At 35.8% G+C, this 53044-nt stretch overlaps 3 protein-coding genes and 1 pseudogene across 3 annotated transcripts; 2 read left to right on the top strand and 2 right to left on the bottom strand.

The window, feature by feature from the left end:
- Positions 1–8435: 8435 nt before the first annotated feature.
- LOC130749409 (GDP-mannose transporter GONST3) lies at positions 8436–10183 on the top strand. Its single transcript, XM_057602764.1, has 2 exons — positions 8436–8594; positions 8785–10183. The coding sequence occupies exon 2, from the start codon at positions 8785–8787 to the stop codon at positions 9919–9921; it is 1137 nt and encodes a 378-aa protein (XP_057458747.1). The 5' UTR covers positions 8436–8594; the 3' UTR covers positions 9922–10183.
- A 7836-nt stretch (positions 10184–18019) lies between these two features.
- LOC130709548 (probable sugar phosphate/phosphate translocator At3g11320) lies at positions 18020–20895 on the top strand. The gene is made up of 4 exons (XM_057558933.1): positions 18020–18696; positions 19526–19629; positions 19738–19966; positions 20571–20895. The coding sequence occupies exons 1-4, from the start codon at positions 18250–18252 to the stop codon at positions 20721–20723; spliced, it is 933 nt and encodes a 310-aa protein (XP_057414916.1). The 5' UTR covers positions 18020–18249; the 3' UTR covers positions 20724–20895.
- A 14246-nt stretch (positions 20896–35141) lies between these two features.
- Positions 35142–39295, bottom strand: LOC130743984 (uncharacterized). Its single transcript, XM_057596182.1, has 2 exons — positions 37963–39295; positions 35142–37921 (listed from the first exon to the last, which is right to left on the bottom strand). Exons 1-2 carry the CDS (start codon positions 39293–39295, stop codon positions 35142–35144), a joined length of 4113 nt encoding a protein of 1370 aa, XP_057452165.1.
- Positions 39296–43046: 3751 nt separating this feature from the next.
- LOC130743983 (probable pectinesterase/pectinesterase inhibitor 7) lies at positions 43047–44560 on the bottom strand (annotated as a pseudogene).
- Positions 44561–53044: the final 8484 nt, after the last annotated feature.

Below are 53044 nucleotides of genomic sequence, written 5' to 3'. Positions count from 1 at the left end.
ACCCACCTAGTACCCCCTTGAAAATAGACTAAACAAAACAGGCCTCATTAAAACCTTGTTAGGATAAAACCCCCTTAGGAAAACCTAACAAGGAAAAAGAGTACCTATTTTGAGAAATCAAGAGGAATTTTCAAGGAGGTTTACAAAGAAATCTAATACCCCAACCCAAGAAATAACAAGTCTCACCGAAAATTGGTAGAGACAAAAATCTCTCACTAGCCTCAATTAGCTCCTGGACTAAAAAACTAGAGAAAATATTGAGAAAGGCAAATCCATCCACACCACAAAAACTAAACCAGGGAAGATAATAAAAAGAAACGGCAAAGACAAATTTCCCAGTGATGTAAAACTCTCCACAGAGCCAACTCATTCAGAATCGGAAAAAGAAGCGAAATCACAAACCCAAACCCCCAACATCTCCTACACGTAGCAAAGCAGATTCTATCTTGTCTTGCCCGTCTCTCTCTCAAGCACGCTCCATGTTGAATCCCCACCGCCACCCAGCGACCTCGACCCCAAAAACTTGACCCACATCCTTTGTAGATAGAGAGCTTGACCCACGTCCTTCGTAGATCGAGATTCAAAAACAATGGAGTGATCGAAGACGGTTCCTCCTCCTCGATCTGGGTTTTGGGTTCTCTGATCTAGGTTGAATCCCCACCACCTCGCGACCCACATCTTTCGCAAATCGAGATTCGAAATCGACGTAGAGATCTCTAAGACGGTGCCTCCTCCTCCTTCTGGGTTTTGGGGTTTTTGATTCTCTGAGTTATTCGACAAAGTTTCAAACTTGATAGTGGTGGTGCTCTGATCTCGATTTTGGGTGTCTTTTTCGTTTTGTTTTTACTGGGTTCCGCCAAACAAGCTTTTCATTGTGCAGAACCAACATGTTTTGGTTTTTTTGATTTGAAATGTTTTGGGATTTTTTTGGGTTTGAAGAAGTTTGATTTTCTGAAATTTTTTTTTATGAAGATGAAGAACTTGATGAAGGAGGAGAAGGAGGAGGAGAGTCATTCTCAATTGATACATTAACCAAGGACTACTAAGTAAATAATGTAGTTTTAATAACATTTATTTCACGGAAAAAATAAAAGGAGAAAATCAATATCAATATCAATATCAATATATATTAGAAAAGAACAACTTCTAGCATGACGTGTCGCTCTCACAGGCCAAGTTAGTGACGTGTCGCTCCCAGATTAATTCTCACCTAATATTTTACATGTAAGTTCTTTCTCCTTGGCCCCACTTGCCACATGTGCCCTGATTTTTCCTTACCTTATTTCTCCTTAATAAAAAAAATACATTTTTAAATTTTAGATTTGATTAGGATTTAGGTTTTTTATTTCTTGATTTTATCTTAATTTATTTTTAATTTATTTTTAGAGTATTAATTAATTTTTAAGGTATTTTATTGAATTTTCGGATTTTTAATTAATTCCGGATTTTATGAGTTTTTATTGTGATTTGCTAGATTTTGATAGTTTTTATTAATATTTATTTAGTACATTTTTTAATTTTAGATTTGATTAGGATTTATGTTGTTTAATTCTGGATTTTATCTTAATTTATATTATTATTTATTTTTAGAGTATTAATTAATTTTTATGGTATTTTTATTGAATTTTCGGATTTTTAATTAATTCCGGATTTTATGAGTTTTTATTGTGATTTGCTAGATTTTGATAGTTTTTATCTATATTTATTTAGTACATTTTTAAATTTTAGATTTGATTAGGATTTATGTTGTTTATTTCATGATTTTATCTTAATATAAAATTTGTGATAAGTGATTTAAATCAATAATACATCCCATCAGCAAAAACTCTCTTAAAACCCTGTCTACCTCCACCATCTCCTCCATGGAATTCATCTCCTCCATGCAATTCTCATCCCATCTCTCCACTGAACGGAACCACCCCCACAAAATCGTCTCATCTCTCCACGGAACCACTTTGCCATCGACTTGCAATCGCATCCCTCCGATTTGCTGCCTTGGACTGATTGGGAAGGTTGCAGATGGAGTGCAGATGGATGTTTCAAATTATTTTCTTCCTTTGCTTGCATAATATGTTATGGTTTTTTTCAATTTTATTTTACTTTACCTTTAACTTTCATTCACTCATGTTTGACTTCAAGGTCAGTTTCGTTCATCACTTGCCATGCTAATTTCAAATTCTTTTCTTCAGGTTTTTTTTTTATAGATATTCCACCAAAAGAGATTCTTTGGAAGCCATGGATGGTGAGTCCATTTTATATTCTATATGGAATTTTGCAATATTTTGATTTGTTTTTTATGTTTTATGATTCTCCTTTGTATGTGATTCTATTTTATTCGTTTTTCTTAATTTGCATCTAAAATTTGTGTCATATGTTATAGGAGGTGAAACATTGATATGTGTATGTTTTGATTAACCTAATCATTGTCAATGAAGTGGATTGAGGGAGTGAAAGAATTGAGGGGAGAGAAAGGAGAAGTTGTAGATTTTTTTCCTTGCAACTTTTTTATTTGGTAATTTTTTCTTTTTGCCTGCTTCTTGCACCGAGGAAATTAATTATTATTGTTGGTGCTTGCCGTTACAACTACAGAACTACATATCATGGATGGGATTTTACTGCTTATCTTTGTTCGCTCAAACTATACTATTGAGGTTAGGCTTTTAAAACTGGTGCTATCCTTTCTAATATGTTAAACACCTAAACCAATGTTCTAACAATAAATTGATTTCCTTGGCTTCCTTGGAAACATTTGACATGAATTTATCCGTAGGTACAGAACGGCAATGAGGTGCATGAAATTCTTCTCCTCCATGCAATTCTCATCCCATCTCTCCACTGAACGGAACCACCCCCACAAAATCGTCTCATCTCTCCACGGAACCACTTTGCCATCGACTTGCAATCGCATCCCTCCGATTTGCTGCCTTGGACTGATTGGGAAGGTTGCAGATGGATGTTTCAAATTATTTTCTTCCTTTGCTTGCATAATATGTTATGGTTTTTTTCAATTTTATTTTACTTTACCTTTAACTTTCATTCACTCATGTTTGACTTCAAGGTCAATTTCGTTCATCACTTGCCATGCTAATTTCAAATTCTTTTCTTCAGGTTTTTTTTATAGATATTCCACCAAAAGAGATTCTTTGGAAGCCATGGATGGTGAGTCCATTTTATATTCTATATGGAATTTTGCAATATTTTGATTTGTTTTTTATGTTTTCTGATTCTCCTTTGTATGTGATTCTATTTTATTCGTTTTTCTTAATTTGCATCTAAAATTTGTGTCATATGTTATAGGAGGTGAAACATTGATCTGTGTATGTTTTGATTAACCTAATCATTGTCAGTGAAGTGGATTGAGGGAGTGAAAGAATTGAGGGGAGAGAAAGGAGAAGTTGTAGATTTTTTTCCTTGCAACTTTTTTATTTGGTAATTTTTTCTTTTTGCCTGCTTCTTGCACCGAGTAAATTAATTATTATTGTTGGTGCTTGCCATTACAACTACAGAACTTCATATCATGGATGAGATTTTACTGCTTATCTTTGTTCGCTCAAACTATACTATTGAGGTTAGGTTTTTAAAACTGGTGCTATCCTTTCTAATATGCTTAACGCCTAAACCAATGTTTTAACAATAAATTGATTTCCTTGGCTTCACTGGAAACATTTGACATGAATTTATCCGTAGGTACAGAACGGCAATGAGGTGCATACCTCTTTCTGACTACACTCTCTGATTCTCAGCTAGCTGACGATGAAACATGATTGATGACTCAAGATCTTATCTTGCTCTCATTTCAAGTAAGCCACGAAACATGTGAGACTAGTACTCATGAAGGTTTTTCTCAGTCCATTATATGTATATATTCACCAGATAAGAGATAGAGATGTGTGTTTGGTGTTGCACTACTGTGATGCATATGTATATATTCACCAAATAAGAGATAGAGATGTGTGTTTGGTGTTGCACTACTGTGATGCATATATAGTTTTACTGACTTAGTTCATCAATTCTACATCTATCTATCATCATTACATATATTAAAAGTCACTTTTCGAAGGCAATATTAGATTTTATAATTAATCATTGTTCTACTATGGTTCAATTAATCAAACTTTGGTGTGATTGGAAGTCTTGCTTGCATGAGTGTGTAATTATCACATTACGATTTAGTATCAGCATATGTTTTTGATTTGGTTATTGTACTTTCAACAACAGTGCTACATAAAGCAAAGAGTTGTTTTTGAAGGTATGAAAAACGGTAGAAAGGGGGGGTTTGAATAGCGTTTTCAAGATAAAACTTCCACCTTAAAGATTTTGACAAATCTTTCGAGAACTTAAGTGCTAAGAATAAGAGATAGAAAAGCACACAAGGATTTTTATCCTGGTTCACTTGATAAATCACTCAAGCTACTCCAGTCCACCCGTTAAGGTGATTTCTTCCTTCTTAGAATGAAGGCAATCCACTAATCAGGTAAAGTGTTACAACTGCACTTGAAACCTACAAGTGACTAACAATTACACTGACTTAGCTCACACTAAGATTCACTCTCTTAGTCTTCTCTAGGATCCGATCAACCTTGATCTCCTAAAGGAACTAAACAAACTGTTTATCAAAGAAATGTTTACAAGAGTTTTGCTTCTGAAAAGCTAATAGTAAACACAATGAATTTCAAGATGAAAGAATGCTTGAAGGTTTTTGAATATAGCTTGTGCTTGTGTAAATTCTTCCAACCGCATCTTTCAGACTTCAGCCTCTATTTATGCTCCAAGGATTAGGGTTTGAACGCTGCATGAGAATGCTACCGTTGGAGGGCAATTCTGGAAATTCCAGCTTCTGCTGTGGCTGAGAACGTTAGGTAGGTCGTCAGGATGGTACAGTTGCTTTTGTACTTGGATAGTGACTTGACCTTTAAACCTAGGAGACTTCTGATCAGGGGAATGCTTCATGTTGGAACTTGTGAAGCCGGTTGATCAGAGTCAGAGGGAAAGCACAGATCCTCTGACCGTTGTATCTTCTAATTCTGAACTCAGAGGGAAGTACATGGTCTTCAGAGTTTCTTGCTTCTGGACTTCAGAGTTTCCACTATTCAGCTTCTGTATCTTCAGAGTCTTCTACACCATCAGAACATCTAAACCTTCAGTGTTTCTTGGTTATCAGAACTTCTGGATCTTCAGAGCTTCTAGTGACTGAGTCCACATCAGAGTTTGTGTAGCTTCAGAACTTCTGAAGCTTTTCCACTGTTCATATTGAACATGGTCAATGCGAAAGCGTTGCTTGGGTCACTCTTTATGCACAGTGCTTCTGATTGGTGTGGGATTGAATTGAGGTCAGAGCCTGTAAATAGCATACTCAGAAAAACACGTTAGAGTACCATAATTGTTCATACTCAAAAGGTTAACTTGTAATCATCAAAACATAGAGTTGTACTACTAGATCAAAACTTGATCTTACAGTTTTAGCCGCTCAACAAATATAATGGGACTAAAATTTTTAGAGGGATTTTCTTCCATTCATCTTCTTTAGTAGCATGTGATTAGTTTCCCCTTACAAATAGATCTGATTGGTTATGGAAACCACTGGAAGGCCATAGCCAAAAAGTGGCTTCAATTCATTCTTTGGCTTTCATATCTGTCTGCAAATTTGATTGCTATCTTTGCACTATCATAGCTAGATTGATGTTGCACATATTGTTATTATGTTTGGTGGTCTTTAGTCTATCCTACTCTAACATGTCTATCAATCTCACTTCATGAGTTCTTGATTTTCTGTTACTAAGAATACAGATACGGCTGGAAGCTGCTGATTTGGAAGCAAGTTTGATTTGAATTAGCATGAGTTCATATTAATTCATGTTAAAGTTGGACAACAATCAGGAATAGCACCTATGATTGCTGCTGATTTGGAAGCAAGTTTCATTTGATTTTTTAATTAGAAATAAATATTTTAATGATTTAAATTCAAAATGTGATACCTTCTTACTTTATGAAGTGTTTTTTTATGCCAAAGAACAGACTCTGGTTGCAGTGAAAACAAAATTTGCATATGATGTTAGGTACTGTGTGGAATTTGTGAGTGTGTTTGTGGATAATTTATAAAAAAAGTGGTGGTGATAATGAGGTAGAGAAATCTGAGAGAGATTTTGATGTAAATGGAGATTTTTCTTTCTTATGAGATTGGACTTTTAATCCTTATTCACACCATTCGAAATTTCCATTATTAATACTATTATTTTCGACACTTATGTCACTGACAAATAATAATTAGGTTCTGATGTAATGTATATTCTTTGTAAGGGAGAATTAAATAGTTGTTTTTAAGAGTCTTTTATATATAATTTAGATGCAAACAGTATGCACCCAGCTATCACTTGAGCACTAGAGCAAGTAAAGGGAGCATACTACGACTGCTTTACTATTCTGAATTTTTTTATCACAGAAATGCTCCGGTAAGTATAACAAGCTCAAAAGCAGAATAGCATGATGAAACTACTAGATATTATTAATGAACCAAACCTTTTAGTTCCAAACTGTCAAGACCTTCGCTGGAAATTTGTTCTAAAGTACGCTCATTAGTACTACTATAAGAGCAAAACAACATGCTTCTTATATTGGGAGATAGACAAAAGCAGAGGTTGCCTTAGTAAGCTTTCTCACCTAGATCAACAGAAAAAGCAACTGAAACTCGATCGATAAAAGTTGGAATGGCAAGGTTTACTCTTAAAGTCTTCGGTAGGAGGAGGATACAAGAGATCGACCTTGAAGCTGTTGGGTGTCATCATCTTCATCGATATTACCCACCAGATAGACTTGAGAAAAGACTTTCAGGCATCCTGAGAGTAAGGAGAAGCTGGATCTAAATGTATTAGAAAGAGCCTAAAAACTTTTATATATAGGAAGAATATTTTACATGAAAATACTTCTACATAAAAATAAATGTTAATAAGATTTCATCGGATTTTTTTTTGTTACAAGAAAAACATAATATAATATAGTTTGATGTTAATTTTTTACTACATAATAATATAGTCCACTTTAATTTTTTTGTACAAATTATTATAGGAGTTAAATTCTCCTACGGGAAGAAATATATTTTAACAAGAAAGTACCTTCATTAAGTATTAATTAATGTATCAAATACAATAACAAATTTCGCGGTACATTCTTTTTTTTTCTAAGATTAAAATGTGTTCTGAATGCTTTATTGGTGATTCTTCATATCTATAATTTGTGTTATTGTCTTTAGACTCATGAAGAATGTGAAACGACTTCATGTTGATATGAGTCAAACATAGTTTATTTTATTGTGTAAAAAATGAACTCGCATAATCACGTACATAAAGAATCTTTTCTCTTTTTTTCATTATAGATTAAATCAGCTATTGTTTATTAGTCATCATTAAACCACATCCCCTAATATGTTTTGCATAATTTGAGATTTGGTTAACCAATTTTTTTATTAGTTATTCAATTGTACGAAGTTCACTCTATGCAACAAGAGTTTTAATTTAAGACTTTTGTCCACTTTGCTCATCATTTCATACTCTTCTCATCCGTTGTTTATTATATTTTTAATGATCAAGGTATTAATTGACCTATCAAATATAATAGATGTATTCCCCGTGCAACGCGCGGGTAAAAAACACTAGTACTTAATTAATTACATAGTGGATTTATTTAATTGGTACACATCAACTCATGTATCATACCCAAACTAAGTGTTATGGTATGGTAACAAACACCATATATAAAATAGAAGATAACTTATTTGGATCTGAATGAGGATCAAAATCGCTAAAAGAAAAGTAACAAGGATCAAAATCTTATGATCACTAAAGTAGAGCAAATTGAGAAAAATGTAGCAGTTGACCAAATTCAGGTAATCAATAAGTTGGGGAGACCGAAAATGATTACTAGGCATTTGGTTCTTTACGTTTGAGTAAACTTAAAAATGGTTTATAACATACTTATAAGCTATTTTTAGTTTGTTTCTTTATGAAAAATCAATTATACATACTTATTAGTTATAATGATCTTACTATTTATCCAAACACACCTTTAATTATTAAGTCTTGCTATATTTGGAACACTAGTTTGTGCACAAATTATTGTTTAAAAGAACTTATTTAAGTTTATCTTATAACATAAACATTTATACTAATGTATGTGAGAGTTTATATAAATAACTTATGACATACCTATGACTATGAGTTATGTTTAACTCATTCAAATTAAGCCGCTCAAATTAATTTATCAATAATTTAAACCTACCGACAACTTATTTTAATAATCATGAATAAACATTGAAGTCAATAATCACTTAACTAAGCCTTTGAAAGATTTATAATTTTCAAAATGAAATGACTTAATTTACTAGCAATATGCATTTTTGTTAGCACCTACATTTGTCTCAATAATTTAATAACAACCTCGTGGGCACGGTAAGTAGTTGTTGTTATTATGGAAGAACAAAACCAAATAATGCATCACATGAAAATAATCAAAATATCGAAACTTGGAAGAAACATAAGGGGTTCGATTCCGCCGGTGGCACCGCCGTGTAAGACAAACCTCTCTTCGACCATTCGATTCTGGTCAGTTTCCTTCTTCTCTGGTTCTCTCTATTCATTTCTTCAACACAATACTGCTTCCACACTTGTCGCTTTCACTCACTATCCCCAATTGACCTCAAAAATCAAAATCACTCTACTTTACACTCAACTTGAAAACAGATCTGATTGATTTTTATGCACAGTTTTTTGATTGATTTTGTGTTGTGTTCAGATGTCTAAAGATAATGACATTGATGAAAACCCTATTAATAGTAACAACCTCAATGTTGAGAAAGGTCAGAACCTGAATATTGAGAGTGAAGGGAATTGGTACTCTTTTCTTGCTCAGCAAATTTCAGTGTATGGTGTTGCTGCTGGGTACTGTTTATCTGCATCTTTGCTATCCATTATCAACAAATGGGCTGTCATGAAATTCCCTTATCCAGGGGCATTGACAGCCTTGCAATACTTCACAAGTGCCGCCGGGGTCTTTCTCTGCGGCCGCGTTAAGCTAATCGAGCATGACAAGCTTGATCTATTGACCTTGTGGCGGTTTCTGCCTGCGGCTGTGATTTTTTACCTGTCCCTTTTTACCAATAGTGAGCTGCTCTTACATGCCAATGTTGATACTTTTATTGTGTTTCGGTCGGCTGTTCCGATTTTTGTTGCGGTTGGGGAGACGCTGTTCCTGCACCAGCCGTGGCCCTCTGCGAAGACGTGGGGATCTCTGGGCACCATTTTTGCCGGGAGTGTGCTTTATGTTGCCACTGATTATCAGTTCACCTTCATGGCTTACACTTGGGCCGTTGCGTATTTGATCAGCATGACTATTGATTTTGTTTACATAAAGCATGTGGTTATGACCATTGGCTTGAATACGTGGGGTCTTGTGTTGTACAACAATCTGGAGGCTCTTCTGCTTTTTCCACTGGAACTGTTGATAATGGGTGAGCTGAAGAAGATTAAGCATGATATCAAAGATGAGTCGGATTGGCACTCGTTTGCAGTAGTTTTGCCGGTGGGATTGTCGTGCTTGTTTGGCCTATCGATCTCTTTCTTTGGATTTTCTTGCCGCAGGGCAATTTCTGCTACTGGATTTACTGTTCTTGGTATAGTGAACAAGTTGTTGACAGTGGTGATTAATTTGGTAATATGGGACAAACATTCGACATGGGTGGGTACGGTGGGACTTTTGATTTGTATGCTAGGTGGGGTTATGTATCAGCAATCAACAAGCAAACCAAAAGCTGCAAAGCAAGCAACTGCACAGGAAAATGACGAGGAACAACAGAAGCTGATTGAGATGCAAGTCAATTCAGAGACCGACATCAGTGGTAATGAAGATAATAAATCAAAGGAGGAAAAATAATTCCATGTAGGAAAATCACCATTGTTTACTTTCAAGTGTATGTTTATGTCATAGCATAGGTATCTGAATTAAATTATATTGATACTCTTCATTTTTTTATAGCTGTGAATCCTTGATTCTTTACCAATGCTATATACGTGAATGTCAAGCTCACTGGCTTTCCAGTATGTAGTGTTCTATTTACTTTCCAGCATGCCTGTTTAAGTAAAAACTATTATTTAAGTCTTTGATGGATAAAATGTTTCTCAGTTTGATCCTTTTACTTTTAAGCTTTTCAACTAAATCATTTTACATTACTATTCTCAATTTATTTTCTCGTTGCTCTTGAAATTGTGGAAGAATTGTTATATTTTTCTGTCTCCAAAATGTTTGAGTCTGCTTTTGTCAGGGATCTAAAATGCCTACAGCAGGACTATGTTTATGAACTGTCTACTTAAGTGTAACTTTATATGATAGGGAGCTGCAGATGATCATTTTCTTCAAGGAATGTTCTTGATTCCTGCCAATTTTTTGTGGCACCCTTGACCAGTTGGTAGGATAATACTATGTTGGATGAATCTGGATAAAGAATTTCATGTTTAATCATATTGTCCATTGGAAAGTGATATCTAGAATAGTATCCTAATGTTTAGTTCCTAAAGAATCCACTTTTTCTTTCAGAACTAATCAACTGAGCTGAGAAAAACAGAACAAGCTTGGTTTAACCATGAATGGTATGCCCAATGGCCCTCCAGTATATATAGATATTTATTTTCTTCGTAATGGCAATCAATAATTTCCGCACATTCTCTTTTCTGTGTCATTTCTTCCTAAACCCTTTTTACACTTATTTGTCCATTTCATGGTTGTTCTTTTGAATCAGATTAAGTAAACTAAGAAGTCATAAAGATCGGATTGTCCAGCTTGTAAACATATACTCCCTACTTAATTCTCATACATATTCAATCTAAGATCAATTCAACAGGTGGTCTACTTAATTCGTTTGACATCTTTTATTTCAACCAAAACTCCTAGATCACCTTTGCAACTATGAGAACAAATTATGCATCTTGATAAGAGAGAGGGGTTGAGGAGATTAGATGACTGAAAACTGAAAAGCTGTCTCTTCTGAACTTATCGCTTTCTATTGCTACCCCAAATTTCTCAACTATGGTCTCATCTGACTTAAGAGAAAGATTTGTTCCCAAAGGATTTTGCCATTTATTTCTTTATTTTTTTCACTTTGTTCCTGCTATATGATGTATTCTGCTTTGCTATTTTATTTCATTTTGGCTAATATTAGGCTGATATATGGAGATTGTTTCATGGTTGTCTGGAATCAATGTCTTTACTCAGAATGCTTAAAGAGTTGGTTTCCTTGATCCTGCAAATAGCTTTAGGCTCCTCTTAATTAGATTTGGTGTAGTCAGTAGCAGCTTTTTGTTGTTAGAATTAGATTATATATATATTTAGCATTAGCTCCTGCCCTTCTGAAATTTAAGCTTAGGTTCCATTTGGTGCGTGGAATTAGATTTAGAATTGAGCTTTGAAATTGGAATTGGATGGCCAGATACTTCTTTTGATGTGTGCATCTCTGGCCACAACCATGGCCAACATCCTTCCACGGTTCCACCACCATCAGTATCACTTAAGTTGGTCTCCTCTTACCACAATTGCTGCTGTTGTCTCCCAATCACTATTACCAATGTCCTCCACTAGAATTCCAATTCAATCTAGAATTCTAATCCTATATTTTGATTCTTTATTTATCCCAAATGTTAAAAATATCATTCCTGATCTATTCCAATTCTAGTTGAATACTAATTTATTACCAAAGGAAAATTTGAGACTGAGAAAGAAAATGTGGAGAGTGTATACCAGTAGGAATAAAAATAGGCAATTAGGAGTTGGGCGGAAAGTTTCCTAGGGGGTTGAATTAAATTGCAGAAACTATATAGGGGAAGCATTTTTAAAGAAATAGTCAGAACTGAGCTCATTGCTCTAGAGTAAAGAGGAAATCCTTGGAGCTGGATATTCTCCTTGATTCTTGATTCTTCAATAACTTCTTTCTGTCTCTTTCTATCAACTCTATGGTCCAGGTAGACCCTTAGAGTTATTATTTTAGCTGATCTGTTCTTTGTTTTAAAGCATAATAATTGTGCACTTAAAAACAGAGATATATTATACTGCTGATGTTGATTGATTGTCTTACATGCATCCCTTTTGAAAATAATTTATTTTTGGCTTAAAGGATTTTTTTGTGATCCAATACTATCGAAGTTCATATGAGGTGGCTAATGGTTCCAAGTTGAAGAGTTGGTCATATTAAAACTTACTGCCCTTGGTCCTAAGGTTGTACTTAAAACATGGTATGCAGACAAGGCAATATAGGAGTCCAAGTTTATTGTTGGATTAAAGTTCTTAGGCAGATTTATGGTCCTTTGCTTGTAATTGAGCATGCCACTTTTTCAATGCTCTTTCTGATCACCATAGTGGTGAATCTGTTTTAGGATTACATAATTGCTGCTGTTTTTTACTTCAAAATTACTTGCCGGCTTCAAAATTGTGATATGACCCTTTATAGGTTTGGTTTGCTATCGTGCGTTATACATGACAAAGTAGCTAGAATATGAATATGTACAAAATGTCAATGTTTTGTGTGCACAAACTATCAATAATAGGATTGAAACATGGGAAAAAGGACAGAGTACATTGCAGTGAGCCAGTGAGTACAGTTTCTTGAAGTAAGATGAAGGTGTGTTGCATCTCTCCCTTACTTTAAGCTACATGGAACTTCAAATTAATTTAAGGCAAAATGTAAACGCAGTTGATGATGCATTACGTGTTTTGGTGGCATACTATCTCGTAGCTCTTTGTCATTAAGTAGTAGTAGTTGTTTGTTAACTTTGATCGAATGCTAAAAAAGGTAATGATTCTTGAACTTATTGTTACAGCGAATATTTTCTTTTATCTATATTGATATTTATGGCTGAAAATGATCACGCAGTCCTTGTGTGCTTGGTACATTCGTTTTCATTTAGTTTCTTTCATATTTGTAGGCTCTTCACTATGGAGAAGTGGGCAACCAAGTCTAAAATTCCATCACCCACCGGCCAGAGCGGGCAACGGTCAAATGCGTGATGGTCTACGAGTCCAGGGTTAGGTTACTAGGGGTGTTAAGTAGGGGGATTGAGATCTCTGTCTCTAAATGATGTCTCATTTCCTGTTTCAGTTAATTAAATTATGACATATCAATTAAAAAAATATTTAAATATGACCTTTATAACCTTATATGTTGTTTTTAATTGACATGACATAATCTCATTGGTGAGATAAGAAATGATACAACATTAGAGGACAAAGGATCTAGATACTTTCAGCAGGCGGGTTAGGTCGAATTCATGCCCAAACAACCCAATCCAAAGAAAAATTGATGATGAGAAATATGGACATGTTTTCATCTGAATGGGTCGGATGTGCCTGTCTCGAATTGCAGGTTTGGTCGGTGGTGGGCGGATCGGTGCAGGTTTGGGCCATAAGCTGTCAAATGTGTTTATTTTTTTAACCGGACCAATTTTCTTTTTAAAATTTTTGTCAGATTTTTTAAGTTGGATAAAAGGATGAGCTTTAATTCATATGTTGCGCTTTTTATTTTTTTTTATTTGTAATAGTCCAAAAATAACGGTGGATATTCCCTGTAGTCAAGGAATCTTGAATTCACTAAAGTCATAGGTTTATAGCCTCTGATCAAATCACACGGTTCTAATTCAATGAAATTATTTAAAGTGAATACTATACTCTTTAAATCTAAGTCATTGAATTTCGATCAGACGACCTAACTACAGCGAATATTGGGACTCTTGACAGTAGGGAATCCAAGTACATGTACGAAGTAGTGTTGCGTAGATGGCTTAAAAGGGATGACATGATTTAGGAAAAGTAGAAGGCTAAGTAACTTACTTTAGATTATAGACCATGATTAAAATTCTTCCAACATACAATAATTTCTGGATAAGATACAGTACTAAAGCCAAAACCCTCCCATTGTTAATATACCCTAAACCAAATTTCTCGTGGTTAACTAAAGGCCGGCAGTTTCCAATTGGAATTGTGCTATTTGCCAAAGTATTCATATGTTTATCGAAATACTAACATTTACTACTCCCTCCGTTCATGATCTTCTGTTGTTTTAACTTTTGGTTTAAATTCCAAAACTTTTGTTGTTTTACAAACCAATGCATTTTTTCTCAATTTATTCCAGGTATACCCTCATTTAATATTATATCTCTCACCTACCACTTCTTATTTCCACCGATCAAAATCATAACAAGTTTTTTAACCAATAACTATTATTCTCACTCTTTACTCTAACCCAACAATAAATAGGGGTGTTTATGTCAACAAATATATCAATGATTGCACTCTTAAACAATGTGCATAACCTTAAACAACAAAATATCATAAACGGAGGGAGTATAAAACATGATAATAGCACTCCCATTTTGAAATAAAACCTTAAAGTACGAGTTTGGAAACTCCCAAAATGTGTACAGAATTGTTTAACATTAACTGCTCCTAAATTTAGGGTTACTTATAAACTTGCTTTTAATTTAAGCTCAGTTTCGTTAATACTTGCTTTAAATTAGTTCTTCTCCTCTCTAATTGTAAATTTATCAATTAAAATTTAAAATGCATAACATATTTATTAATCATGAATGAACCATTTATATTTGGAAGAGTTCGATGAAGGGTTGGGGCATCCTTTCGGATGGTTTCGTTTGGCGAGTAAGGTATGGTAACTCTTCCTTCTAGTACATTAACTAGTCTGGCTTTGGTCCTCTTTGTATGAGGATTGACTATGTTCATATTATGGATTATGATCTGCAGGGTCGTGATGTTTGGGTTCCTAGTCCTTGGAGTCTCTGGCCTCTCCTCTCCCTACTGAGTTGCACCATTTACAGGGCCGTGTACAGACATTTTGGGGCTTAGGCGAAATTGTTAAAGGGGCTTTTTTTTTTAGAGAATTTTTAAGAAACTTCACATAAAATATTAATTTTTATAGTAATCTTCTAGCTCTTTTAGAAGCAAAATCATTTATCAGAGTTTTATAATCAAGTCATTCTAACATTTCACTTTCAATAGATAAAACAGCTAATCCATTCAATCTATCTTGTAACACCGTTGACCTTAAATATTATTTCATCAATTTTAATTTTGAAAAACTTCTTTCAGCAGTAGCAACCGTTAGAGTAAATTTGAGTAAAGTAAGGGAAAATTAATACTCTTTTTTGAGAGAAGGAGTCTCTTAATTTTCTAAGGGTAGTTTTGTTGAAGATGATTAATATTCTGACTCAAATAGTGGGGAAAATAATTTTTTTTTGGGAAATAGGAATTTTATAATTTTTTTATGAAATATTTTTTATTTTTTAAATAAGTTATGTAACAAAAAAAATGGGGGTAATTTAAAAAAAAAAGATGATATATTGGTCTAACTTCCTTTTTTAGTTAGCTAATATTTAGGAAATAAATAATACTGATTTTTTTATACTTTAGTTGTTTAAAATTTATTAATAGTTAGTTACTAATTTTTTTTTTGGGGGGCCTAAGTAATTTTATTTTTTGGGGGGCCTTAAGCTATAGCTTATTTTGTATAACACCATCCACGACCCTGACCATGTAATTTCTCTTATGTCTGGACCGTTAAATTGTGAGGCGAGGTTTCTTGGATTTGGAAAGGAAATGTGCAAGGTCTCTACTTTGAGCAATCTGCTTATGGCTGAGCTCTTAATGCAAGATGTTGTGTAGTCTCGGATCCTTATTGTCCTTTGGTGGCTTGGCATAACAACATTATTTTTGACGATACATAGTGGTCCGTAGAGGTTGTTCTGCAATATATTGCTTCTTCTGTTGTGGATTGTGATGATATCTTGACGCCACCGTATCTCAGCTTCGGATTGCTCCAGGAAGTTGTTGTGGTCTTGTTCGAATGCAACCTAGGTTAAGTTAAACACTGATGGGTGTTTTAAAGTGCAGGTTGAGCAGATTGCCTTTGGTGGCCTGTTGCATAATGCTTCTGTGACTTGGTTGGGAGGCTTCTCAGAGTCCTATTCTAGTTCTTATGCTCTCTTTGCAGAACTTTTGTCTATCAAGCATGGACTTCTTCTAACTTGGGATTCGGGCTATCATCATGTCGTGTGCGAGAGTGACACGCTGGATGTTGTTAGGATGTTTTCGTCTTCCTATGTCGTCGCATCTAGAAGGTTTGTTGCTGGAATTTTTTTATAAGCAGGTTTGTTGTTGGATATTGTTGATATTTCTACTCATCATTGACGTGTCTCTTTCCACGATGTTTGGAGAGAAGCTAATGTGTATGCTGATAAACTAGCCTAGATTGGTTTGGGTAGCCAGTTTGACCTTCATAGATGGTCATTATCACCAATTGACTGTTGAGTTGGTTCCGCTTCTTGCTTCAAACCAACATTGTTGTGCTCGTGTAGATTCTTTTTTATTTCATTGATACAACAAAAAGTTGTATCTGATCTAATAGTTACTCTAACTGAAAGAGAATGTAAGGAAAAGTGAAAATAAAATAAAATAAATCAATATATATATATGATTTAATTTATATGCACGTATAAAGAGTTTTTTTACACTTATATCCAATTAAATCTCTCAATTTTCTATGTTATTTACGCATATATATAATCTTATTTACTATACTAGTTTTTCAATTTTGATTTAATAATGATGTTAATATAACTCATTCGTTAACATTCTACCGCTTATGCACCGATCGTGTGATGAATGATTAATTTTGTCACTATCAGCGGTGGGATGTGATGTGCCAAACTGTAAGTATACAGTTTCGCTCGGGGTTTTAATTTATCGAACCTCAATGATTGTGATAGTTTACTTCTAATGTTACAAAATTCTCGTTGTAAGGACGAAAAGCGAAAGTAAAAGAGGGGGTTTGGGTGGTTGATTGTACGAAGTAACACGAAAACGCAGAAAACAACAATTATTAATTTTAAATTAATTAGAAAAAAGCGCACCGGAGAATTGATTTCGTTTACCCTTGCTATGTTTCTACCCACTTCAATTATATATGAAATTAATTAAATATGTTCATAGTGCTAAGCCTATATGTTTACTTGTTAATCCCTTAGTCAAGCACCCCTTCTGGTTAATTAGTGATAGTTATTCCATAGTACATAATCGTAATTAACTAGAGATTCAATTTCATGTTCAGGAAACACAAATAAATGTCTACCCTTATCCCTAATTACAATAGAAACCTGTAAGGGATCCTAAAGAACTCAGAGCTCTGCCTCCAAAAGTCTCTCCACATGTTTCAATGTGAAAAGATGTCTAAACTAGGATAAAACCGCACATAAATAGAGTCTGGCTATTATTTCGCGCAAATGTGCGAATTCTGTGAAGGATCTCGCGCAAAATTGGCGCAAAATACTACAGAAGCTACTTTTTTCGCGCAAATGCTCGATATTCAAGAGGAAATTGGCGCAAAACCGGAGCAAAAGAAATCCAGATTGCTCCCAACTTCCCAATTATTGTCTCTCTCCCTTGATTTGCTCCTTACTTCCACATCTTCTCCTAAAATAACAATAATAATAAAGGAAAATAATTAAAAACCAATAAAAGAGATTAACTCAAAGATAAAATAAGATAGTGAATTCAAATAACTTGATTATATCCTAATGAAATCTATAAAAATAACCTAAAAATATAGAAAAATACTAAAACTAAATGAAAACATTAAAAGTGCATGAACTAAACCAAAAGTGTCCTACATGAAAATAAACTAGGAAAATAACCTTAAATCCCGGGTCATCATTACGCTTAAGAATAAAAAAGTAAGTATATATAATTGAACATTGTGTGTAATTAAACTCAATTAAGAATGGGTTGTTTTAATTAAAAATACAGCGGTCAAAGTCGCCAGTACATTGAAATTTAAATACTATTTTTTAATGTAAAAATATGCAATGATTTTAAAAAATAATTGTAATAATACTATATATTTTTTTTAAATAGTAATAATATTAATATATTTTTATTATTTTTATTTTATTACTACCGTTATAAATACCAAACGGTGAATTGAGTTTCAGTTTCCCAGCTCTGAAAATGAGTTCTGACCCACAAATCGCCATTGATATTTGATATCACTCCCTTCTCCCTCCCCTGCATCTGCATGCATTTGGATGAAGGGTGCACATTCCTAACATCACCTTTCTCCCTCTTCCATCCTTTTCCTTCTCTCTCTCTCTCTCTCTCTCTCAACAATTCTCGAAAAAAAAAACCAATTTGGCATAACCCATTGGAACCCAGATGGTGATCATGAACCAGATTCCATGGCAAACCATTGCAGTGGTAATCTCCTGGTACAGCTCCAACATCGGAGTCCTTCTCATGAACAAGTTCTTGCTCAGCAACTACGGTTTCAAGTACCCTGTTTTCCTCACCACATGTCACATGATGGTGTGCTCTGTTTTCAGCTACGTTGGAATCTCAGTCATGGACATAGTCCCTTTGCAGAATATTCAGTCCAAGGAACAGTTCGCCAAAATCTGTGCCCTCAGTGTCGTTTTCTGTTTCTCCGTCGTTTGTGGGAACATGTCGTTGAAGTATATACCTGTGTCGTTTAACCAGGCTATTGGTGCCACCACACCATTCTTCACTGCCGTTTTTGCTTATGCCGTTAGCAGAAAGAGGGAAGCTTGGGTTACTTATGGTACCCTTTTGCCTGTTGTTGCTGGTGTTGTCATAGCTAGTGGGGTAAATCCGTAAATATAATTTCTTATATTTTCAATCTTCAATACTTTTCCTTTTCTTTGTTTCTTTTTGGATTCTGATTAGCTTTAGAATTTAGATTAGGTAACCTTCAATTTCAGAAGGGGAGAAAAAGGATCTGTTACTTTTTCTTCATAGTATCTGTTGTTCACAGAATTAGCCTATGGTACAAGCTAGGTCAAGAGAGTCCTAAGTCAGCCTTAGAATACACAGAATCAGAATGCGTAAATAGCTCAGAATGACATTCATGTCTTGATCACCCATTGAGGAGGGGATTCGGGTTTCCTGCGGTCACTGATCTCCTACATTTAGGCTTTTACTAAATTTGGACCTTAAGATTGGTCTGCTCATATTTTTTACCAAAATCAGGTGACATAGATATCTTACCATTTAAGTTGTACGGATTCGTTCACTGTGCGAATTTAGGGGATATTTGACTGTAGGCAATCCAAATTCCTCCCAATAGATCTCGGTCTTTATGGTTCTTTAATGGTCCGATATTTGAAATGGTCGTTTGCTAGATTGGGTATTCGTGCCACCCAGGTCTCCAAGGCCCAATAAGCCTTAAGTTGATTAGAGCCGACCATTGAGCTCGACCGACCCAATACTATAACACATGCTCCCGAGTCACCAATCCGAATAGGTGAAGCGTGGCTTAGAAGCGTTCTCTTCGCATCATCCGCTTTTTAGCTCAGCCAACCCAATACCGGAACACTATCAAAACAAATGCTACCATTAATTGTTTTCTAATCTCTCCAAGGATCAATTTGTTTTCCTCAATCTAACATTTAACTTTTATTTTTTTTTGCTGCAGGGAGAACCAAGTTTTCAACTGTTTGGATTCTTAATCTGTGTTTCATCCACTGCTGCAAGAGCATTTAAATCAGTGCTTCAAGATATCTTGCTCTCCTCAGAGGGGTAATGATACTATCTGTTTTGTCCTTATTATTCCAAGATAATTGAAACAGAGAATTTTGCAGGCTCTAAATTTATATTACTGTCTAAAATAACTTTGATTGTTTCCAGGGAGAAGTTGAATTCTATGAACCTGCTGCTTTACATGACACCTATAGCAATGTTGGTCTTACTTCCAGCAACATTGTTGATGGAAGAAAACGTGATTTGGATCACAATAGAGCTTGCAAGAAAGGATATTAGAATTCTCTGGTATCTGCTGTTCAGTTCTTCTCTTGCATACTTTGTGAACCTCACTAATTTTTTGGTGACCAAATATACAAGTGCGCTTACCCTTCAGGTATGTCCTAACACTATAGATCCAACTCTTACTTGATTCTTAGTTTCTTACTAATATCCAAGGATTTAAATTGCGATCGAAGTAACTGTCGCGGCCGTGCAACAATTGGGTTGTGATCCTTTGTATTGCGCAAATTTGTGCGTAAATATGACTATTGCAGCCGAAATCAAAGTCGCGTTGCGGTTTTGGAAACCTCCAAAACCGTGACGTCACGGCCGGAGTCACAATCAAGGATCTTTATTTAAAACCATGCTAATTTCCATTTGCAATTTTTTATGAGATATACATTCCATATGTAAATAACTTGACAGATTAACAATTAATTTTACTAAGTGTGTGTTAGGCCAGAAGCTTTGACGAAGAGCTTTCAAGTAGAATCACTTCTGAGTGAACAAACATGGATCCAAACACCCAATAAATTCTTTGTTGAGCATTGTTCTGAAGATTTTCAAATTATGGATGTTTCTACCATCCAGATAATAGATGTTTTTGCTACTTGAATGAACCAATGGAATTTAAGTTGGATTTTATTAGTATTTGGATGGAATCAGTTGATTTATGTGGTCCAATTTGAATCTTAATGGAAGTTGAAAAATCTTTGCAGGTGTTAGGAAATGCAAAGGGGGCAATTGCTGTGGTGGTGTCAATTCTGATATTCAAGAATCCAATTTCCATGATAGGAATGCTTGGCTATGGGCTCACTGTCATTGGCGTTGTACTGTACAGTGAAAGCAAGAAGAGGTATAGTAGAAACTAGCAGTAAAATCAACCAGATCTCTGATCAAATCAGGGTCTGTAATTTATCTAGAGCGAGTAGAGCAACAAGATGTATATAATGAGTTTGGAGAAACCGAAGTATTTCACTTGGAAAAGGACTTCTTTTGGCACATGCACACTCCTCATAAATATTTTAGTGCGTTTTTAAATCAGCGTTCTAGCAATTAATTTAGTTATTATTGTCAAAGTGAGTTAAAAGTGAAATCATTTGTGTTTAAATATAATTATAAAAAGTGTTTTTTGTTGATAATTTAGTGAATTTCAGTCGTAAAATCTCATGATTAATTATATATTTTATTGTAAAAGTTACTTTCTCTAAATTCTTGCATATTAATTTTAAGAGTTAAATTCAAAAATAAAATAAAATTTAAGAGTGAAATCAATTCTTCAAAATTACTCCAAAATGTTCACATTTAAAATTTATTTCAATTGATTCTGAGATTCCAAACCTAAACACAGGTTCATTTTGTACAAAAAAAAATTTGGTCCAAGCATTTTGTACAATTTGCTTTGCTCTCCGCAATTAAAAAATGAACTCCAAGAATTCAGCCGAGACGAACAGCTATTATTTGTGAAAATCTGTGTGTTTGCAAAAGAAAGGGCATTCATTTTCAAAAGATAATTATTTCTATGCTAAAAGTCATATTGTAGTTAGCAAATTATCTAGAGACCAACTCACAGATTCGTTGCCTTCGTTAATTTTAGAAAAATATACCATCAAATAAAGAAAATGAAAATCCCCATTAGTTAATATTATCATAAGATGATGATATATTTTTTACAGGTGCTGAGGCTCTTTGCCTGTGTTGGGCGATGCAGCTAGCTAGTGATCTTGGGTTTCGTACGGTTTGTTTCGAGACTGACTCCTTGTAGCTTTTTCAGTGGTGGAGACGCAGGAGCAGAGAATATTCTTATTCGGATTTTAATTTTTTTTTTGAATCAAAATCAATTTTAAGATATATCTTTCATTTAACTCTTCTTAGGTCTATATCAGAATTTCCATATTTCCACTCACCTTTTTTTTAAACAAGGGTCTGTTTAACTATTTTTATTATCCAATTCAGATAGACACAAGAAGCCGATCCCTCAAAGTTCAAAAAAAATAAAGAAGCCGATCCCTCAAGAGTCATGACACTCCTGAAACCTTTTCCTTCAGTTTTTAAGTCTACTCCATAAGCTTTTGTAAAATTATCCAGTATCGCATGCAAGAAGGATTAATGTGAATTGTCCGAATAACCCATCTCAGAGGACTCTGGTAGGACTCTACGTTAGATGTAGTTCTACTTCTAAGCCCAACTTTCAGCTGTCTTGCAAGCAGATGCATATGAAAGTAGAGCTCCGCTGGGTTTGATTATTTCTGATTGTCGTTCACTTGCTTTAGCTTTTACAAACATTGATTTTTTTTTTTCGTAGATCCGTGCCGCAGATTTTCTTGCCCGGGGGGCCTCCTCTTTTTTGGTTTGGATAGAGGAGGGACCTCCTGACCTTATGCTTTTGTTCGCTCTAACATTTTGGCCTCGGTGCCAGTCTAATTTCAATATATTTGACTGAATTTCAAAAAAAAAGAGAGAACCCCCTCCATAGCGGACGGTATGGCTGTTCATAACCGATCCAATACAAACAAAACTGAAAAACCGATAAAAAAAAATACAAATTCAATCAAACCGAAAACCGAACAAACCAAAAACCAAAATAGTTTATTGGATCAGATTTCAGATTTAATTTCATAAACCGAACCAATCCAATCCAAACTGAACATTTACAAATATATGTAATTTTATCTGTACCTATATCATATCATTCATACTTACATATTCACATCCTTATATATTTATATATGTAGTATGACACATGCTTATTTATATAAATATATGTAAATAAAAATATTTTCAAGTAACTATTTGAATAAATATGCATCAAAATAAATAAATAAAAGGTTTATTTGCACTTTTGATCCCTGATGTTTGACCTTTGTGCAATTTTGGTTCGCTTTATTCTAATTGCACCATTTTGGTTCACTAGAGATCAAGTTGTTGCAATTGGGTCTTGCCGTCCAATTGCTAACATAATTAGGTTATGTGGAGCTCATGAGTGATGTGAACCTCACAAAATTTTCCACTAGGCTGTCATATCATTAAATAATAAAACAAATAAATAATTTACAAAATTTGCTTAACTTAAATAATAATTAATTCAATTAAATTTAATTTAATTAAACAACATAAAAAACTTAACTAAAACTAATTAAATCCCTAAATTGAAAATAATCAAGGTTTACGGTAAAACACTTTATCTTCTCCCTTTTCTTCATCTTCTTCCCTCCCACTCACCTGAATCTCTCTCTCTCTCACACCCATAAATATTAGCAACATTCATCTTCTTCAAGCATCTCTTCATCTTATCTTCATATCTTGATAAAAATACCCAGAACTTAAGAACTCAGAAACCCACTACCCCCTTCACTTTCTCCGGATCGAAGCCTTGCAACTTAGACCAAGCAAACATGGAGAAAAAGCCTTCTTCGACCTCAATCCCGACCCCTCAACCGCGAGCTATAGTTGCACGTGGTTGTTCTTGGTTTACTTGGAACGATGATGTCGATCGATCTAAAGCAAATCATGGCGTTCCAAAGGCTTCTCTCTCCAAATGCCCTAGGCACAACAACGAAAACACGAACGACAACGCCATAACATAACCAGGTCTCCCTCTAATTTTCTTCTTCTTTCAATGATTCTTTTCAGCTCTCTTGCTTTTCAGTATGTTCCAATGTAACCAAAGTTTGGAACTTGGTGTCTCTCTCTTTTTCCCTGTTTGTGTTGGCATTTCCTTCTCCAAGTTTAATATTTTTATGGTTTGGTTTTGAAGAAACCTGGTTAATGGTAATTGCAAGTGGTCTCATGGAATTGTGCTACCAAACCAACATGATTTACTCGATTCCATTTTCACATGTGTTTTGGATTGTGTTTTAGTGAATTTTTTGAAATCTATTTTTTTTTCCGGGAATGTAATAGAAGTGTACAGGATAAGGATGTATTGGATGAAGTGTACAAAACCCATGAAGCTATTAAGTGCAGCGCTCGGAAGATAGATCTGGGTTGCTGGGTGGTGGTAGGGTTGGGTGTGGAGGTTGAAGATGAATGTTTAGATTGTTGTATTTTTTTTAGTTCAAAGTTTATATATTTGTTTCCATTTTTTGGGATTAAGCTTGTTCTTATGGAGTTGGTGTTCTGCGTAAGACCCAAGATTTTAGAATTAAATAAATAATTAATTTCCAACTCACGCATAGGATTTTGTGTCAGCGTGAGAGGAACTTGACTCGTGTTTAATGTTTGGATTAGCGTTATGAAGACGAAAGTTCGCAGTATGTTTAAGGATGACACTTTAGTCATTTTGATTGATAGCACGAGCCATATTCGCACCCGACTAAGGTCGAGAGTGTCCGAAAAAGGCTATATCCGCTCCTAGAGCATTGTTTAAGAGAATTTTAGAATTAAAGAGAGAATAAGAACCTCTGAGTATTTTTCCCATGACTAGCTTTCCGATACGAAACCCTGGACTGTACGCTTGTTAGGTTTCGCTTCCCGGAAGTCCGCCGAAGCCAGACTTTAACGTCTCGGGAACTTTAACTAAGACCTTGAATGAAGGGTTTTTCTATTCGGAGCTTCTAACGAAGTTTCCATCCGTGTTGCCTCATTTCTTTCGACGTTTGTGATCTTTTTCCTGAAGGAAGTTTCCTCATCCGACGTCGACTGCAAAAAGTAGTTTTTCGGCATAAATCGACTCACACCGTCTTTGAGACGTTTTCCTCAATTAAATGAACCTTGATTTGAGTTTCGACATTCTGTCGCCGAATACTCAATTTTTATCAGCAGACGAAAGTACCAAAACGACCGGAACCGCAAAATATCGATTTTTCGGATTTTCCCCTCTACTATAAAAAGGGAAAAAAAAAGAGAAAATATCTCATTTTCTCCCAAAGTGGCCGAGAGTTAGAGAGAGAGAGAGAGAGGGGTGCAGAGCTTTTTCCGATTCTTGCCCGATCGTCCTGATTTCAGAAGCTACGCGTAGGCACAGAGGTAAGGATGCTTAATCTTACTTCTATTTCTGCTTTCTGTCGGCTTATTCTAGCTATTTAGGTGCTCAAAGTTTAGAGCTTTTTGTAAAAATGTCTGATTATCTCGATTTTTATTTCCAACTATCTTCTACTACAACCCAACATGCTATAATCACTGTTGGATCGTTCGGATTTTCACCGAGTCGCCGTAGATCTGAAAAACTGACTAAAAACCCATTTTATGCTGAGGTTCCGCTTTTTGAGTCAAAAACTCTCGACTGAGCTTAGCGTCAGTAGGATTAGTCGTCATAATCGTCGTTGGTATCGACCCCATCTAATTTGTTTTTCGAAATTCTGATTTTGAGTTTTCGAGCTAAAAATATTGACCAAAATACCCCTGCGACAGTTTTCGACCCGATAATTTTTCTGAGTGTTTCCCTGGCCTAGATATCGCCTAAGAATACCTAGGAATTGATTTAGATCGAAGAAAAAGTTCGGAAACCCTATTTTCTAAAGTGGCTGAAACCTGTTTGTTAGGGTACCGTGTCTAAAAATAATTTTTGGGTCTCTATGACCTGAGCCATTGCGTAGCTCTTTCAATTGTCGAAATTTTGGCGTTGGTTTCGTGTCATTCCGAGTTCTGTAGCTCGAGTTATGCGCATTTTAGCGAAAACCTGTCTTATTGTCCATTCGTGCCTAAATGTCGAACTCTAGAGCTTCGAAAACTTCTTTTCGGGTTTTGATAGTGTTATTAGTTGTTTTGTTTCTTAGCGACTAAGCAATGATACTTTGCTTAAGGTTTGGAACGAGTTGAGCTGAGGAAAGAGATTTTGGAGCAATTGGTGATGTTTCACAACTGAGGAGGACGCCCGGGGAACTTGCTGGGTTCGGGAGCTTTATTTTGGATTGGACTGGGATGTTGAGCTTGGATGGAGAAATTGGCTAAGGTAAGGGTAACTCAGTTTTAGAGCGTCTTTGAGTCTTGCATGCTTTTATCGCATTGCATGCGTTTGAGATGAAGTTGTTTAAACTTGATTGGCAATTGATTGAAATGTTGGTATGCTTTCAATGTTTTCTGAAGGCTTCGGCCGAGTGAAATTATTGAGACGTGTGTCTCCGTTTTCTGAGAGGCTTCGGCCGTTTACTGGTTTCTGTCATTGAACTGATCTGGTATGCATTGAATTGATTTATGTTTGTCGATAATATGAATAACATGTTATTATCTTGATTTGATTATAGAATTTGGGATTGTTGTTTGAGTGACTACTGAGTTGGATGAGATGTTTTGGTTTGCTTGAAGTGGCGATGAGGTGGGTTTGTCCCACGGGATTGTCCCGTCTTTTGAGGCGTTATAAAGTGACATTCAGGGGAGTCCGTTCTCCGTCTGTCCCGTCTTTCATGGGCGTTATTAAGTGGCAGTGGAGTGGATATTTTCACATGACTGTCCCGTCTTTCATGGGCGTTATTAAGTGGCATTCAGGGGAGTCCGTTCTCCGTCTGTCTCGTCTTTCATGGGCGCTCTTTGGTGATAGTTCAGGGGGGTCCGTTCCTCGCTCTGTCCCATCTTGCGAGACATTATTGATCGATCCATTTTGGTTGCAGCATATAGTTGCATTATAGGGCAATAATATTTGCTTCTGATGTTTTGGTTGATAGCTGATTTGATGTATATTGTTGAAGTTGTTGATATCCGATTTGATGTTATATTTTTAAGGTTGTTGATATCTGATTTGATGTTATATTGTTGAGGATTGCTGATATATGATTTGATTTCATGTTGTTGGATATATGTTGTCATTTATCTTGAAATAAGTTGCTAGTTTATGTGCCATGATATGCACTTAAATTTGAATAACATGTTTTTCTCTTTTCTACGTGGTAATTGCATGGAGTTAACCCTTTCTGTTTGCTACTTGTTGTTTAGGCGCTTAATGCTATTAGGCGATTGAGAATCTTCGATGGAGCTTGATCTTCGTACGAGTCGGAGAGAAGAACTTGAAGAACTGTGGATGACTCGAAGAATAGAGTCGGGTGTAGGGCTAGAGCCTTGGGTTAGAGAGCTTACCGTTATTGGTTTAAGCTTGCATAAAGATTTTAGGAATTTATATTTGAGGTTTCGGGTAGGTTCCGATGCATTGCTTTCCTACGGTTCCCCGATGTGGAGATTGTAGGGAGTATGTCGGATTCATGGTGTCATTGCATAATAGTTTTGTTGAGTTGTTTCTATTGGTTAGGCTTTGTAGTTGGGAGTATGCATGACATGTTTTGGAAATACACTTCGAAAAGAAAAAAAAAAATATTCGTGTTTATACATTCGTTTGGAAAATATTGCATATTTACTTTGATAGGTTACTAAAGTGACACCCGAAATTCGGGGCGTTATATTCTGGGTTTAATGTATTATTTGAAGAAGGGTTGATGTGGGGTGATGAAGAAGTTGGCGTGAGGAAGGTGCAGATATTGATTTGGGGATTACGACTGTATAAAGATGTTGAGATTAGGGTTAGTATTTTATTTATTGGTTTAATTGTTTTATTTTATTTATTTAGTGAAGCATTGACAAAACGTCAGGTCCATATCATAAATGAGAGCCACATAGACAAACGACGTGAAGGATTTCACGGAGATCTGACGGATGGACTCAATTGCAACAAATTGATCTCTGGTGGACCGATATTGCGCAATTAGACAAAGAGGATTAAAATAGCACAAAAGTCTAACACCAGGGACCAAGAGTGCAATTAAGCCTAAATATAATCATAATTTTTAAAAAAATATCCACTATATTATAATTTATGAATGTTATATTGATGCTATCAATTATATATTGTTGTACTTTTTTGGTTGCACATATATTGTTATATATTGTTGTATTTAATATTTACTACACATTTTTAGGATTTATATACTATAATCGTTAATGAAAAAAGATAAACAAAAATCGAAAATCCAATTCAATCCAAACCGCTATAGATCAGATCAGATTCAAATTTTGGGATAAATTCATTGGATGATAAAATAATAAAACCAATGAAATTGGATCGGATGGTTTTTCTCTTCAAAACCGATCCAATCCAATCTGCGAACAAGCAGACGAGAACTCATCAATTGTGACATAAAGCCATGTTTTTCTTTTCCTCTATCAAAGTGGTCGGTGCTCTAAGAGGACTCAAATCATGATTTTTTTTAAAATACATTGATATTTTTCTAATTTTACGCCAATAAAGTAAGGGTGTTCTAAAAATTGAAAACTCGATCCAAAAAATCGAAATTCAATCAAACCCAAAACTGGACGGATCCAAAATTAAGAAATTAAAACCGGATTTTTTATTGGATAAGATTTTGGATTTGATTTTCAAAACCGAACTAATCTAATCCAAACTGCATAAATGCAAACTGCATAACCGAACCAATCCAATCCAAACTGCATAGGTTTTCTCACATCATTAAGATTTAATTACTTAACTAAAATTTTTACACCATAAATACATAAAAATTAAACTCATTTTAAATTTGCCACGTAACAACAACGTTATTATCTTAAGAAGACAATTTTTCCACCTTATTATCCATTCACAAATTTTCTTTCGATCTTCGTAATTGATTTTTTCTTACATGGGAAAAATAAACAAGAGCAATGACGTATCTATAACTTTATTAAAACAGTAAGGGTTATGAGAACCAATTGCATATGTGTCAGTTCCACAAAAATCCTCTTTTTTTATTGGTGCAATTTTATAGTGGAAATCCTAGGTGGCTTCCAGATATTGCTTCCCTCCATTCCTTGGCCACATGTCTTTTCCTCCATTTTTTCGATTTTTTTAATTCAGCATTATTAAATGCTTCTATTTCACATTCAACTTTATATATATCTCTCTCTCCCAATTTATTACTCAATTTTCAAATTATGAACAATCTTCATTATAATCTTGGTTTTACCACTCTCTCTCTCTCTCTCTCTCCCATTTAAATCTATTTCCAATACTTCTTATTAATCCCCCTTCATTCTTTCCCTTAATTTCGGTCCTTTACAAAAAAATTTAATCTCCCCCCCTAAATTGCTCTAACTATCCGGTGATCAATACATTCAGAAGCATTTAGAAAAAAAAAAAACTAATTTCCTTCACTAAATTATTAAAAGCTCTTAAAATATCTGATTGTATTTCAATTAAAATTAAAATGAAAAAGATATTTCCCCACTAATTTCGTTCATTTACTCCCTCCCTCATGCTAAGTTGTTTTTTCCCAATAACAAAAGAACAGTCTAGATTGTATTCCAAATCTGTTCTGAATCTCTTCATATTCCCCCATATTTAAAATGACTGTCATTATCTGGACTCATGTTTAGATTTTCAAACTCTTCACCGATTCCAACCCTTTTTTCTTCCCAATTTCTAGATACACTATCAATCAATTAATTCAATTATGGTTTTCCAGACTCTCTCTCTCACGCTTACAATTTCATTTGCTTTGTTCCAAGAACAGGCAATTAAATTGTTCCATTGGATATGCAGTCTATCTCTCCCTATTTAAGCCCATCAAATGGTAAACTTTTCTCATTCATCTGCTGCTTAATCTCTAGCAATCGAACTGAGTGTAATCCTTCAATTTCTTTGCTATGGCTGTTAAGGTTGATGATCTCTCCATCATTGATTCCTCCAAAGAGGCTTGGAATATTGTCGTGAAGGTCATACGTTTGTGGGTTAGTCCCAATTTCGGTGGTGGGAAGCTTCCCTTTTCAATGGAATTGGTTCTCATGGATGCTAAGGTACTATTTTTTTGGGTCATTTGTTTCCGTTTTCCTATTTTTTCCCCTTTTTTCTTACTTATTTCCTGTCAATGTGTAGGGTACAAAGATTCATGCTTCTGTGAAAAAGACTCTGGTGTATGTGTTCCAGCCTCTTTTAACTGAGGGTCGGGTATATAATATTTCATATTTTGGCGTCGGTGAGAATGGTGGTGAATTTAAAACAACTTCCCATCCATTCAAATTGAACTTTCATAAGCATACATATGTGAGACTGGAAACCAAAATTGCGATATCAAAGAGTCCTTACTCTTTCACTCCTTTATCTGACATCATGTTCCGAGATCCTGATTCATCCTTTTTAGTTGGTATTTTTTTTCCCATACGTCCTCTATTGACACATCTATCTCATGTCTTCCAAATTTTCTGACAATAAAGTTTCTCTGTACAGATGTTATTGGAATTTTAACAGGGTCCAGTGGTGAGCAAGAGTTTGAAAAGAACGGAAAAATTGAAAATAGAGTTACTATTGAGCTGTGTCAGGATGGGTAGTTGTTCAATCTCTTCATATCATAAGGGGTTTTTTTTATCAACATTTTTAAATTTCATCCCTCCTAATTATTGATTTTTTTTTTATGAATTTAGGGTTAGGTTGGAGTGTTGTTTTTTTGGAAAATATGTTCCCCTAATCTTGGGTCAGTTAGCATCTGGAGACATGACTAATGCAGTTGTTTTGGTCAATTATGCAAAGATTAAGCCATTCAGAGGTTGTATTCTTTTCTTTTTTTTTTTTGAAATTATTAATTCTCTATTTTGTTATATTTACCGTGAATTTCATTCCCTTTCTATATGGAATCCAAGTATTCAGAATGTCTATGGTGCTACCCAAATTTTGTTCAACCCAGATGTGGAGGAATCTGCATCTCTTCGCGAAAGGTTAGATATTAAGTCGTTTAATTGGGTTTCCATTGTTTTAATTATTTCTGTTCCTGAAGTCCTTTCACATGAGTAGGTTTTTTGCTATGAATGATCCTGCTCTACAAGTTCTTAGCCAGCTTCAGGATTCTGGAAAAGTGTCAATTGAGGAAGATTTTTTAAGCCAGACAGAAGCGAAAACCATCGACCAGATTAAAGATTTATCTGAGGTAATGTATAACAGTTTTAATTTGATTTTTTATTTATATTAGTTCTTACTAAATCAGATTTTTAATCTATTATATATTGTTTTTTTTTTGTGCAGAAATCTAATTGCATTGTTTTAGCTTCTATCATGTTCATTTGTAAGGGTTCCTGGTGGTATCCGGCATGCAAATGCAACAGGAAGGTTTATCCTGCTGATGATATGTATTTCTGTGAAAACTGTGTCCGTCACATAGTAAATCCAATTCCAAAATTCAAATTGCAATTAAGGGTAATGGATCATACTGAATCTACCACATTTGTTGTTTTCGACCAAGAGGCTGCATCATTGCTTAGCAGACCATGTTCTGCCTTTGTGGATGCTTCTACCAAGGTTTGTGTACATGTTTTTTTTTCTCTGATCAGTAATTTCATGTTATTTTTTATTTTTCGTTTTTACTTTGCTTATTGTGTTTGTTGTACGTGGTAGAATCCTGCTGAAAAGGCGGTTCCTTCAGATATCTTATCATTGGCTGATAAGCAGTATTTATTCAAGATTGAAGTCAATAACAATGCAAGTAGCAATTTTGAACCCTCATATCGTGTCAAAAAAATATGTTGGGATCCAGTTATAATTTCTAAATTCAAGTCATCTATGCCTCAAGCTGATGGTCCAATGCCAAATATGAATGTTTCAACCCCAACTTCTGTCCTCAAGGGATCTTCATCATCATCAAGCTGTGTGAAGGTAGTTTTTATTGATGCATTCTTATTATGTGTTAGTTGTTTGACATAAATTATGAGTTTATTCCCTATTTGTTTATTAATTTTCAAATTGCAGGATCTTATCAATGATTTTGGAGTAGCTTCTGAATCCCAAGTTGAGGATTCTCCTACCGCCCAATCTGAAAATCCAAGTTCAATTGCTGTTGCTGCTGTTGGAAACCCCGTTCCTGTAATTGCTACAATAGTTAATGTAGTTGAAACCTTATATATCATTCCTCTTTTATTAAACATTTTTCATTAACAATTCTTTGATTTATTAATTATGTTTTTAATGACATCGTCTAATAGGCTGTTAGTGAAAAGGTTATGAAGTCTGATGATTCTACAAAATCTGAGGGTCGTAAATCTGCTGTAGAGCCCGTTGCTGATGTTCCGTCTGATGTATTGGGAAAGGAAATACAGGATTCAACTCCCTCTGTTGTTGCTGGGACTGTTTGTCATACTGATGATGATGATGATGTAGCTGTGGGCAGCCAGTGTTCCCCTCCTACAAAACGTAGTTCTCCCTCAGATTCTGAAGCCCTTGGATCATCTAATGCTGGAAAAAAGCTTCTTAAAGCTGTGAAGAAGGAGAAGATCTGAAGACATCAGTTTTAGTTTCTTTTCATGTTTTCCTATTGTCCTTTTGATTTAAGCTTTTATCGTTCAGACTGGAATACCCCCATAATTTTGATGGCGTTTTAAATATGGGGGACCATGTTTTGTTTTGTTATTAACTTAAAATGCTCATCGAGCTGTTGCACTATGTTGATCTATTTCAATTTTGTTATGATAATTTTTCCAGTGTCCTTCAATTTTTTTCTTTCGTGAGATATGTCAATTTGTCTTCATTATTTACATCTTCATTTTAAAATCTTAATTCTTAGATTTCAATGTTAGATTTAATTCTCCGTTATTCTTGATAAATAATTTATCCTTTTGATTGTTTTTTGAACTGTTTTAGCCCTTTGATCCTACCTTTTCTATTCATGATATCAAAGAAATTTGAATTTGAATCCTGTGTATAAAAGATTGTATACTTCCATAAATACCCGATTATTATAAGAATGAAACACAAAAACCAAAATTAATAAGTTTTTTAACTATTTTAAATTCCATTTCACCGTATATCCTTTCAGAAAAATAAGGTCTATAAATTATAATAGAATTTTTTTGTTATAATCAATTTTAAATCTTTGAAAATTTCCATGTTCAATTCCATCTAGGAAATCAAGAATTCAAGTCTTAACAAACAATCTATTTAATAATATTAAATTCCTTATTTCAACCCCCCAATTTCGTTCACTTACTCTTTCTCTCAACAATTTTTTTTTTTCCAATCAAGAATTCAAGTCTTAACAAACAACCTATCTAAGTGATGTTACTAGATCTAAGTGATGTTGGTTATCAAAATTTGTGATTGTACTTCTCTGAATGATTTTGGATCAATAAGCCAACTTTATAAACATTCTAGCTATGTTTTTAATTTATGTTATGTTAATTTTTTGTCATTGTCGTTTTAGTTGATTTCGTCCCTATATAACTGAAGTGTTAAATTTAGTTTCTTATATCTAGAATATATGATCCGTATAAATATATTGATTTCATGTTGAATTATTTGAGCCGTTTATATCAAATCTTAATTTTTGTTGTTGTTAAAATCTGGTTTCAAGTATAACTCATAAAATCCCGTTTAAAAATAGACCAATCTTCCTCACTCTATATTGTGTAAATCTTAAACCCCAGAAAATATTTGTATCTATTGATTCCCTCCATTAATTTCATTACCTTTTCCAAGTTTAATTTGTCCATAATATAAAAATTATAAATGTCTTCGTGATATATACCAAATTTTGAAAAAGTTATTATATCCTCTAAATCATTATCAAATTACCTAGATATGATAATTTTTTTTTTATCTTGGACGAGGAAAGGAATCAGGTGAATTCCAAAAAAAAAAGAAGATAAAAGTAACTCTATGATTAAATATGTGGAAATATGATTTAAATTTAAATTTTTTTATTCTATATATATAAATAAAGAGATAACACACCAACGGTGCTTCAGCATGTTCAGAGGAAAGGAATCAGATGAGTTAAAAAAAAAAGATAAAAAAAACACTAGGAGTAAATATGATTTAAATTTAAAATTTTCGAAATATGAGTTAATCTGCATTAATATGTGGAAATTTGATTTAAATTTAAAATTTATTAAATGTTCAATAAAATCCTATTACTTCTTCTATTTTCTAAATAGATTAAATGTAAAATATTTCCACATGTATATTTAATTTGTTAAATCTGTCCGTTTCCCTTTTCAGTTTTTCAGATACCTTGGTTTTGCAATCAGCCGCCTTTTTTAGTGGGTTTAGGCTTTTAAGTTAATTATTATGGTTGTTGGGATTCTCTATAAGATTATTTTTTTTGAAAATAAAAACATAGTAAAAGCTCTCTGAAACATGAGCTGTATTGGCAAACATGACTCATTGCAAGGAATTCAAATTCGATTTCAAACTGTGTGATGTATACTGAAATACCTCATTTGTATGTTATCTTTTAAAGTCCTAATTTCGTTGTTATTCTTTGTTCTTTTAGCCTAAAAAATACAAGCTCAGAGTTTTCAATGTGGACTTATAATACAGGTAAATGTTTTGAAGTGATTGTAGAAGCAGTTATGGACAGCTTAGAGGAAGCTAATTTTCTGGACTATTACTCAGGTCAAATTAGTCACATTTTTATGTCTATTTTGGCTTCCTACCAATTTTTAATCTAACTTTTCTTCTACTATTTTCCGCTGCAGTGTTGTTGTTCATGTTGTGATTTCATCTTCCAGAAGATTGCTTCAAGCTTTGAAGATTGCTCACAACAGAAGATTGCTTCAAGCTTTGAAGATATTATTTGAATATGGCTCCAATTTCACATCTAAGCTATAGTTTTTTTTTTGATTTCTAGATGTATTTTAGTTATGAAAAAAAAATTCCTCTCCATGTCAACACTGGTATTTAGGAAACTGCCCCCAACTTCCTCTGATTTGTTGGGGTTATTCCAAGTTTTCATTATCAAAATAACATTTCATATAAGGGGAATAGAATGATATTACTATTCAAAAATACTTATATAAGCTTTGTGCAGTGGGAAATTGATTGATTAGGTTTATTTTGAAACTTATCTTCTATACAATTATAATCGTCAGGGGCATTCATAAATTATCCTTATGAGTTTTTGGTGAATTAGCAGAAATATATAGATGCAAATAATGTAGGGATGTCTCAAGAAATTGTCCCTCAGGGGAATAAGAACAATCTTAAACCATGAAAAAACTGATGTACTAAATCCCATATCCATTCATTAGCCATCTTGATTCTAATTGCATTTCAAATCATCAATCCAAAGTTTATATGACATTAGTATATATTGATGTGTTTATTGCAACAGTAAACCTCGCCGTGCAGCGCACGGGTGAAAGGTACTAGTATTAAAAGAATTTTTTGTTCATCGAATTTTTTTTTTGATATTATTTATTTTAAATAATAATTAGTAACATGGTGTGGAAGTGAAAATATAAAGGGAAAAAATCCAACTCACCTCAATAAACTTCACCGAAAATTAAACATTGGATATTTTCTTAAACGGTTAACAGTGGATGATTTTCAACCTTTACTCTTTTTTTTTTGGTTACATGGAAGGGCCTAGCCCCAGAAAAACAAAAGGAGACTAACTAACAGCAAAACCTCTATCCGGGCTAGCAAAAGGAACTAAGTCCTGCAATAAACGAGTGTGGCATTCCCCAAAAGGGGATTCAAAGATGTGTTGGCCATAGGGTAGAGATAAACCCACTTTAGCTATGTAATCCGCCAAAGAGTTGGCTTCCCTTGGGACATGACGGATGACAAGGTTGCCATGATCGGTCTGCAGTTGAATAATTCCCATAATGATCTGGCTGTACTGATGAGAGGAGACCTCATGATCCGCAAACAAGTTCACAACTACAATGGAATCACACTCCACAATCACACGGGGAAGGTCAAGGCCCATTACAAGATGAACCGCTGACTGAAGTGCCAGTAGCTCCACCGTAAACGCCGATGCCGTGAGCATAGAGCCAAGATTACTGGAAAACCCTTTTATCCAAGTGCCCTCTGCGTCGCGAATAACTCCCCCGCTGCTAGCAAGGCCATTCTGACTCAACGCTCCGTCTACGTTCACCTTTACCCAGTTGGCTGGAGGTTTAGACCAAGGAACAGGTCTACTACGGGTAGAAGGAGAACCACCATCGAAGGTCTCTGCATGTTGCCCTTGCATCCGGTTTGAGATAGGACCTAACGTGGTTTTGGCCACCAGCTCTTCCAGGCCAAGAGACCGGACAAAGCTCCATATTCGAGCAGTGGTTGGAGGTGTGCCCTCGAAAACGAGGTCGTTGCGCATACGCCAAATAGCAGATAGACTAGAAGCGAAGAAGCGAGGCCAATCCATGTTCAGGTGGCTGCCAAGATCCCCAATTATGTTTCCTGCGATCCAGTAAGCCCAGTTAGACGAGAAGAAAGATGAATGAGGGACGCCCGATAACGCCGCGTACCAGAAGGGCGTAATGACACTGCAATCTCGGAACAGATGCAGATAATCTTCCACATGGGACTGGCATAGGGGACAGAGGTCAGTGGAGCTTATATGGCGATGAACTCTAATATTATTAGTGAGCACTCCGTTATTCAGCAGTTTCCAAAGAAAAACCCTAACTCGCTGAAGGCCTTGAATTTTCCAAACTGACTTCCAGAGATTCCCTTCCTGGCTTCGAATCGGGTTATCTACCAAAAGCTCATAAGCTGATTTAGTGGAGAACACTCCAGAGGGATTCCTGGCCCATTTAATCTCGTCTGAGCTAGAGGAGGTGGTGAAGGGAGTTTGATCCATGAGTATCTCCTGAGTAAACCTGCAAGGTAAAAGGTTAGCAAAAAGGAAGGCCTTCCACCCTCTACCTGCTTCATAAAAGTGCGAAACAGGGAGGTGAAGAGATTCAGGAGGGATAGGAGATAAGGCCACATCTTGTAGTTTGTGGCCAGACACCAACCAGTTGTCGGTCCAAAATTTCACTTGATGACCATTTCCGAGCTTCCACCTTAGACCGTTCGAGAGAGAATCCCAGGTAGAACGGATACCCTTCCAAGCCAATGACTCCCGGCTACGTTTCATGACATTGGGTAGGGTATCGTTGCCACACCGATACTTACCTCTCAGAACCCTCACCCAAAGGGATGAGGGTTGGTGAATAAGTCCCCAGCCCAGTTTCATAATCATTGCTCTATTGAAATCTGAAGACAAACGAAAACCTAGCCCACCTTGAGATTTTGGGCTACAGATAGTGCTCCAACTAACTTGGCTCATCCGTCTATTTCCATTTTCAGAGCCCCAAATAAATTTGCGTTGGAGGAGATCCAGCTTTTCACAGACACCTTTAGGGAGCAACATGGTCTGCATACAGTATGAGGGGATGGCAGAGATGACAGATTTGGCGAGGGTCACTCTTCCGGCGAGGCTAAGAGAAGAAGCTTTCCAAGCCGATAGCCTTTTTTGGGTCTTCTCTAAAATGAAATCATAGGTGGACCTTGTTGGGGCCTTGTGGAGGAGGGGCACACCAAGATACTTACCTAAGTCATGCGTAAGCCGGATCCCAACTAACTGACTTATCCTTAAAGCTTCGCCATGACTAATATTGTTAGAAACCAAAATGCGGGATTTCTCTTTGCTAACTTTCTGACCTGATGCAAGACAGAATTTATCCAAGCAGCTCATCATAAGCTCCATCTGACTAAGGGACGCTTCTCCAAAGAGTAATAGGTCATCCGCAAAAAATAAATGGGTTAGAGGAGGCCCATTCTTTGAGAGATAAATAGGCTTCCAATGGCTTGAGTTCACCTCAAACCGATTCAGGTGCGCCAGTCTCTCCATACAAAGTACAAAGAGGTAGGGAGAAATGGGGTCTCCTTGGCGGATACCTCGAGTAGGTGAAAAACTATCAGTCTTGCATCCATTGAAGAGAACCTGAAAAGAGCTGAGAGAAACACAACTAAGGATAAGATCACAAAAGCTATGTTCAAAACCCACCTCCAAGAGAGTATCTCTAAGGAATGTCCAATCAATTCTATCATAGGCTTTTTCGAGGTCTATTTTTATCGCCACCCACCCTGTTTTACTCTTCAAAAATCTCATGGAGTGGAAAACCTTCTGGGAAACAATGATGTTATCGGAACTTTGTCTTCCAGGGATGAAACTGCATTGGTTGGGGGCCACCAACTCATTGAGAGAACCTTTCAAGCGATTAGCAATAGCCTTGGTTAAGGTCTTGTAGATCACGTTACAAAGGCCTATTGGGCGAAATTGAGATATAAGATTTGGTCTTTCAACCTTTGGAATCAGAACTATAAGAGTATCATTAACTTCGCGGATTCTCTCCGGCTGGCGGATGCAATCCTGTATAAACTTAACCACAAAATCCCCTATTTAACCCACTAAGATTGAAAGAAGAGTGGGTTCAGACCATTAGGGACGGGGGCCTTTAAGGAACCCATACTGAAAATTGCTGATTTAATCTCCTCCGCATCGAGAGGGCTCTCTATCTCGCGAAGGGTACTAGTAGGAATTCTAGGAAATGTGAAGCTCGAATGGATAGGGTTGCCACTACCTGAACCAGAATACAGTTGCTGAAAATAGTCAACGGCCATAGATTGGAGAGTAGTAACATCTGTAACCGTGACCCCTTCCTCATTAGTAAGAGCTTCAATACGATTACGCTTGCGGCGCACCATGGTCGCTGTATGGAAGAACCAGGTATTTTTATCCCCTTGATTCAACCAATTAACTCGAGACTTCTGCTTCCAAAGAAACTCCTCTTGAATAAGCACTTGGTAATATTCTTCCCATAATTTCTTTTGCAGTTTCTCTAGGTAAGGAACATGGGCCATTTTCAGTTTATTGTTAATTCCCTCCAACCTTCGCATGAGCTTACGCTTACGCTTACCGATTTCGCCAAACACCTCAGAGTTCCAAGTTTGGGCCTTATCACGAAACGTTGCCGAGGAGGGGAGCCAGGTTCCATTTGGTGACCAAGCTTCCTCAACCAACCTGGGGAAATCCGCATGTGTAAGCCACGCAGCTAGGAAGCGAAAAGGACGTTGAGACGCGTCCCTTTGTCCCCCTCCAAGCTTAATGAGGATAGGCTTATGGTCTGACTTGAGTCTCGGGAGATGAAGAATAGTAGCCTCAGGAAAGGAGAGTAGCCAATTATCATTACTTAAGGCCCAATCAATTCTTTCCTTAACCCCACGCCCCTCCCATGTAAACAGGGGGCCTTTAAACTCAAGGTCAGAAAGGGAGCAGGCATCAATGCAATCTCTGAATTTGTTCATGGAGGACAAGTTAGGAGGGCCACCCCCTAGCTTATCTGAGGCACTGAGATAGGCATTGAAGTCCCCAACAACTAACCAGGGTCCACTGATTTGGCTAGCCAATCTTCTGAGCTCACGCCGCAGAATGTCCCTAACAGTGCAGTTGGGGCTACCGTAAACAAAAGTTACTTGTAAGCTAGGACCATCTTTGGGTGAGATGCGAGTGTGGACAAATTGACGGTGAAAGGAGATAATATCAACCTGCCCCCATTGCTTCATCCACAAAATCCAAATTCCCCCAGAAAAACCTTCTGCTTCCACAGCAAAGAAAGCATAAAAACCTGTAGACTTCAAGATGAGAGGCAATTTCTTAGTACTAACCCTAGTTTCCAAGAGGGCTAGGCAAGAAACACTGTGTCTGGAAGTAATATCCTTCAGGAGAAGAGGCACTCCTTTAGCAGCAGCACCCCGTATGTTCCAACTCATAATGTTGTATAACATAAAAAAACTAGATAGGTAAAGAAGAGGGCAACTATCATGAGCTTCTACGTGACCTGGGAGAGAGACTCCTGTCGCGGTCTCTAGGACCACCAAAATCAGGGTTACTGGGACCCTTGGTCCTGCGTCCAGCCTTATTAGGGCTTTTACCATGATCCTGTTTCTTGTTAGGAATATTGGTATAGAAGAATGGTCCAGCCTCGGGATCCCCTTGTGGTTGGCGGGCTTGGGCTTTTGTTTCTTTTAGTGACACGCCAATTTTCGCCACCTTGGCATTAGGGTTTGGAGTGTTGGTGGCATTGGGATGTGGAGGCGCACAATCATGAGATACGGAAACAGTGGGACTCTGTTCCCTGATTGTTTGTTGCATCATAACTACTCTGGGGTCCACAGCAGGGGGATTGGGGTTATTAAGATCCCCGGTATTAGGCACTGAAATCATGGGAGTGATCAGGTTGTCAACGCTGGCATTATCTAAGCCTTGAATTCCGAGCATACTCGTAGGAGGATTAACTGATTGTGTGGGGCCCGGTCCAATGAATGCCTCATCATTGGAGGGAATATTCTTGGCCGCTGACTTCGGGATCGACAGCTGAGAAGATTCCTCAGTAATAATGGGACCCTGAAAATCGTCAACTTCCATATTTCGCAAAACGGAGAAACGAGAGTTCATCGGAACTCCACCGGAACCCAGGCTACGCCCCCCAGACGCCTTAACTCCACCGCCCGGGTGCAAAGGCTTCCTTTGAGCATTCCGAGAGTATCTCTTGGCAATCATCCATGGTCCAAAGTTCTCCTCTGGCCTATTAGCACCCGCAGCTGCCTCCTTCTCCTGTCCCAATGAAGTTATTTGGACCTCAGCCACCTTAAGGGGGCAAGCATCCATTCTGTGACCGAATTTACCACAATCAAAACAAATCATATTTAAGCCTTCATATTCAATTTTGAATTCCTCGCCTTCGAACACGAATTTAGAAACCAGAGTTTTACGCAGGTCGATCTCCACACAGATCCTTGCAAACTTAGCTCTTTCAGTTGCAACACTAGGTTTTCCCTTCCCAGCCATGGCATTCCATGTGTGGTCGTCGACTTTGACGAAGCGCCCAACATTCTGCCCAATTTCCTGCAGGATTTCTTGATCATAACATTCAACCGGGAAGCCTGGGACTCTGAACCAAACGGCGACCCTAGTAAGCTCCCCTTTGGATGGGATGAACATAGGGCGCCATTGTTGGATGACAAGGTAATGCCCCATGATAACCCAAGGTCCTCCGGTAAAGACATGAGCATAGTCATTTCTGTTAGCAAATCTTACCACAAAAAAAGTCAAAATCGAGATCTATGACTTCCATGTCCCCTGAAGGAGTCCACAACCTAGAGAGTCTCTCCTTCAGAATATTGAGACCAATAAGTTTCCCCAGTAGTTTCACAATGATGGAGCTTTGCCAAGGCTTTCGAAGTTCCTGGCGCTTTTCCTTGGATAGTCTGATCACTGGGCAGAGAGGGTTGCGTTCCTCCTCCGGCTGGATCCGCACTTCCTCCTCCATATCACTGTTGTCAGATTTAGAAATAAATCCCTCCATGGGGACCTCATCATCCTCCTCTGGTGCATCGCCGCCGTTGATTCCCAGGCAGGCATCTTTGTAGGAAACCACCTTTCGTGGTTGGAATGACTCTGTTGGTTGCACTGTTGTGTCGCTACTGCCCTTAGCCAAGTTTGCCAGATTGGTCTTCCCCCCCTCCGGTGGTGTACCGGAGGAAGACATCACACCCAGGCGGAAGCTCTAGAGATAGAGACTTAAGCTCTAGAGAAAAGAGAAAAAGCCTTGATTATATTTTCAACCTTTACTCTAACAATTGATTAAATTTAAATTTCTCTTAAAGGACCAGTTCAAAAAAAAACATAATTTACCCTAAAGTAATTATGGAATATAATTTATTTTCTATATTTAATACGAATAAGAACTTTCCAGAACTCTATTAAAAAAAAAGGACTTTCCAGAACTTACCATTTTTCTTTGTTTTTTTTCTCTTTCGTGTGAGAAACTGTTCAAATGTTTCTCTGTTTTCACACTATTAAAAACTCTCTCTCAAACGTATCTGTTTGAGAGCTTTCAGCCATGGCTTCGTGTACAAATTACCAACGCATGCTGTTATCCCCTGTTATGATCTTCGCCGCCATCGCGTTGTGCTTATTGGTTAATCCTTCCATTGCTGAGCTTCCAAGGTTCAAAGCGCACCCTGTAAAAGCAGAACACCCTCTTACCTTTTTGGTCATTGGAGATTGGGGAAGAGAAGGATTCTACAATCAATCTTTGGTCGCAAATCAGATTGGAATTGTGGGGGAGAAGCTATATATAGATTTTGTGATCTCAACCGGTGACAATTAATTTTTACGAAGATGGCCTAAAAGGAGTTGAAGCTGTATCATGATGGGCAAGGATTCATGTCTGTGCACATGACAGAGACCAGTGCAAATTTCATTTTCTATGATGTTTATGGCAAGGCTTTGCATAGATGGAGCATATCCAAAGAACTTACAATGCAGTCTGAAGATAATGAACTAAAAGCAAGCATATAAGAATAGATATGGTGGAGTTAGAAATGAAATATTTGTTGGGAATTCAAGTATGAGTAAGTCTTACATTGAAAGATAATGATAAGTTTGAGTGGTTTATAAGTGTGAGGACTCATACACTCATTGCCTTTAGATTTTGGGTAAAAGATGTGGTATCTGGTCCACTTGATTAGCTCTTTAACCCAATGTGGAGTTTTATCCTCTAATTTTAAATCATCTCTTTTGTTTAATCCTTTGTGAGTGTATAGATACCCGTTCTCAGTGATATGAATAGACTTTCTCCTAAAAAAAAAAAGTAAAGGATAATATTGTTTGTTACAAAAGTGATCAGAATCACAAAACGCAAGAAAGCTTGCATTTTTTGGTTTTGATCACATCTCACATGCATTTTTTATAACATATATTCATTTCTTCAAACATTTTAGAGTGTCACATTATTTTATAGGTAAATGTTAGTTAGAAAATCCCCTCAAATTACCCTTTAAACGATTTTAGCGTGCCACATAATCACATCTTGCATTTCCGGGATAAATAGCATTGCTCAAAACTAAATCAAGTGACAGACAAAGTCCTTATTATTTTTCTTTTTATAATTTGCTTATGAACCGTAATATATCACATGTGATCTTTTCTTTTAGAAATAAAAAATCATAACATACGTATACATTAATTGGTTCAATCAATTGGCTCACAAGCTATGAAAATAAGGAAATTAAAGCAAATTTGTGAATGGAGGAATGAATATGTACTATATAGCATGTGATCTTCATATCTTGTAATTAATTTGGAATGGATAATCATGATGAGTTCATCAACATAATGGAAATTGCATGCCGTGGCTATATACCAGTTAAAAACCTACTAAATTAAAACAAGATCAATTTAAAGTTCATTATTCATAAAGAGGTGGCTATGATAATCATAAATTGCTATATATATATATGCAGATCTGAGACACTTAAATTGCAGAAAAGTTTATTAATTATTCAGAAATATATACAGACCCGACACGTACGTACAATAACACATGCAAATTGCAAATGTGATTTACTGAAGACAATATAAATCTAGAAATTCATAAGTTATTATATATATACAAACCCGACGCTTATTATAATAACACAAATTTCATAAAAGAATTATAAATCTAGAAAATATTAATTAAGGTATAAGTCCAGGGGTGTAAGGCACTCCAGTTCGTGGCAACCATTCATTGCCTTGCAGAAAATTGGCCACGGTAAAGTGAGCTGCATCAGTAGCATTTATGATATGGTAACCAGGCCATGCCACTCTACGGGAAGTGTTAGCCCCAGGTCCCCTGTTGCCATACTCTGCGAAGTACAACGTAGAGTATGTAGATTGTGGCTTACCATCCCATATAGACCAACCAGCTGGGTCAATTAGATTGCCCAAGAAGGATTGCATAACAATGGTTCTCGAGTAGTCCTTCCAGGGCCTTCCAAGATAGGTCTTCACACTATTAATGCGCGAAGCTAGATCATCGGCAGGTTTAATAATGCAATTGTGAATCGAAATGCCTGTGTTGTTTTTTGGCGTTGTTTTTCCCTGAGCAGCGATGACATTGAACTGATTGGGTAAAGGAAGATGCAGATATATATTGCAGTTTTGCAAAACAACCGTAGCGTCTCCAAATATGAAATCTATTGTTCCATATATGTCACACTCTCTATAGAATTGTTTATGTTCATCAACATGGAGAGTATCTTGGTACCCTTCAAAGCTGCAACGGTAGAAGGTGGACATATCTGCTCTATTTCTTAATGCAACTGCTTGTTTGTTGCTTGGCCCAGCAGTGTTTCGAAATGTGATATTAACAGCTAAAAATCCGGTTGCCATCACGTCTAAAAAAACACACGGTCAAATTTTCATATATAAATCAAAGTGCAATTGTTATTATATATTTTATTTGGTAAAGATTAAATATAGAATGAAAAGAAAAGACACAAGCTGTACCATGTGAGCAAAATATATAGCATAATTAAGTACAAATATTTAAATTGAGCTAGCTAGCTTAATACTGATTTTTATTACCGAATTTTTATTTTTATATAACGATAATGATCATTAAAAAGTTTTTCCCAAAACACGTACGTACAAATATTTCAATTGATACTAGCTTAAAGAATATATATAGATTGCATGACTTGAAATCATTTGGTCTAATGAAAGAAAGAGGTATATAAATTGAGTAATGCATGATATGTGTACATAAAAAATACATGTGTAAGTAATATTTTTCATATAAATTGCACTTTCTTACCAAATGTTGAAGAGCTATATGTTCCAAATCCACTACCATAGCTGTGGTTGCCAGTAATGATTGATTTGTTGATTCCTTGTCCAACCATCATGAGATACGGTTTATTGGCGGGGATCGACACATACTCTTCATACACTCCCTCTTTGATATTAATTAAGAAATAACCACTTCTTGGATTTCTGTTATTTGGTGCAGCAGCCACAGCTTGGTTGATACTGGTGAAGTTTCCGCTTTCATCTTAACTAACGATTACACTGCCAATGATCAAAACAGTAGTGCCATAAACATTGAGACTCTCATCATTTCCTTTTACCAAAGCTAGAAATCCAATGAAGGAAAGAAGAAGTAGAAAGAAATATGAGAAAGTAGCCATGGAAGAGACTTTCAAACTCATTATCATGCATGAATGAATATGATGAACAAATTAACAACATTCTATCTCCTTATATAGCCATGCATGCGGTGCGTTGTTTCATTGTTTCCAACGTGGAAGTGACATTGAGATTGTATATATTGATTAAATTGCTTGGATAAGCATATCAAGTATTTTGTCAGCTATGTTATTTTTGGTATTTTCGTGTATTCATCCTATGGAATTAATATTTAATATCTATCATATATAGTGCATACCTGACACGGTTTAAAAATCTCAAATAATTAACGTGTTATTTTTTCTTTATGCTCCTTATCTTAATTATACATTGTACGCTGGAAATTAAATCAATCCACAAAATAGCTCATCAATTAAATGTTGAGATTATCAATTGTAAAATCAATCTGCTTATATACTAGTGATAAAATAAGATTAATATCACATGATGTAGTCACAGTATTGATCGTGAGATATATAGTAGAGATCAGAACAACTTCACTCGTTCTGTAATCCTGGATGAACTTTAGCTTCAAGTCGATCTGTGCAGAATTTGTGTATATTGAAATCTGTTCATGCAATCTATACCTACAATCAACTTTGTAAATTATTATAAATTTGATTTATCACTCAATCACTTTGTACCCTCTCTTTCACAATCTGCAACATCAATCTTTTTAGAAAAAAAGGGTGACACTGATACACGCATAACCTTTTTATATATGCGGTTTTATCTTTCAAATCTTATCATTTGAATTGAGCACTTAATTTTATGCATATTATTCCAAAAGGAACAAATCTTTCCTTCCAATCATAATCTTTTACCACTACAAACAGCACTCGTAGGGTTACATTGATAAAAAATGATTAGTTTAAATTTAATTTTAAATGATAATTGTTATGAATTTGATTTAATATCTATTCACAGAGCTACGATAATGAATTTTTTTTTTAAAGTGGACGGACCTATGATAAGAATTAAAAACATATTTTCATGGATGTAATAATAAGGATCACATAAAATAAATAAGAATTTTTAAAAAATAAAAAAAATAATGATATAAAAAATTTAATATAAAATCTGGATATTAAAATAAATTGAATTAAAAATAAATATTTGAAATTATTGTAGTTATTTATTTAAATAATAAATTCAGAGGTAATAGAACTTGTAAGAAAAACTCACAGGAAAATCCATAGGAAAATATTATATATGTTTTTACTTGCGGATTTTTCCTATTATTTTTTCCTCACTACAAAAAAGTTGATTTTAGTGGCATATTGTTTCTGGCGGTCTTGATAAGTTTGCTCCTTACATGAACAAACTTGGTAACAGAATGAACCTATGGCATGGTATGTTCTTTTCATTTTTTTTTTTGTTTGCTGCAATGATGAATGCTTAAACAAATAAGCAGTTATGTGCCTTGATGAACCAAAGAATGACTTCAAGACTATGGACTTTCATGACAAATGTTGGAATTGAAAGACTTGAAGTATTTGAAATTAATATTTGGTTTGGAGTAGTTATTAAAGGGCAGGAAGTAGATCTCCCATTGTTGTATTTTTTTTCTTTCTTTTATTGACATTGAAAAGGTGGAATCATTTAAATTTAGTTATTTCTTTAAGAACCAATCAATTTTCTGATGTATCAAAAAAGAACCAATATACTTAGTGTCGTCTATACATGAATCTCTTTCAATGAAATATGCGGTGCAGGGTCTTTGCTACATGTTTTCATCTCTTTTGTTAGTAATCTATCTATGGTTCTCAATTACAAATCTCACTATTAGTAATCTATTACAATTATCAAATACAATTGTAGAACTCATCGTGCAACGGCGAGTAGAAATATTTTTCTTCTATGGTGTAAATCTAAGTTTTTTCGAGTCTTCATATTTATTATGATTGAACTTTTTTTCGAATTTTTTGTTTTGTTTATAAGTAATGAATTGAATGATATAGTCAACACAGTAGTAAACTTCGCCGTGCAACAATGATTGTTTTCATCTTAGTAAGTAGAATTTTTTTGTACCTCACATGTGCATAAATGAAGTTTTTACCAATTGATTTAATTTTTTTTTGAAATCTTTATATTTGTTAAATGAGTGTACAAAACACTATAATTGAGTTTCACAATTTTTATTTTTAAAATATCTTCATTTTATGATTTTTTTCATCCTTAATATCTCAACTTTTTCATAATCAAAATATTGATTGATGCCTAAATTATAATATCAATCTTCGCCGTACAGCGAACGGGGAAAAACGCTAGTTTATTTTTAAATGATAATTGTTATGAATTTGATTTAATTACGGAGCTACGATAAGAATATATTTTTTTTGAAAGTGGACAGAGCTACGATAAGAACATATTTTTTTTGAAAGTGGACAGAGGTACGATAAGAATTAAAAACATATTATTTTCATGGATGTAATAATAAGGATCATAGAAAATAAATAAGAATTTTAAAAAGATAAAAAATAAAAGGGTTAAACCTGAAAACCGTCCCTAAACTTTAAGCGAGATTTGATTTTCGTCCCTCGTCGGAAAATCTTCCTATGGACACCCTCGAACTTAGGTTTTTTATTTGGAAACCGTCATTGCCGTTAAAAAACTCCGGCCACCGTGTCCAGGTATCCGTTTTGGGCATATGTGGACATGCCACATGTCATTTAATGAAATGACGAATGACGTGTAATTTTTTTTTTATAAAAAAAATAAAAGCTTCATAATTTAATTTTAATTGAGTCCTCATATCTTAACTAATTTAATTTCTAAACCCATAATCTTTCCCCCTTTTTTTTCTTTCCCCTATAGTGGCGTTTTGCTCTGTTTTTCTTTCACTTGCACGCAGTTTTTACAGAAACCAGTAACTAGATCTGATAGATAGATGAACGACGCACACTTGATACAATTTAGGGTTACCTACCTAATTTGTATAATGGAAATGGGCCTGTAAATTTTTTTTTTTACTATACATTTCTTTTACTATACCTCTATTTGGGCCACAATGTAATTCTTTTCAAGTTGATCTATGCTCGTTTGGAGCAAACTAAAAGATTATTTTTTAAAAAATGATGGACACTAATTCCTCATTTTTTAAAAGAATTTCAAGTTGCTTTCAGATAAACTATATATATAATAAGTTATAGTTTATAGGATTATATATATATATATATATATATATATATATATATATATATATATTTAACCAGTTCAACCATTGACTCACTGGTCGAGCCAGTGATTCATTAACTAAATCTCTGACCGAGTAGATTATGGAGTCGAGTTTAATAACGCACCTTGTGTCTTTCTTATTTATATATATTATTATGGCTTATCCACACACACAATTACATTATTGGTGATGCTTAATTTTTTTATGGTATTCGATCTTAGACCCTAGAGAGGAATTCCTGCCTCCGCTCCTGGGTGAGTGAATTTGTGAATGAAGACGGTGGTTGTGGGTGAGGGAGTGAGGTGAGGAGGAATCAGGAATGTGAGTAGATGAAGACGGTGGCTATGGCCTATAGGTGAGAGAGTGAGGCGATCAGTGGGTGACAAGGTGAGTGCGGGAGGCAGTGAGAGCGAGTCACAAGATAATGGATGAGTACATTTGATATATCAGCTAGGAATAGGAAATGAATTGGGATAGTGCGTTTGTTTGATCTTTAAAAAATTCTTAGATTTGATGATTTTTGGGATTTTGGTCTAATTTTTTAATTGGTTCAAGTCAAAGAACACATGTCAAAATAGAAGGTAATCAATAATCCCATTATCGATGAAAAACAATAATTTTGAAGATGGTGTATAGATGGAGGAGTAAAGTAAAAAAGACATGGACAGTTCTTCAAATGTGGTAAAGTGGTAAAGTCTGCTAATATATTTAATATTGATAAAATTAAGGTGATATTGATTTTGAATCTGTTAATGCTTCAAATTGGTGGAAAGATATTAGCCGGATATGTTCTGATGCGAATGGTAGGAGATGGTTTGATTTAAGCTTGAAGAAAAATGTAGGAGATGGAGGGAAGACTAGGTTCTGGCAAGAGTGTTGGCTTGGCAATGAAATGTTGAAGGATAAATTCTGTAGGCTCTACAATTTATCTAACCAGAAATCCTCACTTATTTCAGACCTTGGCCATTGGGAAAATGGTGTTTGGAACTGGGATTTAAATTGGAGAAGGCCAACTCTGGCTCGGGAGGAAGCGATGCTGTCTAGTCTCTTTTCCTATGTGTCCACGACTACATTGGTGGAAGGGAAAGAAGATAAATGGCTTTGGCTGGCTGATGATGAGGGCCGTTATAGTGTGAAATCAGCCTATCATGTGCTGCAAGGAAGGGATCTTGATGAAGTTGAACCGGTCTTTGAAACTCTGTGGCGAGGTAAGGAACCATCAAATATTATTTCCTTTGGCTGGAGGGTACTATGGGGCAGAATCCAAACAAAAGTAAACCTCAATCGAAGAGGGATTCTATCATAAACGAGCTCTCTGAATTGTGTACTGTGTCAGGCAGAGGAAGAAACAGTGGAACACTTGCTGCTGAACTGTCCTTTCTCCTTCCAGATTTGGATGAAATGCTATAGATGGCTGGGTACACTCACTGTCCTACCAGCAAATTGCCGAATGCACTTCTTGCAGCACGGGGGAGAGTTCTGGACATTAAATCAGAGAAGGGGATCGCAAACAATATGGCTAGCGGTAGTTTGGACTCTCTGGCAAACAAGGAACAACATTATTTTTAGAGATGAAGAGAAGGATGCGGAAAAGGTGCTGGAACTGGTTAAATTAAGGGCATGGAGATGGCTGACAGCAAAGAGTAAAGACTTTCATTACTCTTTTTATGATTGGAGTACAAACCCAAGGTACTGCTTGAGCATTCTTTGAGGCCATAATTGAATTGTTGATTGTTAAACTTTTTGCTCTTGACCTTGTTGGCACTATCCCCTGTTTCGTGGACCTGTACTGTAGCTTGGAATCTTTTTGGGATAAGGAAGGAAGTAGCAAGAAGAATTATGCAGTTGATGTCAGTGTTGGCTAGCTGGTAGCTTTTGATTTTTTCTCTCTTTGCTAGGCTCTGTGAGCCTTGGAGTCCTTGACTTGGTTGTCTTTCCTCTTTTTCTTTTTTGGTTTCTCTTGTAAATATCTTGGGTTGAGGTACCCCTAGTACCTCATTAATACAATTTTGCTTACCAAAAAAAAAAAAAAACTATATATTTGGGTTGAATGTTTAATTGAGAATGAGACATATTTGTCATTGCAACAGACTATTTATGTCGAAACACTGCAATATCTACAAGCGCAACCACAATGTAAAGCAAGTGTGGGTAGTTGTGCTTAGACTTAATCTTACCCAAGCTCTATAAAAGTCCTAACTCCGCCATTGTGCATAAGGAATATTTGGACTTATTGTTATTAATTAAATCACTGTGTGGCACATATTGAGATGGGAAGGGTTGTAACTGGTGTTCATGGCCCTGTTGTCTTGTATGTCAGTGGTGGCAACACTCAAGTAATTGCTTACAAGTTACAATGAGGGGCTCTAGGGCAGTACCGTATCTTTGGGAAGACCATTGTTATTTGCTGTGAAGAATTGCTTAGACCGCTTTGCAAGGGTGTTGACTTTTTCCAACGATCCTAGTCCTGGATATAACATTGAGCAGGTCCTTCACCAGCTATCCATTTTGGAAATCTTTAATATACACAAGTCACAAGCACCTTTTGACCTATGATAGCAGGTTTCCAAGTTTTTCAAAAATAAACTAAAAAACAAAAAATATATTTATTAGTGAATTGGTTAATCAAGAATTTTGGTAATCACATCTAAGTTCATCTTCATTTTCATTTCATGTTCATCATCCAACACCATGAATATGAATAACACCGATCACTATAGCAAATGGATTATGAGAAACCGCTTGAAACAGTAAACCTGGAACAATGTACTCTTGGAAAATCCGTGAGAATCTATATACTCAAAACCCATTAAGCCCACCTTCATGATGAAAAAACACCCAAGAAAAAAATATTAATCTTTACAGACCCAGAAGAAGAAAATTGACTCCAATCAAAACATCTGAAAGTAACAAGCAAAAAAGAAGATACAATAATGCATGAGAATCTCCTTCCTCTTACTATTTTGATTCTAGCCTTGAAGACACAGTTGTTGAGGGAGCCCCACCGCCAAATATGCCATAATAACCACCACAACACCACCCACCAGTCATGGGAACCCCAACCCACCACAAGAGAGTAGATGACACGCGAAGAAGAAAGAAGATGTGTGCAGCTTCGACAGAGGCCACTGATACAGCCCAAACATGCGGTGGAAAATGCCGTACCGGAGTAGCACCGAGCGAAACTGCTGCTGCCCGCTCCTTGTAATTGTCGACTGCTTCTTGCAGATTGGTTCCCACAACCTCTCGTCACGCGCCGCTGTGTTCCATTGCTTGCTCACGCTCAATCACTAACGGCGCGAGAGGAGAAACAACGGCGGATCGGACCTCGTGAGGGAGATCGCCGCTGGAACCGGCGAAGAGCGCGACACGGGGCGGCAGAGCTGGTGACAAAGGAGGAGCGTGGCGGCGACACAGTTTTGTGGAAGAAAGAAGGAAAAGAGGTGGTGGTGCAGTAGAGAAAGAAGGAAACGAGGTCCGAAGGGAGAAGGAGGTGGTGGTGGCGGCACGACCATGGATGTGTGGTGGCAAGGCCAAGGAGGTAGTGGTGGCGGCGAGGCCAAGGAGGTGTGGCGGCGAGCCCATGGGAGACATGAAGTAGGTGGCAGCTAGGGTTTTGTTAGAGGATGAAGGGTGATAATGAAATAGATTAGAATAAATATTGTGGTTAGTAAAATATGTTTTTTGAATTATTTTTTTTATAAAAAACCTGGAAACCTGGTACTACAGATCAAAAGGTGTTTTTGCAACTTTACACAAGTTTTTACTTGTGTATATTAAAGGCCTCCATCGATTTTACATATAGTTTATGCTGCTTGTACTAAAGGGTACCCCCTTTCTTGATTTCTATTATTAGGTGGGTGAACCAAGTTTGCCCTTTTTTAGTTTCTATGTTGGCATTCTTTGTGAAAGCTTTTGGTGGCTAAGTTATGAGGTAGCATGTAGAAAACTTGTTGTTTTGTGCAGTTGTACTTCTCTCAGTCTTTAACTACTGTATTATACGTATATTCATGTGTAATCTTAGAGACTGTTTAGCATATTGATTTTACTCTTTTTTTTTTTTTTTACATTTGTACATAGGTGCACCCTAAAGCCAAACACTCAAAGATGGTGTTTCTTCTCTTCTCATGCCCAACTATTGTGTATGGCACCTCAAATTTGACGCGTCAACCTTCACTTGAAGAACATTCCATTTCTCATTTAGAGCCACCACTACACCATTCTCAATCTCCAGATTAAAAGTTACTTTCTCTAAATTCTGGCATATTAATTTTAAGAGTAAAATCAATTCTTCAAAATTACTCCAAAATGTTCACATTTAAAATTGATTTCAATTGATTCTGAGATTCCAAACCTAAACACAGGTGCATTTTGTACCAAAAAATTCAGCCGAGACGAACAACTCTTATTTGTGAATTCTTGACCTGTACTTTTTACAGCATCTTAATTAATAAAATTTTGTTTTAGCTTTCGAAAAAAAAAACAACTATTATTTGTGAAAATCTGTGTGTTTGCAAAAGAAAGGGCATACATTTTGAAAAGCAAAAGATAATTATTTTTATGCTAAAAGTCATATGTGTAGTTAGCAAATATCTAGAGACCAACTCATAGATTCGTTGCCTCCGTTAATTTAAGAAAAATATACCATCAAATAAAGAAAATGAAAATCCCCATTAATATTATCATAAGATGATGATAATTTTTAATTTTTACGGAAAAATGTGATTTCATTAATAATCATGCATACAATCAGTAGGGAGAACCCCCTCCATAGCGCACAGGAAGTCATCAATTGCGACATGAAGCCATGTTTTTCTTTTCTTTTCCTCTATCAAAATGGTCGGTGCTTCAAGAGGACTAAAATCATTTTTTTTTTAAATACATTGATATTTTTCTAATTTTACGCCATTAAAGTAAGGGTGCATGTTCATAACCGTTCTAATCCAATAAAAATTGAAAAACCGATCAAAAAAATCGAAATTCAATGAAACCCAAAACCGAGCGGATCCAAAATCAAGAAAACTTGATTTTTTTATTAGATCGGATTTCGGATTTGATTTTAAAAACCAAACCAATTCAAACCGAATGTTTGCAAATATAGATAATTTTATTTGTACATATATTGTATCATTCATACTTACATATTTATGTTCTTATATGTTCTCTCTCTAAGATGTGATTTCGAGAGTTACTAAGGAAGCAGTTTCACGAGGAGTTGTCCTTGGAAAGGAACGCGACTTGTAATGAAGACTTCAGCGTTCGTGGCCGGTGGTCAACAGTAAACCGTTGGAATGTGGAAAAGAAGCACTTGGGCAGCCGTTTGGAGTTC

Source organism: Lotus japonicus, chromosome 3 (genome assembly GCF_012489685.1).
Source record: "Lotus japonicus ecotype B-129 chromosome 3, LjGifu_v1.2".
NCBI lineage: Eukaryota > Viridiplantae > Streptophyta > Magnoliopsida > Fabales > Fabaceae > Lotus > Lotus japonicus.
Note: the sequence above shows the minus strand (reverse complement) of the source record. Positions and strands in the feature narration are given on the sequence as shown.

Coding starts and splice junctions, on each gene's coding strand:
- LOC130749409 (XM_057602764.1), top strand. CDS start 8,785: ATGTCTAAAGATAATGACATTGATGAAAACCCTATTAATAGTAACAAC.
- LOC130743984 (XM_057596182.1), bottom strand. CDS start 39,295: ATGAGTTGGAACATACGGGGTGCTGCTGCTAAAGGAGTGCCTCTTCTC. Junction 37,922..37,962: donor AAAGGCCCCCGTCCCTAATG/GTCTGAACCCAC, acceptor TGGGTTAAATAG/GGGATTTTGTGGTTAAGTTT.
- LOC130709548 (XM_057558933.1), top strand. CDS start 18,250: ATGGTGATCATGAACCAGATTCCATGGCAAACCATTGCAGTGGTAATC. Junction 19,630..19,737: donor ATCTTGCTCTCCTCAGAGGG/GTAATGATACTA, acceptor GATTGTTTCCAG/GGAGAAGTTGAATTCTATGA. Junction 19,967..20,570: donor CAAGTGCGCTTACCCTTCAG/GTATGTCCTAAC, acceptor AAATCTTTGCAG/GTGTTAGGAAATGCAAAGGG.